The sequence below is a fragment of the Amblyomma mixtum genome, chromosome 8 (assembly GCF_055824585.1).
Source record: "Amblyomma mixtum isolate Tamu chromosome 8, ASM5582458v1, whole genome shotgun sequence".
NCBI lineage: Eukaryota > Metazoa > Arthropoda > Arachnida > Ixodida > Ixodidae > Amblyomma > Amblyomma mixtum.
This window is the reverse complement of record NC_143019.1, coordinates 143,430,071-143,502,159: the sequence shown is the minus strand read 5'-3', so window position 1 is coordinate 143,502,159 and position 72,089 is coordinate 143,430,071.

Genomic DNA, 72,089 nt, shown 5'->3' with positions numbered 1-72,089 from the left:
AAAAATGCTTTTGTCCATAATTGTTGCGTATGCGCCTAGTACATACCGGAGCCAGGCACGACCCGAAAAAACGGCGCATAAGCGGGACTGGGATGGTCGTGATTTGATTGACGTCGCTCTGAGCCCTCCCGCAAGCGCGCGGTTTTCGAGTGGCGCGAGAAAGGGCCAAAATTAGTTGAGTCACAGCGGCGAGGATAATCGCGTTTTCAAAATTATAAAAAAATTATATGCTTGTTCCTAATTGCCTGCTTCACATCTCTAATTGCAATCATGTGCCCATGAGTAATAGTAAAAAATTAACTATTAGAATCTAGTTAACCACTTTGCTGGCTAACGTAGCACAAATATGGTATTACTATGCCGCAAAATTCTTATTTTTACCTAAAAAAGCTTCCATTAAGAACTTCAAGGCCAGCTTCCTTTAAACGCTTGAGACTGTGCGATCAGCGAGGTTCCCCCCTGCCCATAAGAATCCCACTGCCAAGCGGTACTCTGTAAGCCGATCATTTAGGCATCCACAAGACTGCACAATGTATGTCATGCCACAAGTTAGCGGGATTTCCTACACCACACCGACTTTGTAAAGGACGAACTGGTGTTTCGTAGTGCAACTTGGCTGCCTTGCCGCGCCGTTCACGAGTGGGCACAGGCACCCAAGATTTTTCAGGGCGGCCAATACAAGAACGACGCAATACTTTTTTGCCATCGTTTTTAGACGTTGCGACACATTGTGCACATATGGCAAGGCCACATGTCGAGTTCGTCGGCGTGGATCTACGCGGTTTTGTCGCTGCGCAGTTCTCATTTCTTTCAGTAGCTTTTCTGCCACAGGTGTTATGGTTTTCCCAGGAAAGCCAGCGTCCTATAGGCGCGGTTTCTGCAAAGCCACACTTTCGGTGACGCAGTGCTGGCACGACTTGTTGAGAGTAGCACGGATGAATTTCAAGGCAGCGTCTCTCTCTACCAGTTTTGAATGTTCCGATTGATAGACCAGGATTTCTTTTTTTTTTTATGTTCCCGGCTTATAAAACCAGCAAACGCTTTCCCTTTCAGACTTCCAGCATATGTCGTGGAACTTCAATCTATGGTTGCTTGACATTTCTACTGTGAAGATTGTACCCTGGCTGCAGGAATAAAACACATCAAGTACATTCCCCCTCTACGGTCCCTTTTGTCAGACATTATTAGGTACATTACTGCAAGGAAGTCGTCAACATATCTGAAAATGCGCCTTACTTTGTAACTGTTTAACCGCGCAACAATGCGCTGGTCACAACAGGCTAAAACAATGTCACTCAGTGCTCGGGCGATACAAGAACCAATACAATAGCATCCTTCTGAACATATTCTGCTCCTTCATGCTTAACGACAGTCGTCGAAATTTACAACAATACCACTTTTAAAGAGCTATCGATTGACATGTCAGTCGCGCTAATGTCAATAATATTCTGAAAGAACCCAGGGTTGCCACTTTGAATACAGTCGCGCAAGGCAATCATGATTTTCTCCTGTGGTATCGATTAAAGCACTTCCACTACATCTATGGAAAAGGAAAAGTTGAACTGCGACGATTCCTCATGGTTCTTAAAATAATCCGCTACCTCCTTAGAGTTACGAACCAAACAGAGTCCTCGACTTTCAAGCGACAACTTTTATTGCAGGAATCTGGAAAGTGCGCCTTGCCGCCACCCTTTCTGCTGCGGTACAATGGTTCTCAGGGGTACATTATCTTTATGGGCTTTTGCCGTAAAGAAAACGCTGAGTGCCACTTCCTTACTGGCGCCTATCCTTTTGCTCAAATTGTCCAGTACAGCCTCTTTACGCAACCTTAAAACCTGTTTGTTTGCTTTCTGGCTTGTTATAGTTTCCCTGTTCTTCGTACGAACGGTTCGACCACAACAGAACCACAAAATGACTCTGACCCTATACATGGTAGAGAGAGGGTGTGGTTGATGGTCATTTGCGATCACAAAAATGAACAAGGGAGGGGAAAACCTCAGGTTGCTTGAGCCAACGTTTCGACAAGGGAACTTGTCTTCGTCTGGGCAAAGCGTTCATCATTGGCAGGGATTAAATAGGGCCTTCGCTCCGAGGAGGAAGGCCCCGGAGGTGGGGAAGGAAAGTGGTGTGAGAGGGGATGCGTGTCAGGAAGGGGAGGGAGGTGAACCTTGATTCGTTAAGCTGCAATAGTGGAAAAACTTATATCCGGGGGGTGTGTAATGAACAAAGGCTTTGAAGGGGCTGCGACGGGGGGAGGCGCTGTAGGACCTGAAAAACTCAGATAAGAGGATTAGTCAGCGTGGTACAGGGAAATGAGAAGAAGGCAAACAACATAGGCTGGCACTGGAAGGCGAGGCATTTCCAAGGAAGGACAAGGCAGGGGGGGGGGGGGGGGGGAATTGCTCGAGTTCAGAGAAAGCCAAAAAGGTGGGGTGGAGGGGGTAACAGGAATGTCATGGTTTCCGAGAACTGATAGTAGGGGATTAGGAGAAAAAAAAAGGGGGGGGGGGTGTCACAGGGAGACGGTGAGAAGGCCGGAAATGTGGTGGAAGATATGACGTGGGAAGGGTGCAAAGAGCGATAGTATACTCGGAAGTACTTGTATTTGGCCGTGTTGGTTCATAACTTTTCAGGAGGACACAGGGGCGCAACAAAAGACCCGGACATAGAAGCAGACAGGGACAAGCCCTTGCCCCTGTCTACCTCCACGCCCGTGCCCCCCATCCCGCCCCTGTGTCCCCCTGAAAAGATAATATACTTATGCGAGGTTCTAGGAAATGGTCTGAGCACGTGCAAGACATTTGTTAATTTAAAATTATGCTAACCCTGGAATGTACCTGAGAGATTCCAGGTTTCCTCTAGACATGTTAATCCCTGTTGGTTGCAGTGTTTTAAATTTGTGGATTAGGAATCCTAATCCACAAATTGTTTGTCTTCTTCTCATTTCCCTGTACCACGCTGACTAATCCTCTTATCTGAGTTTTTCAGGTCCTACAGCGCCTCCCCCCGTCGCAGCCCCTTCAAAGCCTTTGTTCATTACACACCCCCCGGATATAAGTTTTTCCACTATTGCAGCTTAACGAATCAAGGTTCACCTCCCTCCCCTTCCTGACACGCATCCCCTCTCACACCACTTTCCTTCCCCACCCCCGGGGCCTTCCTCCTTGGAGCGAAGGCCCTATTTAATCCCTGCCAATGATGAACGCTTTGCCCAGACGAAGACAAGTCCCCTTGTCGAAACGTTGGCTCAAGCAACCTGAGGTTTTCCCCTCCCTTGTTCATTTTTGTGATCTGACCCTATACGTTGCTCTCCTATCTTCCAGGCTGTCTTCCAGCATGCTATCCAAGATAAATTCAGAATCATAGAGGGAGTTTTTTTAAGCCGTGAAGCCCTGTGTATTGATATCGAAGGAACGAATTGTGTCAGCACTCCTATCTCTCCAAAAAAGAGATATCGTTCCTGAAGTGTGGCGCTTCTACTGCTCGTGTGTGATTTTTTACACCATGAGAAGGTTTATAAGCCATGCCTTTGTTCAATAAATGACTGTTATAGACTAGCGTCTGCCCTCTGCGCATGTGTTACTCTGTCCTCGTGTCGAAACAAGCGCTACTAAATACTATGATTGTGAAGATAGGAGGATATCCAGTTTATGAGCTGAAAATTGTGGACCAATTCATCCAATCAAAGGAACAGTTAGTTATTGGGAAACCATGTCAATTGCTTTTGTGAAATGTCTTGTGTATATAAATTCGACTTTTTATCTTGCAACGATTAGGCTAGCCAGGCGGGATAGCAACGGCCGTTCAAGTTCCTTCTCATTCGGGTAACGAGAAAAATTTAGGGGGCACTTTGTTGACCTAAACTGCGGTGAGGCGAAAGCCTTAAGCGCGGTGTTGCTGCTTGTGTCACTGATGTGTTGTTAAGATGTTAAGCTTCGCCTCTAAGAGAGAAACGCGACAGCGTCTTGCAAGGCTGTCAGGGAGTCCACAGAACGCCATCGCCCGTTCGGTTCTACGCCTTGCTCGTCGGTAAATTTGTTTTTGAGGAAAGGAAATGTATCTGTCTCGCATATCTATCTGTCTCGCATATCTCGATGGACACCTGAACCTTGCCGTAACGAGAAGGGAGGAAGATGGGAGTGAACGAAGACACCGTATTCACTATAGACGCTCCTTTGTTCATAGTCTCTGTATCGCAGACCATTCGTCTAATTCGTCGCATTTCTAATAAACATAGAGGCATGCGAGAGGCTGACCTCCGACGTCTTGTTCAGGCGTTTGTTATCAGTCGCCTCACATATACCCTCCCTTACCTCTACCTTAGCTGCCAGGAACAGGACCGCGTTGACTGCCTTATTCGACAGGCATACAAGGCGGCTCTTCACCTCCCCCACCGGACCCCCACGTATAAACTACTGGCATTAGGGGTCTACAACACTGTGACGGAGCTCTCGGAAGCTCATCTCACTTCTCAGTACGAGCGTCTCACTCACACCTCAGCGGGACGTCACATACTCGACAAGCTTGGAATACGCTTCGAAACAACCGCACCCGACAGGGTCCAGCTTCCACACCATATCCACAGTAACCTTATCGTTACCCCTCTTCCTAAAAATAAGCACCCATAGTATCATGTCGCTCGCCGCAAGCACAGGGCTAAGTCTCTGCACAAAAGGTATTTAACAGATCGGACAGCAGTCTATGTCGACGCCGCCTAATACCCCGACCGCGAAGCTTTTTCGCTTGCGGTTGTAAACTACTGTGGACGGCCGCTAGTTGCGTGCTCCATTCCCGTCAGATCGCCTGAAGAGGCCGAGGAGGCGGCCATAGCCTTGGCGATGGTCTCCACCTCTGCAGAAACCATCTTCAGCGACTCTAAATCTGCGCTTCGTAATTTAGCCAAAGGCCGGGTCTCCCCTGTCACCCTCTCTCTCCTCCACTCCACCAAACTTCAACTCCGCCCGATCCAATTGATCTGGGTCCCTGCGCACTCATCGCTCCAGGGAACGAGGCGGCCCACAATTATGCCCGAGGATTCGTCGACCGGGATGTGGTGTCGCCCGTCCTGCGGACAGCGAGAGATCGTATGGTTACATTTCATGACATAACCATGCACTACCGCTTAGGTAGACTTCTTCTTACTTCTTACTTCTATATCCCCCCGCACATAGTTCTCTCACCAAACCCCAAGAAGTTGCGTGGAGGCAACTCCAAACGAACACTTTCCCCAACCCCGCGATATATGCCCGCATATACCCTGGGGTCTACTCCCCTTCCTGTCAAATGTGTGGCCAACATGCCACTCTATCCCACATACTCTGGGCTTGCCCTCGGGACTCCCCCCCTCGAGGCTTGCAGCTCTCGAATCCAGACCAGTGGGAGGCCGCATTGCTCAGTTCCGACTCGGACACACAGATCCGGGTTGTGACAAGAGCCCTAGAAGTCGCCGAACGCCACGGGCTCATGGCCACTTGATGGGGCTGTAACCCCACACCGTCAGATACATTTGTCGACGAAAATAAAGTTTATCGTCCTCCTCCTCCAAACCATCGAGCTGGCATGGCGTAGTGGTTAACATGCTCGTCTCGCACTTCGGAGACCGGGGTTCGATTCCCGAACTCGAGGAATTTCCTAATCGGTTTTATTTATTTATCTGGCTTGACTAGAAAGGTTAATTAGGCTAACATGGTAATTAAGCAATGAACTAACCTCATTACCACTTAATTGGAGCATCCCTGTACACGATCCCTTTAATTGGTTGCATTGTTACTAGCCAAAGTACAATTGGCCCCGTTTGAAATTCGCGCACTGTGACGTCACGACCGTTTCGACCAATTGAAAAGCGTGACATTTCTGTCGACAACCCCTGCTTACAACGATGAGGCATTAAAGGCTTCCGCCTTAATAAGCCAATGCGATTTATTATGGCAGTAAAACTGCTAGGATAGGAGAGAAGTGTTCACTCCTGAAGCGACAGGTGGGGAAGCGCTACCCCGCACTTCGACCTGCAGCCCCATGAGTCGCGGCTGTCGTGTTTACAGCCCACTGCGTTTGCATGCTCCGCTAGACATCGCACAATCCGACTTTACCCCAGAAGAAGCGCGAAGCGTGAGGTCGCAAGAAGGAAACAAGCGCTCGTGTTGTCTTCTACTTCTTGCTCACCCGCATTCTGCGCTCCTTCGAAGACGAATCCACTACAACTCGTCCAGCCTTCCGACTTGGCGCAGACATTCCTTTTTTTAACGCGTTAGCATTAAAGGCCCCGTGTCGCAGAAAATCCGGTGTTGGCGCTTACTGGCGGCGTGGACCAGTGGAAAACCTTCGAGCACCAGGAAACAGCACAGTGCAGCCCGCTCCGGACTTCCTGCCCTTCGCCGTTCCCATTTTCCGCGACGCACACCACGTCATCGCACTGGACTCGAACGGTGAAACTCGCCAGCCTATGGCCGGTCTTCTGCCGTAACCAACCATTTAGCTATTGCAGGCGGGACCGGCCTTCTACCTCGGCGGCGTCGCATCACCGGGAACACAGGCTCTCCTAATCCGTGAGACCTTAGCTCCCGACGTTTCCCTCCGCCTTGCTCTTTCACCAGTTGCGGCTCTTAGCTATCTACCGCGCTCTCAAATGTTCCAATACGCTGTAGCGCAGCAAATGACGTGGACACAAGAGACGAGAGACCAACACCACGAGCACCAACTTCCAACAAATTTTATTCTACTGAAGCATCACATTTATACGCCAGAGAACAGTAATCACATGTGCGAACAGTATCAATTCCTTAGAAAAACGAGCTCTTTAGCTGAGAGGAGAATGAAAGCTGTGCTTAGACACGAGCATCCTGACCTATTTATCTTTTCGGCTTCAATGATTTCGCGCGTTACCCTTTCTCTGCTTTTTCCTATTACCAGACTTTTATCAAAGAAAGGCTTACAAGTTTTTGACTTGCATGCGAGAATGTGATCAATCAGCGATCCGCCTTGCCCGTTTCTGACGTTGCGAGCGTGTTCCATTAGGCGCTCGCTCAGACATCTCCCCGTCTGGCCGATATAGTGTTTCCCGCATGACGAGGGAATTTGATACACAACACCTTCATCGCACGTGACGTAGGGCTTCTGGTGCCTAGTTGCGCATCCGCGCGCTTTGTTGGTGTTGGTTTTTCCCGGTTTCCCGGTTTGCAAGTTTTTTCGGCGCCGAGAACACGACGGTCGCATTCGCTCGTTGACCAATTATTTTCAAATTGTGGGAAATCTTTGTAGATAAGGTAATACAGCAAGGTTTTTTCGTTCACGAGGAACCGGGTTTGGATGACATTGATTTTCTTGTTTCATTTTCTTAACAATGTTTTCGGCAACAGAAACTTGAACATGGGCGGGGTACCCGGCATTAGTCAGCCTCTTGGACTGCTCCTAAAAATTATCGCTCATCATGTGCGGACAAGATTTCTGGACAGCATTCTGAAAACATGAATTTACAATACCTCTTTTCACAAGTTTTGGATGAGCGGAGTGATATGGCAGCATCGGCTTGTTGCTACGCGGCTGGTAGGCCCAGCATATGTGATGAGCGTGAAAGGTGAAGTTAATATCTAAAAATCTAATGGAGTTATTGATGGGCAATTCGCATGTTAAAATTTTGCGGTTTAAAATGTTATTTCATGATAGTTAAAATGCTATGATCCTTTGGCTTAAGTGAACCGTGGTCACACTTAACAAGAATAAAAATCTCATAAACAAATCTAAAGACCTTGATTACGTCCAAGCTGTCTAGGTGGCTGGAAACAGCCTTGTCAAGTTTGGATAAAAAGAGATTGCTCAGTCTTGGCCCTATGCACGAACCGATGCATATCCCTTCTTTCTGAAGGTTGGGTTTTCCTTCCCAGTTAATGAACGTTGACTGCAAGTAAATAGCTAAAATTTCTAAAAAACTGCTCGCCGACACACCGCCGAGTTCTGGAAAGCAACACCCGAACTCATATATGCACTCCTCTACTCAACACAGCACCTTGTCGTTCGGCAGGGAGTAAAATAGATCCTTAACATCCACAGAAAATGCAACAATGCTGTCATCAGAGCGCGACCGAAAGACGTCTAAAATTTCGTCAGATAAAAGGGCCGTCAAGCGGCAAAAGGTAAAGTTTGCTCTGTAAGTACACTGAAACTATTTTTTGCCATGTGCCAGTTTGAGAAATAATCACCCTGAATGGTTTTATCGGTTTATGGGTTTTTGCACTGAAAAACACGTCAAAAAAACTTTTCGTGCATTGCATATTTCTTTAGCCAGCTTGGTAAGGTTTAACTTGTTGCATAGCTTCTTCGCTTTAGCTTTTACTTTTGACATCATTACTTCGTTGCGGCAGCTAAATACAGAAGACACGTCTTCGTCAGCCTTGGACTTGTAAAGTTCACAGGAAAGTTCACAGCACCTTGCGTCGAATGCAGAAGCCGAGAATTCTTGCCTGACAGGAGGATGCCGCGGCGAGGTATACTACGTAGCAGGGATCAGTTTCAGTTCAGTTTAAGTTTTAGTTCTTGTTCTACGGGCCCTTTACTTTCTTCTGAAACTGATCCCTGCTACGTAGTATGCCTCGCCGCGGCATCCTCCAGCCAGGGAAGAATTCTCGGCTTCTGCATTCGACGCAAGGTGCTCCCACCTTAACTTCTAAAGCTGTTTGGCGGCATCCAGCCCACTGTCGGCCATGCTACCCGCCTGTGCAAAATCTTGCCTTCGGAATGGCAGCACCAAGCGAGCCTCCATAGAGAACATCTGCGGTTAAAGGTGTTCGCATCGACGCCAACGCCAGCAGTAAGGAAATGGGGGGAGGTTGTGACGCAAGTCGCAACAGGTACTCCCAGGCCTGCGTGCTCTCGTGCCTCCGAAGGAGAAAAAGACTGGAAACCCCGTCCACCACGTGGAAGGTGTCAGGAGCATCCCAGAGGAGGTCCAGCGTCTCCTTGGTCACGGACCCAAGTTCGCGGTTCAGCGCTCTATACTATCTTCTACTTCTTCTTTCTGTGTTGTGTTCGCGCTGCTGATAAATATGGATCGCAACCAACTAGCACGGCAGATGGTGCTATTCAAGTAATCAAGGTCTTGAGATTTGTTTATGACTTTTTTATTCTTGTTAAGTGTGAGCACGGCTCACTTGAGCCAAAGGATCATAGCATTTTAACTATCATGAAATAACATTTTAAACCGCAAAATTTTAACATGCGAATTGCCCATCAATAACTCCATTAGATTTTTAGATATTAACTTCACCTTTCACGCTCATCACATATGCTGGGCCTACCAGCCGCGTAGCAACAAGCCGATGCTGCCATATCACTCCGCTCATCCAAAACTTGTGAAAAGAAGTATTGTCAATTTTTGTTTTCAGAATGCTCTCCAGAAATCTTGTCCGCACATGATGAGCGATAGTTTTCAGGAGCAGTCCAAGAGGCCGACTAATGCCGGGTACCCCGCTAATGCTCAAGTTTATGTTGCCGAAAAACTTGTTAAGAAAATGAAACAAGAAAATCAATGTCACCCAAATCCGGTTCCTCGTGAACGGAAAAAACTTGTTGTATTACCATTCTTGTATTCTTGTATCAGGGCGCGAGGATGGCGAATGACGTCCTCCCTCCGTTTCCGTTAACCTGAGTTCATCGACCGACCACCTCACCTGCCAAATTACATTGTGGTAATGATAACGAATGGCTGTTTTTGTACACCAACATTAGAAGTGTTGTAGCTAACGGTATTGCACTATCATCTTTCATCGATTCATGTCAAGCTTCTTTAGTGGTACTAACTGAGACGTGGCTGAACGACACTATTCATGATGTCAACATCTTTACCAGTGCATGCAATTTCAAATTTTTTCGCTGCGATAGACAATTGCGAAGGGGGGGCGGTGTTCTCATCGCGATAAAGGAAGATTTCATTGCCACACCTATCGTTATCGATTCTTTCCTTGAATGTGTTTGGGTTTCTTTGAATGATGGTGCATTTCGTGTCATCATCGGCGTTTTCTACCGTCCTCCCGACATGTCTGGTGCGTTTTCAGATGAATATCATCGGGTGCTCAGTGAAATGTATGCGCGTTTTCCCAATTCCGCTGTTATTATATTTGGAGATTTTAATTTTCCAAGAATTAATTGGTCAACACATTCCGTAGTGGACACAGATGCAGAAGCACATTCTTTTCTCAGCACTTGCCTTGATTTTTCATTAACACAACTCATTAACCAACCAACACGATCAACTAAAGCCTCTTCCAATGTACTTGACTTAGTTCTCACAAACAAACCTGATATATTTTCAGGCATAACTCATGAGGAACGCATCTCTGACCACGATGTTATCACTGGGTACATTAAATTTCGCGCTAGTAAAAAGATAACTACTAAAAAGAAAATAAGATGTTACGGCAAAGCAAATTTTGATGCAATTAATGCAGAATTATTAATGTTTTCTGATAAATTTTTCCATGATTTCTGCTCTCGCTCTATAGAGCAGAACTGGATCCTTTTTAAAACTGCCCTCAATGATCTCATCGACCTGTTCATTCCCATGTTAACCATTACCTGTGATAGCAGTTCTCGTTGGTTTACCAACTATCTTCGGCGGCTGAACAACAAAAAGAAAAAACTATACAGACAGGCAAAACTGAATGGTCTTGTGAGTTCACATGACAAATACAGAGCATGTGAAAAGGATTATAAGGCACTATTAAAATCTACTCGGCGCAACTTTTTTTCTCATGACTTGTTTTCCATGCTGAAAAATAATATTCGCCTTTTTTGGCGTGCGGTAAACCCAGTAAATCGACCTGACATCACTCTTACAGATTCTGTTGGTGTTCCCATCCCTGATTCAGAGTGCGCTCAACTTCTTAACGATGCGTTTGTAACTGTGTTCACAGACGAAGACATTACTTCCTTGCCTACATTAAGCGCACTAGTGGAACTAACTATGGACGAGATAGTCATCAGTGAGCCTGGTGTTTTATCTCTACTAAACAATCTCAAAACATCTTCTAGCGCTGATCATATGGGCTTCAATAATAAAATTTTAAGGAATACATCACATAGCATTTGTTCCATGTTAACCGCATTATTTTCCCAGTCGCTATCAACTGGCACCATTCCTAACGACTGGCGCATAGCTAAGATAATACCCATTTTCAAATCAGGTGATCGTGCTTCTCCGCTTAACTATCGTCCCATCTCCTTAACAAGTACAGTTTGTGAATTACTCGAGCATATTATACATACTCAGGTCATCAACTACCTTGAAGATCATAACATTATCTTCGATCATCAGCACGGTTTTCGCAAGGGCTACTCATGCGACACCCAACTTGCCGGTTTTATTAACGATATTCATGCACTGATTGACGCTGGTTTTCAAGTTGACGCAATATTTTTAGATTTTTCTAAAGCATTTGATCGCGTTCCACACCAAAGGTTGTTGCTTAAACTTTCCCAACTGAACATTCACCCTAATATTATTGCATGGATAGCAGATTTTCTCTCATCTAGAATTCAGTTCACATCAGTTAAGAACTCTAACTCATGTTACGCTAATGTTACGTCTGGAGTTCCACAAGGCAGTGTACTGGGACCTTTACGTTTCCTCATCTATATTAATGACTTACCCAATTGCGTGACGTCCAGAATCAGACTATTTGCTGACGATTGTGTGCTTTATCGACGTATAACCTGTAACACTGACAGCCAGCCACTGCAGTCTGATCTTGAAGCGATAAGTACATGGTGTTCTAATTGGTTAATGCCTTTAAATCTTTCCAAACTAAGCTCATGTCTTTCACCAACAAGCCACGTATTCGTACCGCCTACTTTCTTGATAACAATAGTGTAGAATTCACCACAAGTTACAAGTATCTTGGCATTAACCTTCAATCCGACTTATCATGGAATCATCATATTAATCTCACTCTTGCCTCCGCTAACCGTACTTTCGGACTTCTCAAACATAATTTAAAAGAGGCCGGGACACATGTAAAGAAACTAGCGTACACCACATTAATCCGTCCGGAACTCGAATACGCGTCTGCCATTTGGGATCCTCATCAGAATTATATCATCAGTAACATCGAAGCCCTGCAAAACCGTGCTGCGCGATTCAGCTTTTCTGATTATTCATGTTACACCACCGTCACCTCATTGAAGACTAAAGCCGAGTTAGATAACTTAGCACTGCGCCGAAAAATTTCCCGTCTATCACTCTTCCACAAGCTTTATCACCATCCTTCCCTTCATGATGAATTCTTTCAGCCACCGCCAGTTATCTTTCCACGTCGCGATCATCCTTACAAAGTTAAACGCATTAACTGCCAGTCATTCCATTATGCCTATTCTTTTTTACCACGCACAATAACCGAATGGAACGCTTTGCCATCAGAAATTGCCACAGAATCTGATCTAAATAAATTCCAACATCTTATGCACTCATGTTTCAACAACTAAAAAGGTATTTTTTTTAGCGTTCTTTTCTTCCGCCTTGTCTTCTTCTTATTTTATATTTTTTGTTTTGTACTTCAGCGCACCTTTTCCAGTGTCGTCTTTTTCTTTTTCTAGCGGTGCTGTTATTTATGCTCAAATTTTGCTGTTATGTGCATTGTTGCGACCCTTTCTGTGAATGCCTACTTATGATTAATATTTTGTGATTTCTATTTTATTTTAGTGCAATATTTTTAACTTATAACAATGCTTTGTACTTACTCCCCCCCCCATGTAATACCCTCAAATGAGGGCCTTTGGGGGTATTTTGAATAAATAAATAAATAAATAAATAAATAAATAAATAAATAAATATCTACACAAGATTTCTCCCCATTTGAAAAAAATTGGTCAACGAGCGAATACGACCGTCGTGTTCTCGGCGGCGAAAAAACTTGCAACGTTGTGCAAACTGGGAAAAACCAACACCAACAAAGCGCGCGGATGCGCAACTAGGAACCAGAAGCCCTACGTCACGTGCGATGAAGGTGTTGTGCATCAAATTCCCTTGTCATGCGGGAAACGCTATATCGGCCAGACGGGGAGATGTCTGAACGAGCGCCTAATGGAACACGCTCGCAAACTCAGAAACGGGCAAGGCGGATCGCTGGTTGATCACATTCTCGCATGCAAGTAAAACACCTGTAAGCCTTTCTTTGTTAAAAGTCTGGTAATAGGAAAAAGCAGAGAAAGGGTAACGCGCGAAATAATTGAAGCCGGAACGATAAATAGGTCATGATGCTCGTGTGTAAGCACACCTTCCATTCTCCTCTCAGATAAAGAGCTCGTTTTTCTAAGGAATTGATACTGTTCGCATATGTCATTACTGTTTTCTGGCGTATAAATGTGATGCTTCAGTAGAATAAAATTTGTTGGAAGTTGGCGCTCGTGGTTTTCGTCTCTCGTCTCTTGTATCGTCGTCTTTTGCTGTGCTACAGTGTATTGGAACTATGTACCAACAAGTCCAAAAAGCCACGCTCTCAAATGTGCCGTTCTTTTTTACGGCGTCACGTCGGCGCTTCCCTCGCCTCAGCCCTCAGCCCCCTCACCCGGAGCAGCAACCGCGGTCGTTTCCTAAAGGCCTTCCCAGTCTTTACCCAGGCCCACCACTTCATCACCACGATGACCTCTGTATCGTGACTTGTAGCTGCCAAGAAAAAGAGGCCGTTACATGGTGGCCGGAGCAAGAAGAATGAGCAGGGTTTATTCGTATCGCCTGTTTATATATTGCCACACTCTACCGGCGCCCCCGTGCGGTCTGTCTTCGACCTTTGTCGCGCGCCGGACTTCGTCCTCTTCTGCTCGGTGCTAGGGTCGGCCGGCTGCGCTCCGCCCAGTGTGCTCGCCAGGGATAGAACGTTCTACCGGCGCCCGTGACATTTTGGTGCAGCTGCTGGGTACGATCCATGTACGAAGAGGTCCCAGGAACCTCCAGCGCTCCGCCACACCCCCTGGACACGACACCTGTCCACAAGTCAAGCCGCCGCTTGAAAGGCTTAGCCCCCGAGTACAAACCCCTCACCGCTCCATCCCGCACGATGACCTCTATGGTGGCCAGCCAGACCTTCCAGCCATCTGTGAGTTCGCCACCGCTACTCCTTCATACGCTTCGCACGCCTGCGTCGTTTCATGGTGACAAGTTTGAGGATGTGGAGGACTGGTTGGACGGGTATGACAGGGTCGCTGAATTTAATCTGTGGGACGAAGACCGCAAGCTTCGGAACGTATACTTCGCCCTCCAGGACGCCGCCAAGACGTGGTTCGAAAACCACGAGTCCGCCATCCACACCTGGCAAGACCTCCGGCGGCAGTTGCTGGATACCTTCAGCAGCAACGAACGGAGGGAGCGTGCTGAATTGGCCTTGCAATCGAGAGCGCAGCAACCAAACGAGAGCGTGGCGATGTTCGTGGAGGACATGACCCGGCTTTTCAACCGCGCTGATCCTTCGATGTCGGAAGCCAAGAAGGTGAGCCATTTGATGCGGGGAGTGAAGGAGCAATTGTTCGTTGGGCTCGTGCGCGATCCTCCGGCTACAGTCGCCGATTTTGCAAAGGAAGCGGCAGGCATGGAGCGCGCCCTGCAACAGCGGTTTGCGCACTACGGCCGTCCATCAAACATCACCGCGGTGGAGTGCCACATTCCGAAGCCCGGGGATGAGAACACCTCCCTCCGAGAGCTCATCAGGAGCATCGTTCGTGAAGAGCTGCAGAAGCTTCGCTCTGTGGAGTAGCCTCCTAGTGTGACCGCCATCTCGGATACTGTCCGTGACGAGATACGCCGCACGGTGCAGCCCATTCCACCTTCCCAACCGCCAGCGCCCTATGTGATGACTAGAGGCCGGATTTTTAGGCACTAAAAAGCACGTTTTAGGCGCCATAAATAGGCGGCTAAAATTGCATTTTAGGCACCGAACGGAGAAAAATAGGCACTATAAACTTTATCAAAATGCACACAGTTCCGAACTTCAGCACGCAATATCTGCTGTAAAATAAAACAAAAACACAGCAGTAATGATTGGGGACCTTAAGCAAGGTGCGAACATTAGAAGCCGTTTTTTTTAAGGCTGTCGCGCAACTTCTCATACAATATACATGCTTCAGCAGAGCAAAAGGGACGGTTACCAACCCTTTTAAAACACTTTGGTATACCGCGAAACAAAAAATTCGCTTGTCGTGTACAAAAGTAGAAACAATGAACTTAACAGGAGGTCATATATTTAGAAATTAATAGAAGAGCGAATAGCGAAGAGAAGAAACCATATTCGAATATGGCGGAGGAGCGATGCCGGAAGAGTGGCCTTCATGCAAGCATTAAATGAACATTGTTTGAGTCATTTACTCTATTATTTGAGTGTACGAATGCGTTTTCGTACGCACGCACGCACGACTGCTAGCTGTCTAGTGTGGCCTGCTCCAACAAGATTACCGCCAAATGCCATTTGATTAGGATGGCATGCGGCTGGGGCACAAGGAACGAAAATAAGTCTGGTTGTCCAGGCGGAAATTTTAATCAGTTAAACTGTTTCCAGCAGGTTTATGGAACATTTTGCAGTTGGTTTCAATTGGAACCAAATGGGAATTATTTGGACGAACCTATAACTAACTCCGTATAGTTTCCGAAATGTGGTGCCATCTGGTCAACTACCACTTTAACAGCCAAAGTCATCAACAAGCTGCCACGATAAAATGGCAGAAAATAGGAAAAAGGTTGCTTCGATATTTTCGGCTGACGTGGTTAGTATTGTGTACACAGCCGGCGTAGGTGCAGTGCAACGTTAATGGAACTAAACTGCCAACTGACGAGGTCATCTAGTGTTGCGACGTGAGTGTTCTGCTCAAAACCGAAATGGATTCGAAAGCAAACAGAATCTGAAAGCAAAATAACAGCGTATTTCAGGCCCCTTTTCTGTAAAATAGGGCATTTTTAGGCACCGACGTCGGAAATAGGCATTTATAGGCATTATAAAAACAGTATTAAACATATTGCCAACTCCTAATTCGTGCTCATATGTAAAAATGGTGCGCCTACGAAGCGTTGAAAAAAATAGGCATTTGCCTAAAATCCGGCCTCTAGTGATGACATACAGCGAGGCACTGAGAAGTTCTGCGCCACCACCGCCGGCGTTCTACTCTCCTGCCCCTACCGCGCCGTCCCGCCGATTCCCGTATACGGCAGCGCTGCCAGACGACCGCCCACCCGTCACGAAGGCAAACATGTGGCGCACGCCGAACAACAGGCCCTGCTTCCACTGCGGCGAAGCAGGCCACATCCGTCATCACTGCCCGTACCGTACCGCCGGATTGGCCTGCGCGGCTTTTCGCCAGACGCACCCCTGCCACGCTATGGTGAACGACTCCGCGAGATCGATCAGTACCTAGCGGCCAACGTCCCACCTGCACCCACTGCCGAACGTCAGTCCAGGTCACCGTCGCCTCGACGGTTGTCTTCGCCGGCCCGCCAGTCCTACGTCCGGCAGTCCTCCAGCCCGCGCCGGGAAAACTGAGGACGGCGACCCCCGGAGGTAGGGCCGCCGTCACTGGACATAATGACGAACATCCTCCGCTCACCGACGTTAGCATGCGACCCGACCTCCGACCCCACGCCGCTACGACCTTTCGACGCCCAGAGACGCCTTCGCTTGACGCTTCAATTGGACAGTGTGAACGACCCTTACATCCAACGACTTTTCGACGAACAGAGACGTCTCCGCTTGACGCACCAACTCGACCGCGAGAACGATCCCCAAGTCCGACCTCCCCCACACAGCGTTTTTCTGAAGGTGACCAAGCTTCGGCTGAAATTCCGATCATCGTTGATGGCCGCCGCGTGACTGCTCTCGTAGATACCGGCGCCGACCTCTCCGTCATGAGTCGTCGTCTGGCGACTGTCCTGAGGAAAGTCCTGACACCTTGGCCTGGAACGCACATCCGGACAGCTGGAGGCCATCTGGTGACACCGCTTGGTGTCTGCACCGCTAGAATGGAGATTCGCGGTGCAACCTTCACTGCCTGCTTCGCTGTGTTGGCTCATTGCTCGAAGGACCTCATCCTCGGGTTTGATTTTCTTCGAGAACATGGTGCTATAATCAACCTCCGCGAACTTGTCGTGTCGTTCTCACCTCAGTGTGCCATAGCCGGCAGCAGCGAGCCCGACAGGTCTGTTTTTCGCGTGTGTGATGACAATGTCACGCTACCACCACGCTCCAGTTTGTTTATTACGGTGGAATGCTCCAACCCACGCACGCCTCACGGGATTGCGGAAGGTAACCTGTCGTTACTGCTGAGTCAACAAGTCTGCGTTGCGCGGGGTGTTACTTCCCTCCGCGGAATGCGAACGCAGCTTTTTGTTACCAACTTTAGCGCCGAATACCGCCACTTGCCGCAAGCAACAGCCATAGCCTATTTCGATGAAATTAGTGACTCAGTCTCCCACTGCGCCTTGTCCCTCAACGATACCCATGAATCGACGTCTGACGCCTCCGTTCTGACTGACGTGAATCCCGACCTAACCGCCGATCAGAAACACCGCCTCCACATGATCCTCGACTCTTTTCGTGACTGCTTTGCGACCACTTCTAAAGTTCGGCAAACATCGGTCGCTAAACACCGCATTGTAGTTGATGAAGGCGAGAGGCCTATACAACACCACCCCTATCGAGTGTCTGCGAAGTGACGGGAGGTGATTCGGAGGCAGGTTGAGGAAGTGCTCCGCGACGAGGTTATCCAGCCGTCAACAAGCCCGTGGGCTTCGCCCGTTGTGCTGGTCGCCAAGAAGGATGGCACTCTCCGATTCTGCGTCGACTATCGTCGCCTCAACAAGATTACTAAAAAGGACGTTTATCCGCTGACCCGAATTGATCACTCATTCGATCGCCTGCGTCATGCCCGGTACTTTTCCTCTCTTGATCTACGCAGTGGGTACAGTGGGTACTGGCAGATCGAAGTCGATGAACGTGACCGTGAAAAGACCGCGTTCATAACCCCCGACGGTTTGTACGAGTTCAAGTTTGGCCTGTGTACCGCTCCTGCCCCCTTTCAAAGAATTATGGACACTGTCCTTGTTGGCCTCAAATGGCAGTCGTGTCTCGTCTACTTGATGATGTGGTTATTTTCGCTGCGACCTACGAAGAACTACTCAAACGCTTGAGTGCAGTAATGACGGAAATCCGATCAGCCGGTCTGTCTCTAAAACCCGAAAAATGCCACTTCGCGTACCAACGACTGAAGTTTTTGGGCCATGTTGTGACACCTGAGGGCGTCAGCCCCGACCCCGACAAGACGGCCGCTGTAGCTGCGTTCCGGACTCCCACTGATAAGCGAGCTGTGCGCCGGTTTCTTGGCCTCTGCGCCAAGAAAGGTCTTCTACCTTTGTCGCGCGCCGGACTTCGTCCTCTTCTGCTCGGTGCTAGGGTCGGCCGGCTGCGCTCCGCCCAGTGTGCTCGCCAGGGATAGAACGTTCTACCGGCGCCCGTGACAATATGATGGGGACAGGGCTATATCAGCGCCAAGCGCACAACTTTCGCTAGAAATGCGCTAACAGAATTCATGTTCTGCTATTGTAAGGCAGACAACGCATGCCTGATACATCCGTTGAGGGGTAATGAAATGAAGAAGAGTTCAGAATACTTGATTAAAAGCGGCGTCATACTGAAGTTGTTGTAGTGGCTTGATTGTACGTGCTGACCTTCTTGGGACAGGCATCGGCCTAGAAAACGTTTGTGGCATATGGTGCACTGTTCTTGCTGGTGCCATGTTGTCAGCGGAAGTCTTAATGGGGCTAGCAAGTAGATACTGGAGCTGAAAGCGGTTTGAGGTAGATGCGCTGGGGTCAACTTATTCGCGCTTGAGCGAAGCACAGTCGCCTTCGTCGCTTGTCAGCTCTATGCATTTCTCTCGAGTTTGACGAAGATGCTGACTGCTTCGTCTAAACAACCGACGATCTGCAGTTTGTCCCTCGAAGGACCTGGGCGCCGTAGTAGCGACGACAGTTGCTTTCATTGACCATGTATGTCCTTGAGCCTAACGACTCATCCTTTATTCAGAGGTGGTGGTGGCTTAACGCTACAATTCTGGTGATGCTTCCTGACTTCCCTTGTTGATGTGGTACCAAACTATCTGGAAGATTAGGTCCGAGATGCCGGCCTTAAAGAAGTTCTCTAAGTGATCAGCCGTTCTCCAGTGGTGTGCAGCACCATAGGCCAGGAGACCTAGCCAGATGTCATCCCCTGCGTATTCACTTTTTTTCATGATTCGCTTCACAACCAGTGCTCCCTCTCTGCGTTCTATTGCGCGTAATGGGGACTTGATGTGACATGAGTGAACTTATGATTTCTGGCGAATACAGCAAACTCCTGTCTTGCAAACTGTGGCCATTTGCGATTTTAAATTTTGCTCGAGGCCGAGTTCATGTCCCTGCTTTTGGCATACTGGACTCGCCCGACGCACCCCCGCCCCGCCATGTGGAGCTGATATGGGTGTCTGCGTACTCAGGGAATCCCGGAAACGAGGCTGCCAACCTTTTAGCCCGAGGTTCTTTAAACCGGGCTCAGGTGGCCTCGGATCGGGGATTCACGAAGGAGCGCATGCACACATTCAGTGAGCTGACCCAGGCATACAGAGCCTCACGCCAGCTCTACCCCCCGCCCCACCGCTCCCTATATAACACACACGCAACACTCTGGCGCAGACTACAGACACACTCTCTCTACCCTCACCCCTTACCCTAGCCCACTATCATCCATCCTTTCCCACTCCCACATGTGCCCTATGCCCTGAACCCTTCGCTTCTTCCCTTCACATCCTTTCTGTCTGCCCGGCGGACCCTCCCCCGCGGGACCTAGAGAACCTCAAGACCTGTGAGGACTGGGAGACCCTGCTGCGCTCGGAGGACCCGGCCGTGCAGACCATCGCCACCGGCCGTGCTGCCAGTGTTATGGACCTCAGGAACATAAACACTTGAGTGCAGTGGGGTCATCCGGGGACCCTGGGGCGTGCCCCGAATTCCTGTGTAAATAAAGTTTTTTCTCTCTCTCTCCTGTCTGAGCACACTTCAAACGGTACGCCGTACCTGGCGAACATGGCGCTCAGTTGCACAACTCCCGTTCTTTCCGAGGTGTTCCCAAGTTTCTTGACTTCTGAGCTGTAGGAAAGTGCGTCAAATGCCACAATGTATGAGAAGAATGGCCTGAGGGGCGAGTTGGTGCATGATGAAATGAACGGCGGCGCAACAAGAAGAACGCAACAAGAGAGGGGACACCACATGCGCACGCTACCAACTGTTTATTGCATGGAAAGGTGGCATATTTATACATACAGCTCAGGTATGACACTCATCGCATTATCGCACAGACCCAACACGTGGAAAAGAAACAGCAACATCAGGATAAAAGACAAGAACCCTTAACCTCTGCAGAAAAAACTAAAAGATTTTGATAACAGAACTTTGAGCAGGCTATCTCGTAGCAAAAGCAGAGTCAACAGTCGTAGCAAAAGCAGAGTCAAACAAGAGAAGCAAAAGCAGTCAAAAAAATAAAATACAATCGTAGCAAAGGCAGCGTCAAACGTGTAAAGCAAAAGCAGTCAGAACCCAAGAAACAACAAAACGAAAAAAAAACAGTAACAAAGTTAACAACCCGCCTAAAACAAACAACAGACGGCCGCTAGAAATGCAGGGCTGAAAAGATGCACAGCACATGGCGTTACAAAAAACTGTCAAGAAAGGACACTTCATTTCTACGGAGGGATACTGAGGAGTCGCTAACACAAGTGCTTCCTTTCTTATTGATCATAAAGGCCTCAAGAATTTCGCGTGCCACCTGATCGCGACTCCTGCCGAGAATCCTTATTCCGTTAAGCACTGGCTCACACTTGCAATCTTTACAATGTAGGGGCAAATTCGACCCTCCTCCGTTTTCTAACGACTTTTCGTGTTCTCATGTTCTGTCGTTAATGCAGCGACCTGTCTGGCCTATATAGACCCCCCCGCAGGTCAGTGGGATTTCGTACACCACTCCGACGGCACAAGAAACGAAATGCTTGCCGTGCCTCTTTCCGCACATGGCTTTCTTCTCTTCGCTGATCCGCGAGCATAACCCGCTCAGCTTTCTTGGCGCAGAGAAAACGACAGGAACGTCGTACCGGCCAGCAACTTTCTTCAAGTTGTGCGCCACACGGTGTATATAAGGGACCACTTGTGGTCGCTTTGATCCCGGCTGAGCATGGAATTTTTTCTTCTTTCCTTTCATTTTTTGAAGGAGGGTCTCCGCTACGCTACAAACAACAGAACACGGGAAGCCAGCCATTTGAAGCCTTTCGATCTGATTGTTAAAGCTAGCCTCAGCCATGTGAGCACAGGACTTAAGCAATGCGGACTCGAGGCAAAGTGAAGCGATCGCCCTTTTTACTGTCTTAGAGTGCGCTGATCCGTACGGAAGAAGTTCCTTTTTTGCTCGTGGGGAATACATCCAACAAACACGTCCTTGTAAAAACTTGATATTAATATCTAAAAACTGCAAGCTGTTGTTGTCAGGAAGTTCGTGAGTAAAAGCCAGCCCTTTTCCCTGTTGTCTGAAAACGGATAAGATTCTTTCCACTGTGCTGGGGAGCGTCAATGCAGAGTTAGTACTTTTTAGTATTACCAAGAAGTCGTCCACGTATCTAAAAATTCGCAGGACTGGGCCACTGTCAAGGGAAGAAGCTAAAGCACGGTCAATAGTTGATAAAAATATATTACACAATGCAGGGGCGACACAGGAACCGATGCAGATGCCTCTTCTCTGCAAGTACATTTCAGTTTCAAAGGAAACAAACGTAGACCTTAGGTAAAATTCTAGAAGTGATAAAAAATTGTCAACACTTAGTCCAGCTGAGTTCTGAAATGCGATGGCCCCATTAGATTCAATGCACTCCCGTACGGATTTGAAAAGGTCACTATGAGGAACTGAGTAAAATAAATCTTCCACATCAACAGAAAACAAGTATCCAATAGAAGACTGGTCTTTTAAAAAAGCTGTCACATCTGCAGAATTCTTGGTAGCGAAGGGATCGTCTACTTCCAGTCCTTTCAAATGCTTCAGGAGAAATTTGCTCACCTTTTGCTGCCAAGAATCCCGCTCACTAACAATAGATCTGAAAGGCATGTCTGGCTTATGGGTTTTTACCGTAAAAAAGACATCAAGAGACCCTTTCTTGCAGTCGCTGATTCCCTTGGCCAGCCCGGAAAGCTGCAACTGGTTGCACAACGAGATGGCTTTCGTTTTCACTCTACAGGCACTCTTCTTCACCTGAACAAAGTTCTTCAAAATGGCCTGCGTCGCCTTTTCTTTGAATACGCCAGCCGGAACCACCGCGAAACCGCCTTCTTTGTCTGCTTGAAGAAGTCTTAGGTCGTTGTCCTTGAAGAACGACACGACGTGTCGCGTCCGCTCCTTTGGGTAGAGGTCCTTTTTCCGGGCTGTCCTCAGTATCCCGTCAACACCATCCAAAAGGCACCTTTCCCGGTCCTCACCGGCTTTATCTGCCACCTTGCTGTTCAGGGACAGTAGCTCGAAGGCTGGGATTCTTGGAGGACAACTGTACTTCGGCCCTTTCGTTAGGGTAGCGGCTACTTCTTCTGGAACGGAGGCATTCCCAAGGACGACCAGGCTCCTAGGCTTCACCGTCTTCTTTTCAGGCTTCCGCGGAAGAACAGTAAGGTAGCGTTGCCATAAAAACTCTGTGGATTGCGCTGCGAGAAGTCTTAGAGCAGCCAGTTCCTTTTCAGCGAGCCAGACAGGGTTAAGATTGAAGCACAAAACGCGCAGCCAGTCATAAAACAATCGAACTTGTCTCCACAGTTCGGATTTCAGAATTCGGCAAAGCCGTTTGACGTGCCCAAGGGAAGGCTTAATCACACAAAAAAAGGTATTCACTTCTGAGGGAACAAGTCCCTTACGGAGACAAAATGAGATGAATCTTGCACGGCAGGTTGAAGCAGCGATGTGAGCGACAAGCGCATGTACTTGAGCATAGGAAGGACTTGAACACATAAAAGGGCCCACTGTACAAGAAAGGTACTTCAGAAGAATGGCCTGAGGGGCGAGTTGGTGCATGATGAAATGAACGGCGGCGCAACAAGAAGAACACAACAAGAGAGGGGACACCAGATGCGCACACTACCAACTGTTTATTGCATGGAAAGGTGGCATATTTAAACATACAGCTCAGGCATGACACTCATCGCATTATCGCACAGACCCAACACGTGGAAAAGAAACAGCAACATCAGGATAAAAGACAAGAACCCTTAACCTCTGCAGAAAAAACTAAAAGATTTTGATAACAGAACTTTGAGCAGGCCATCTCGTAGCAAAAGCAGAGTCAACAATCGTAGCAAAAGCAGAGTCAAACAAGAGAAGCAAAAGCAGTCAAAAAAATAAAATACAATCGTAGCAAAGGCAGCGTCAAACGTGTAAAGCAAAAGCAGTCAGAACCCAAGAAACAACAAAACGAAAAAAAAACAGTAACAAAGTTAACAACCCGCCTAAAACAAACAACAGACGGCGGCTAGAAATGCAGGGCTGAAAAGATGCACAGCACATGGCGTTACAAAAAACTGTCAAGAAAGGACACTTCATTTCTACGGAGGGATACTGAGGAGTCGCTAACACAAGTGCTTCCCTTCTTATTGATCATAAAGGCCTCAAGAATTTCGCGTGCCACCTGATCGCGACTCCTGCCGAGAATCCTTATTCCGTTAAGCACTGGCTCACACTTGCAATCTTTACAATGTAGGGGCAAATTCGACCCTCCTCCGTTTTCTAACGACTTTTCGTGTTCTCGTGTTCTGTCGTTAATGCAGCGACCTGTCTGGCCTATACACACAATGCAGCGACCTGTCTGGCCTTTTTCACAATGTATGAAGATCCACAAAAAGAAATATATCAACACCAACTCGATACCATGCACACCCAGGGACCGGGCGCATGAGCAGTGGTTCTTGCGGTTGCTTGTAAAACAATTGTTGACAGGCGGGAACTCCGGATCAGTAGAGTTATGTCACTGCTGAGACCGGGTCAAAAAACTGGGCAGTGTATTATGTGGTCCCAGGTGCCTTTGCATTATGTGGTCCCAGGTGCCCAGCATTAACTCATCCTATAATTTCACTGCACATGCTTTTTGCTACGACCACTTTTGTACCTCTCAGCAGTTAGCGCTCACTATTGAAAGCTCAGCCAAAAATGCATTCGGTTTCCCTTGCAGCCTCTTACCGGCTGACAGGCTAGTGATGACTGCCAGGAGGTAGTCGGCGTGTGCAGTTTCATTTGCCAACTTTTGATGTGCTGCGTCCGTGGCCATGTAACACAAGACTGCTACTGCAAGTACCTACACGTTGTCCGGGGCACCAAGACGGTCGTCTTGCTGAAGTGGCAATGGTCGTGACAACACATCTGCCAAGATGAGATGTTTTCCACGAAAGTACTGCAGTATGAAGTCGCACCTGACCAGCTTTAAAAAAATGTCTGTAGCTTAGCTGAGGTTAAGCCTGGATATCTCGAAGCAAAAGGCTGTCGCTGCTTTTCAGCCAACTCCCAAGCTACCACTTCTGGATCGATGTTTCTGCGCCGTCCGACTGTTGCTTCTTCTTCTCCTTCCATGGCGAGTGTCTGCGCCTGTTCTATGGGCAGGCGCGCCTTATATGCCCCTCCTTTCAAATGCGCACTGCGTACGGCTGCGGCGAAAGGTCAAACGGTGGCGAGGCGGAGAAGCGGCGGTGCACTTGCGCAGTAGCGCGCGGCGGCGGCGAAAGGTCAGGCGACAAAGCCAGCGGTCGCGGCGGCGACGGCGGCCACCTGCGCCGTGCGGGACGTCTCTCGGTTTCGTGCATGCGCAGAAGTGGCAAATCTGGCTTCCGGCTCGCGCGAAGCGCGGTGTTGACTAGCCTAGTGAAGCTTTTCGCTTGAAAACAATCTTCGGAGGTGAGGAGCTTTGGTCCGCAGAGGTTTATAATCGATCTCGATGAAAATTTATTTCTATAAAAGAAGTACTGAAATTTATCGCATCCAAAGGGCCTGCTAAGCGCCTGCTTTTCAATTTGTTCTGCCTGGGTTAGCAAACGAGATTCTTATGACACCGGCCGCCAAAGACCGTTGCGACACTGCAAAAATGCTGAACCCATGCCGTCGTTTTATGCATGGCAGGTTATTTTAGATTGCTTACGGTAATAAAAAATTGATAGCACTAATGTCGTGCTTAAAAGTTGCGACACACTTTCCAACTCTCGAATGTCCTTTTCAGCCCACTCCAATTCCTAGAGTGATTTGATAAGCGCTGTCAGTGATGCAGTTTCTCTTAGACAGTTCTCTCATCAGGTTTGCTTTTTGGCGCAGGCATTTCGATCAAACCTTGGACGAGCTTCCGGTAAAATGAGATGTCCTTTTTTTTTGATGATGTCGCCTAGGAACTGCACTTTAATAACGCTAAGCCTGCATTTTCTGAGTTGAATCTTGTATCTGCTTTTTCTGCCCTTTCTTCAATGCCACTTCCTTTCTGGTTGCACCCCACACCAAAATATTGTCAACGTACACGTGTACATTTGCAAGGCCTTCGACGACTTCACTCATTTTCTTTTGAAAACCTTCGGCCCCTCATGAGATGCCTATTGGTTGCGGAGATAACGGTACATTCCGAACGGGTTGGTAAAATGTTTAAATTTCAATCACTGGGAGAAAACTGGAAGGGACACTTACGGTCCACCTCAATGGTATGGCGCGATAGCTGTATTAAATTATACCCATATGCGGTATTTGTATTTCTTTACTTAAGATTCATAGATTCCATGGTAGTCCTCATACGACACCTTGCGCAGTGTGCATGAGGCGGAGATATATCAGCGCCAAGAGCACTTGTGCTAGCACTGCGATAACATGATAAGACAATTCATGCGCTACAATTGTAATGCAGACAGAGCAATCCGGATAAAATCGCGCATCCTCGACTCCAGCATAAAAGAACGTCGACCCTTTCTTCCGGAACCAACACAGCGCTGTGTCTGCGTCATGTTACCCAGCGCGCTGTTTATCCAAAAATCGTGCACCAACTATTCGAGCTATTTTCTGTGATCCGGAATACTGCATCTCTTGGCTCGCGCAAGTCCAGGCTAGCTTCATCACCAAAGTGTCCTTCGAAGGGCATCGCTGCGTTCTGGTTCAAGGCAAGGCTGTCACGTGACTGCCTAGACCGGCTTCACGGTGCACCACCGTGCGTAGGAATAAATGAATGTCCCGTGAAAGGAATGTCCCAGGAAAAACTCCCCCGGAATAAAACGTCCCATGAGGATGCGCGCACTAGGAAAGGAAGTCCTCAAGTGAAAAATTACCAAAAGCACGAATTGTTCAGGAATCCACTAGGCTAGAAGTTTCCCCCTTTATTGGACTCTTCCTTGGCTTATACAGTAGCTGTAGGCATGCAATTTTGCAGTCCCAGATGACATTACGGTAATGTAGTGCTGGTGGGGAAAAGGGAAGCCACACCAGAACTAACATCCGGCGGTGACCGGTGAATTGCCGAAATATCCGGGACGCACTTGCCCTCGGCCACTCCCTTTCAGCCACCATCATGTTATTACGGAACGCCCCACAGTGGGTGGCTGGTGGCGGTGCGAATGTAGAGAAGTGATTAGACTTAAACGGGCTTGTCGGCCATTGCTCCGCCTGAGTCACTTATTTAAGTGATTGTGGCTCTACCACTGTTCCACAAGGCCAGTGTCCCCTAAAAACATCAAGAGTGATCGTGCCACTGATCGCAGGTCAGTCCGGCAGCCTCCTTGCTAGTCGCTGACAGCCAGTACATTTGTCACTACAGCAGCGAAGGGACAAGCACCCGGAATGTGTTGTTTATTCACTTCCATGCCGATTGGCGGAATCGCTGTAGCGTACAACGTTTTACGAGTATTGGTGCTATGACTTCCATCAAGAGTGGCCCCATGGACGCTCCACATCGCTGGGGAATAAGTTTGAGCCGTTCGCTGAATATTACTGTGTTTTATTTCTGTTTACCCGTCTGTGGGTACTCGAAACTCATCATTGTATCAAAGGAGTCTAGCATTTCTCGGCAACTTCTGGCAATGATCTCATGGGGGATGGTTAGCAATTAAGACACTCCTGGTGCCATTACGTTTAGCACAGCACCAGAGGAGACAAGTATCCACTTCATATCCAACATTCTCGGACAGATATTTTGAAGGTTGAAAAATTTTAAGATACTATTATCGAAAGTATTGAAGGTAATGAGGCATTCTTCTGGTATGTAGCAAAATCTTTTTTTAAGCGTCTTTATCGATCGTAGCAGAGTTAAGACCACCTTAAAAAGCCAACGGGGAACGCTTTTAACGATAGCGAAAACGTTAGTGAAAAAAAAATGCAAGACTGCCGTCAGGTGATCTCCGGTTATATTGATAGTGTAATCTTACATTATATCAAAAAAATGTGTTCATAAACAATTTCCCACTCAAAAATGCTTTTGTCGAGAATTGTTGGATATGTAGAACGCACCACATTTAAAAGGAAGAAACCGTGCGAAGAAACACGGACACGTGAAGAAACGACGCACACGTGAGCGCTGGCTCACAAGTGAAATTTTATTCACAACTAAAATTTTATGCCAGTACTTTAGGTGACGTAGGATAAGATGCGCGCCACGCCAGGGGAAAGCTTGTGCCCATTAGAAAACCGGCGGGTACATGGTAAGGAAGGTTGGGGATCGAACCACCACCTTCCGCATGCGAAGCAGACGCTTAAATCACAAGGGGTTACGGGAGGTTTGGGGACACCCGTATGGTGACATGTTTTCCTACTTGGAAAGTGAGGAAGTTTTTTCCGTGGGCATTTTACCCCCGGACGTTTTTCTGGGGACCTTTTTTCCGTAACCCTGCCGCACCAGGAGATCGCCCGTATGACCAGCGGAGTGAGGGCGCCCTCTCTTACAGCAATGTGCCACCCCTCGAACCGCCAGGCGACCTTTTGCGGCTTCTGCATTTACAAACTACGTAGGTGGACTTTCTTCGACTGTTCCGAGTTTGTACAAACGCCAGCCAGCATACCCTCTCACTGTATCACCGCCTGATGCGCCGGCCTCGCAAGACGGCTTGACCGTTGGGGTACTGTGCCCCACAAGAGGCGGTGATTCCACAGTGTCACTCTTTGTTACGACCCACTGCGTTGTGAATTTCTGTGCACACTCTACAGCACGTTGCCATCTAAAACCTAAAACAGAGCGCCTCTGCCCACGGACCCATATCTGCATTTTCTGCGCTTGGACACGTCTGACACATTAGTGCTGTCTCGCTTGTGTCGTACTCCTGCGTCTCTGTGTGCGCCAACTCAGCCTCGTTTCTTCGCCCACAGCGCGCATCCGGAGTCAGAAGTCGTGCAATCTGTCCTACGCGGTTGTTTGTAAGCCCACCTCTTAACAAGGCCATAATGTGCAGAAATGTGGCTGCCGCAGCGACGCATTTAAGCACGATTAATGCAGGGAACATCGAGAGGAGAGGAAGTTCATGACGTCACTGGTCGGCGAAGCCCTCACCCCAGCTCCCGCATTCACACGCGAGGCGAATTCTGAGAGAGATGTCACCTTTGAAAGACGACAAAGGTTTGGTGCGCGCCGACGACCTCTCCCTGGTGTAAATAGTGTGACGTCAAAAAGTTGTGGCCTGGTGGACAAAATCATTGAGTTTCGGTTCTGAACCGGTTTTGCTGGGGTCGAGCGCTTCCCCGCCGCCTTTGTTCCCTGGTTCAAGACGCCTCGTAGCCTTGCCCCGGCGACAGCCTCCTCAGAGGGAGGAAAGCGCGATTCACTTCTGTCCAGGCTAACTGGAGAAACCTCCGCTAGAGCCGTAACTGAATACACCATCCGCTGTGAACGTAAGTGAAGCAGGAATAGTCGCTAGCGTCAGTACTAAAGAACAAGATGCGACCGCAAGAAGGTTCTGGAAGGAGAAAACAAACGTCTCTCGCTCTCTCTCTCACTCTCTATCCCTTTTGAATTTCTGATTTGCGCTGCCGTTGCGACCACCACGCATCCTTTTCGTATTTCGCGAACTCCGTCATTCGCGTCATCTCCGGCACTGTCGCCAGCTTTGCGGTGCCGGACACAGACACTGGCGTTGTGTTCCGTCATGGGTTACTGATGTCGGTGCTGCGACAGCTACGGTGGTGTTGGGTTTTGTGCGCGTGACATTCGAAACTGCGTAGAGTGCCGCGATACCCGCATGGATGCGACGGGAACCGATACCTACGCTCGCTTTCTGTGGAGCCACCGCTCATTTCGGCACCATGGGCCATGAGCAATATTTAGTCACTGCTCTTGACGGAACAGTCATCTGGTTTGGTTATGGAAGTGCACGTTATCTGCATTACGCAACAGTTATGCAACTGCATGTTAACTAAATTTTCTTTGTGTTGAATATAACAGCTTGGAGAGAGTGAAGGCCATTGCGTGATGGTGTTTCGCTTTCAGGCGTTTGCATAAATACCAAATTTTCTGCAATTATCAACGATTTTAGGGAACACCGTGCACGCATTAAATTGCGTGCAGTGACTGTGCACAGACAGAACCTTTTTTATCAGCTGCGCCGTTTCAGATAAACTTAACTCCTCTAGTGCATCGACACGCATCATGTGTGTTTTACGGAATGCTCCAAAGCAGACATAAGGTGTGTATTGAGAAATATCTCTTTTAGACTGAAAGTAACGGGACAGATATAAGTGTCAATAAAACGATGAAAAATATGTTCACTGTTCTCTATACAGTGGCCCAGTGCTGCGGTTACCATTGCTGACCAACAGCGCCGCCAATTTTAACATGGCACAAGAGCAAAGAAAGTGCGTGTTAAAACCCAAGTAAAGCGTGGCGTGCGCCGCAGGCTGACAGCTATACATCCGCCAACATCCCAGAGAGGGCCCGATTTTGGACCAGTCCGCACGTGAAGCAGATGGCATACGAACACCTCCCGCGCCCGCGTGTTTCGATCGTCCGTTGTCATGGCGATAACTCATGCGCCATTCGCTATAAACGCAACTGAAACAGAAATTGGCGCCACCGTCTGTAATTCGCGGCTGCTGGGAGGCAAAGTTTAACCACCCTGGCCTCCTTGGTACGGCGCATGTTTTGCCCATCGGACCAGAAACACGTGCGCTGATGAGGCAGGCCGGGAGAGGTCTCAATGTACATGGTGTTCTCTTGTGACTCACAAGGCTTGGTCCCCCGCCGCACCGCGAAGTTCCAGGCACGCGAATGACCACCAACCGAGGGAGCTTATGTGCCCGCCGAGCAAAAGGCCCCTCCCATGAGGCCTGGCGCACCTGCGCCGGCGCCCGAAGGCTTCCGGCCTTGGTGACGTATGCATAGCTCCCCATTCGAGAGGGGTGGATTTATCCCTTGTGCGAATCCAGCTTTACACACAGATGATACCACCTTTGCGCTTCCCGTCTAGAAACAGAGATAGGCTTCTGGGGAGAAAACTGTGACATCTGAATTTCAAGTCAACTATGTTGCTGTGAAAGCAATCTGGTAAAAAATGAAGTAAAGTATATGTAATTCGGCTTCTAGTTCATTGGTTTTATGTTTAAACCCAGAGAGTTTGAATGATAAAGGTGTAATGTGGTTCGAGAATTCTAGTAAGCATTTTTATCATGCCAACAAATTACTCAAAGATAAAGTCAGCTATTGCTAAGTGGGTGCACATCGCAGCCTAGGGTGCTCGATGCAACTTCCTTAGGTAATAGTGTATCGGGGCGCCCAATCACAAAATCACCGCCACACTCTCCTCTTGGGAGGCTGCTCTGTTCCGCTGGAGCAACAGCAGCAGCGATCCGGTGGAGCAACAGCGGATCGAGCAGGACCGCAGGATAGCGCCTGCAAGCGGAGTCCTGCTCTAAGAAAATCGACCGAATGTGTTGGCGACCAACACGGAAACTACCATTGGCTAAGTAATGGGTTTTCCCTCTCCACCTTCTGTCCGCAGCGTTATGCACTTAAGCGATTTTATATAGTCCTCCTCGCAAGCGATTCGGATGGCTCGTGCCCCTAGTTGCTTTCGAAAAACCACTTTCATTCAACTAGCCCCGTGACTTCTTTAGAGAGCGGTCAGTTTACCAAAAAGTCGAGCGTTCTTGTCGCATTCCTTTCGCTTTCAAACTCAGTCTCTTCTGGCGCACAGTTTGGCAAAACGATGAAGGCTACAAGCACCTTGTCTGTTTCGGACGGAAGAGCTATGACCCACCTGTCAGCCCATGCCTAAATGCAAGGCAGTTAACTTTATAGAGGAGGCTTTGTCCAGCTGTCACAGGTTCTCTATGAATTTTTATATTTTGCCGCCTACTGCACTGGCTAAGGTGATACTGTCCTGGTGCAATATTTGAAGTTCCTTGCCTGCCATAGTTTTCCTCGACAGCATCTACTCGAATAGGCAGAATTTCATTGTCGTGCATATGGATGATTCCAGCAGTTTACCTTTGGTGTCAGACAAGTGTTTAATGCGCATTTCAATGCTAGAAGCAATCTCTCTTAGGGTTGGTAGGTTTTCAACTTTAGCTCTCGCTTTCGTCTCGGCTTCACTAATTTCAGTAAGCTGTTTGCCTGAAGGGCCACCAGAATTTGGAATTTAGAAATTTTAGAATTTGACAGGCGTTAAGGAGTCCAATGTGTGAAACTTGCAGTAAAGCAAGCGAAGTCCTTTTGACTTTGAAATGCTGACGTAATCTCAGCATAAAACCGCGACGGTCTACAAGCTTCGATAGACACAAGATGTCAGCCCCTATGAAGCTTCAGATGACCGGAAAGGGGTTTATCTTCACGTGACGGCTAGAAATTCATTACCTCCCCGTAGTAAACCCCGAGTAGCCAGCTCAATACAGCTCGCACTTGATGCAGTTATCTGCGACGTCATCAGTGAAGAACTAGGGATTCAAAACAGTTGTTTCAGCGCATATACATGCCGCCGCCTCCACAGTCCGATGAATGAGGGAACTCGAGGCTATGCCAGGCTTTATAGACGAACAGGAAGGAAAATATCTTTACTTAATGGCAGGCGATGGCATCACGTGGTGAATCCAGCGCAGCACTTAAATCGGTTATCTATGCCAGGACATCAATGACGAACAACGAATTCAGTGCAGTGGTTGCAGCGCAAAGCACATGCTGTTGCCACCACTGTCCGCTAAACAAAGGGATATGAGGCTCTGCGAAGCATTATAGAAGTCCCGGAAGGGGCGTTTCTTCAAGTGATGACCAGTAAGGGGTCTAGCTTGACACAGTCAATCCAGCGTAGCCAGTGGACTACTGCTAGCGATTTATTCGGTTATCTACGCAAGGACTTTAGTCATGAACTGCCAATTTAAAAAAATTTCATTGCTTAGTGGCTACTGGTGTTCTGGTGCAACTCCAGCGGCGGGGATAGGTATGGCCGGGACCCATCCTCTGGGGATGCGAACCTCACGAGAGTGGCAGCCACTCCCACGCAACTGTGAGGTCGGATGCCTGAGTGGAGGCGCTCCTTAGTTTATATCCAGGTTGCAGTTGCACTCACGGAATCCGGCACGGAAGGCATGTATAAATTGCTAAAATGGTTTTAAAATTCATGCTGCCTCCCGCCGCACGCGGGAGCGTGCACGTTCGGCTATCTACGCGCCGATTTCTGTTTCCGGGAAAACCAGGCAAGCGCGGGAGTCTGTAGTAGCCGGGCGGCAAACCGACGTCTCGGTGAAGCGTTTTTAGGCCGGTCGCAGGGCCGTAAAGGTCGCTGCGGGACGCTTAATAGGGGGGTTTGAGTACGACCCAACGAAAAGACCGTCGATGTTGTGGAGTACCAGCGGAGCAGGCCCAAGTCTCCTCACCCCAAGCCATATTCTTGGTATGCGGCCCGGTCAACCCTGCCCTCAAAGCTCCTTCCTTTGTAGGTATGGAGCAAGCTAGGCGAGAAAGTTAGAAGTGCGAGGTTGGTTGGCTGGAGGCACGGGTGGGTCTCCCGGAGGTTAGCTCAAGCGCTCAGGGCCGGTGGGCCGGTAGGCCGACGATCTCATCCTCTGTCGGCAGGATCATCATTACACATACTTCCGGTGTCTGAAAAACTGCGAAAACACTCCACCGCCAGTAGCCAGTAGGTGGGGAAACACCCCTGTGAGTCGGAATAACCAACGACCTGGACTGCCGTTGGGATGGGCTGCGGAACCAGGCGTCGTTGAGGGGCTAACCCTGTTTTAGCTTCTGCTCTCTCCGGCAGTCTGAGCCCGTTGCTTTTGGTGGGTGGTCAAACATCCCGTGAGCGGGGCCGTGCCATTTAGCTATCTTGACGCCCTCCCTATCCTTGCCAGGCGGGCCAGTAATGGAGTCGAGGATTATTCGAAGGATCTGAGCAATAAGTCGCTGTCCCCATTCCCGTCCATATTCCCTTAACCATATTGTCCCATGGTGGTGACTGCAGTCCCAAGAGCATGAAGAGAGCGAAAATGGCTTCGAAACTAAACTTTTTATTTGGGCTGACTGAATGAGTTGAACGACTGAATGAACGAGAATAACAACAAGCGCGCTCGGTTGTCGTCGAACCGAATTTCCTCCGCTCTCGGCCCTGCTCATTTTAAAGCTGATAGCGAACTTTCAAGACAAAGCGTGGAAAGTTACCAGAACGTGTTGGAACAACCTGGAATCGGCTCCGCCTGGATGCGATGAGTCGAGATATATCTGGGCGCGTCTTGCATCACAAAAAAGTGGTAAAGCGGTGTTCCAGCCGCTTTGAACAATAGACAAAAAAGTACTACAAAGATTCGCGGCAATATATCCCAACTTTATAGCCCATCCTTTCCATTAGTTCGCAGGGGAGATCAGAGGAGCCTGTGGGTCGCTTTATTAGCACTTCCACAGTGATTTCTTCCCACTTTCGGGTGGCAAAATCCCAATTGCCCATGGGCCACATCTTTTAATTTACATTTTTATTATACCACCGACACTTTAGTGCTGCTGGAGAGCCTTCTATTCTCTTATTGATTTTAAAGCGTCGTATATGTGTCGTATACACACGAAAAAGACTAGTCCTCCAGCCAGAACTTCTTGAATTAAGTTTTGTTATGTTTTTCAAGTTCCACTGACTACCTTATATTGATCAATCAGCGGCCAGGAAATCGTTTTTGGTATATATATATATATATATATATATATATTGTAACGGCGAAGTTCCTATTCAGGCGAAGACTACGACGAACTTCTGACCGTTGTGTTAGGCAGCATTGCCATCGCTTTGTGTGTGTACTCCCGGTGCTCGACCTCTGTGTCTACGGACCGCCGGCGCCCAGTACCTCTAACCATCACAGTACCCATCTTAAAATATATATGTTTTACAATGTTACAATGTCTCACAATTGGATGCGCATTAGCCCAGTACGTTGCTACAGCTCCGAGAGATACCCTGCTCAGCCTAACCGCCGGCGCTTATATATATATATATATATATATATTGTTGCGGCAAAGAATATATTTACAGATATTTACAAATAGACAAGAACAGCTGCGAGCGGCACCGAGAACACAGTCCGAACTTCGTTGTCGTCTTCTACTCTTCGCACTCGTGCCATCGCTCTTCGTCGTCGTCGTCGTCTACCCGCATCAGGACCCCCGGCTGCTGAAACGCCGTCTCGGCGTTAGGGCGGCGACGTATGAGCGTCGTGGTAAGGTTTAAGGCGACAGACGTGGACGATGTCGGTGGTGGCGCCAGATGACGAGGGCCAGGTTTCAAGGGGAGCAATTTCATAGTTCACGTCGGTAACACGGCGCACGACACGGTAAGGGCCACGGTAGTGCGAAAGGAGCTTCTCGGAGAGACCGACGCTGCGAGAAGGCGTCCAGAGAAGGACGAGTGATCCTGGGGTATATTCGACGGCCTGGTGACGGCGGTCGTAGGCTGACTTCTGGGAAACTTGAGAGGCTTGGAGCCTACTACGTGCTATTTGGCGCGCCAGCGTGGCCTGGGAGATGGCGTCCCGAGCGTAAGCAGTGGTGGGGGCTGAAGAAGGCGGCATGAGTGTGTCCAAAGGCAAGGTGGGATGCCTACCAAACAAAAGGTAGAAAGGAGAATAGCCTGTTCTGTCATGAAGGGAAGAGTTATATGCAAATGTCACATAAGGCAAGGCTGCGTCCCAATCTCGGTGGTCTGGCGATACGTACATGGCTAACATGTCGGTGAGCGTGCGGTTGAACCTTTCCGTAAGCCCATTGGTTTGTGGGTGGTAAGCTGTCGCGAGCTGGTGCTGCGTGTCACACGAACGAAGAATGTCGTGAACTACTCTGGATAGAAAATAACGACCGCGGTCGGTGAGCAGTTGACGAGGGGCGCCGTGGTGAAGGATGACGTCTTGCAGAAGAAAATCGGCAACATCGGTAGCGCAGCTGGACGGCAGGCAGAGTGGAGGGCCTTTTCCGACGTTGACACAGGTCGCAAGCGGCCACGTAACGCTTGACGGAACGATAGAGACCAGGCCAAAAGAAGCGATGCCGCACCCGAGCGTACGTGCGGGACACGCCAAGGTGACCGGCTGTCGGCAGATCGTGCAGTTCTGCAAGGACAGAAGAGCGTAGACGGGGTATCACGAGCAGGAGCGGAGGGCCATCGGAGCGTAGGTTTCGGCGATACAAAATGCCGTTCTGGAGCACATAAAGGTTCAGAGACGGAGATCGGTTTGCAGAACGGATGCCATCAAAGATAGGTCGTAAAGATGAGTCGTGACGCTGTTCGTTGGCAATATCAGCAAGATCGGAGATAGCTAAGAGGCAGGGCAGGGTCTCAGTGTCCTCTAGGTCAGGTGGTTCCACAGGGTATCGGGATAAGCAGTCAGCGTCCTGGTGATGGCGCCCTGACTTGTACACGACGGAGTATGAGTATTCTTGGAGGCGCAATGCCCAGCGACCAAGGCGACCGGTGGGATCTTTTAGTCAAGACAACCAACAGAGAGCGTGGTGATCGGTGACAACAGCGAATGAACGGCCGAACAGGTAGGGTCTGAATTTAGCTACTGCCCAGACAAGGGCAAGACACTCGCGCTCAGTAATGGTGTAATTTTGCTCTGCGGCTGAAAGTAGGCGGCTGGCATAAGCGATGACTCGATCTTGACCCTGTTGACGTTGGGCTAGGACGGCGCCGATGCCATATCCGGAGGCGTCGGTGCGAACCTCTGTGGGAGACGACGGGTCAAAATGTGCTAAGATGGGCGGAGTGGTCAGCAAATGGACGAGAGATGAAAATGAGTTCTCTTGAGCAGGGCCCCAGGTAAAGGGGGTGTCGTTCTTCAGAAGATCGGTGAGGGGACGAGCGATGCCGGCGAAATCTTTGATAAAACGGCGAAAATATGAACACAAGCCGACAAAGCTGCGCACATCTTTCGACGACCTTGGAAGCGGAAAGTCCTTCACAGCTTGAATTTTGATGGGATCTGGGCGTACACCAGAAGCGTCGACGAGGTGTCCGAGAATAGTGAGTTGGCGACGACCGAACTTGCATTTCGATGAGTTCAGCTGAAGTCCGGCGTTACGAAACACTGTCAGAATATTAGAGAGGCGCTCGAGGTGCGTGGCAAAAGTAGGCGAGAAAACCACAACATCGTCTAGGTAACAGAGGCAGGTGGACCATTTAAAGCCACGAAGAAGGGAGTCCATCATTCGTTCGAAGGTAGCCGGGGCGTTACAGAGGCCGAACGGCATGACTTTAAACTGGTATAAGCCATCAGGCGTCACGAAGGCGGTCTTCTCGCGGTCCTTTTCATCAACGGCAATTTGCCAGTACCCCGATCGAAGATCAATTGAAGAGAAATATTTGGCGCCGTGGAGGCAATCTAAGGCATCATCGATCCTTGGGAGTGGATATACGTCTTTTTTTGTGATGCGGTTGAGGTGCCGATAATCAACGCAGAAGCGCCAGCTGCCATCCTTCTTTTTCACCAGGACGACTGGTGAAGCCCAAGGACTTGACGAGGGCTCGATGATGTCTTTTGCGAGCATCTTGTCCACCTCTTGATTTATGACGGTGCGTTCGGCGCTGGACACTCGGTACGGACGTCTGCGGAGAGGAGCGGAATCACCGGTGTTTATGTGATGCGTCACCACAGAGGTCCGAGCCAAAACACGGCTATCAAAGTCGAAGATGTCGCGGAAAGATGATAAGAGGCACCTAAGATCGCGAGCTTGCATCGGCGGTAGGTCAGAAGCGATCATGTCGGCGTAGTCGTCCGTTGGGTTCGCTGTTGATGGGGCCGCAGGCAACCGGCATTGCTGAGTGGAAGGTAAGCAGCTGTCCACCACTGATATCACACATTCGGCAGCAGGGCACAGCGTGGCGAGTGAGATGCCTTGCGGGAGCGGTTGGATGGATGAACCGAAGTTCAGGACCGGAAGGCACGCTCGATTGGCTCGGTTGGCTCGGTTGACCGCTCGGTTGGCACCGAGAACACAGTCCGAACTTCGTTGTCGTCTTCTACTCTTCGCACTCGTGCCATCGCTCTTCGTCGTCGTCGTCTACCCGCATCAATATACACACATACAGGGTCTGTTCTGAAAGTAGTACGACTGTTTTTTTCCTGTGAAAACGGCCGGACGAGAGGCGATCTGCGCTTGCAGGATCGTTGAAGGGGGATATTGGGGAAAATCGACAGTCGGCTCTCGGCCGTTGAAGAGAGCAGGTCGCTTGTACTGTGAACCCCTGTCGAAACGTCTCGTCACGCAGAATCATAGAGCGTTTTCTGGATCAGCGATACGTGATGATCAAATTTTGTGTAAATCTTGGTAAAACGGGCAAAGAGACTCACGACATGATTAAGGAGGTCTACACTGACGCTGCCATGGGTAGGTCAGGTGTTTTTTGAGTGGCACAAGCTATTCCGAGAAGGTCAGGAAAGAGTAGAAGACGACGACCGCTCCGCACGCCTTTCGACCAGCAGGACCAACGAAAATGTGTAGCGAGTGCAACATTTACTGAACAGTCATTGTAGAATGAGTATCAGAATGATTTCTGATGGCTTGAGCATTCCTCAAACCCAGGTTTTTGAGGTTGTGACAGAAAACGTAGCCATCAGGAAAGTTTGCGCGAAGTTGGTGCCGGGAGTGTTGTCAGAGGAGCAAAAGGCCAACTGGAAAGCGATCTGCCAGGATCTTCTTCATCTTGTGAATGAGGACTCCGATTTTTTGTCCAGCACAAGGCGGCAACACTGCCTCAGGCCCCTATAGCCGCGACTTCGCACCGGCAGACTTTTTTTCTATTCCCCACAATAAAATCGACGCTCAAGGGGAAACATCACGGATCGGTAGAGGCAGTTGAACAGGCCGCGACGAGGGGGCTAAACAGCTTTCCGGTCCAGGCGTTCCTGAAGGCGTACGAAAACTGATAAACTCATTGGCAGCAGCGTGTAGGTGCGGAAGGGTGCTACTTTGAAAAATTATAATCGTTTGTACTATTCCCTTGAACAAATTTTATTTTAAAAAATGAGTCCTACTACTTTCAGAACGGACCCTGTATATAAACGTAATTTGGTTGACACACGGTAGAAAAACAAAAACTTTATTCTAACGTTTCGACCAAGGTCTGACCTTCGTCAGAGTAATCACTCTGACACACACACACACACACACACACACACACACACACACACACACACACACACACACACACACACGCACGCACGCACACACACACGCACGCACGCACGCACGCACGCACGCACGCACGAACGCGCGCGCACACACACACACACACACAGACACAGACACAGACACAGACACAGACACAGACACAGACACAGACACACACACACACACACACACACACACACACACACACACACACACACACACACACACACACAGATACATATATATATATAGGGGCGCGTACTCGAGACTGGGACTGGCTCGACGTTGGCCGTTCACAGTTTCACTGTTTGCTCCCATATCCCCGTTCATCCTGTAAATAAACCCATTCCCTTCGTCACAACTTGGTGGAGGTGCTGGGTAAGTTGTTCTGGACCCTGCAGAGCCTCGGCGGAGCAAACGCTTGCCTGGGCTACCCCCTGACCAACCCGACATGGCGAGCCAAGACGGACGCGGTCCTTCTTCGGGTACGGCTGGTACTGTTTCGAACAAAGGCCGTGAACACCAAGCATCCACCAATTCCTGGCCTCCTCATCGCGAGCCTAGAACGTTTTCCGGCGGCGTGGACGAGGACGTTGAAGATTGGCTGAAACACTACCAACGGGTCAGCAAGTACAACCGCTGGGACCCCACCATGCAGCTCGTCAACGTGGTTTTTTATCTCACCGGTACCGCACTACTGTGGTTCGAGAACCACGAAGAATCCTTCTCCACCTGGGCTAAGTTCGTGGAGGAGATCGCGAAGTGCTTCGGCGACTCCCTTACAAAGAAACGCAAGGCAGAGAACACCCTGTCTCAACGAGCACAGTTGCCTGGAGAAGCCTGTACGGCATACATCGAGTAAGTCTTGCGGCTCTGTCGAATTGTGAACAGAAGCATGACCGAGGAGGACAAGGTTGGCCACATTTTGAAAGGAATTGCTGAAGACGTGTATAATTTTCTGATCACCAAGGACACCCTCACCAGCACGTCTGACGTTATTCAGCATTGCCGCACGTTCGAGGCGTTGAAAATGCGGCGAATTGCACCGAAGTTTGGGCGCCTTGCTAATGTTACCACTGTTGCTAGCGCCGACTATTCTACCCATGACGATCTTGCCACGCTCGGCCGCAGGGTTGTCGCCGACGAGTTGAGCAAGCAGTTGCAAGGCGTCGGCGCACCACCACCACCTGTCTATCACGAATGCGCAGTCCAACCACCGCCTTCCGATCCCCAAGCTTCGTGGACCTGGCCTCCTGACCATCAGCGGTACTCCCCCCCCCCCCCCCCCCCCCCCCCCCTGTACACCCGGCGTACACCCGTACCCCGTACACCCAACGTGCGTTCTGCAGCTGCCTCCGACTCCCGAGCACCGCCCGCTCCCGTCGATACCTACGGTTTTCGTGAATCGCCGACTTGCTATTGCCACGTATCATTGTAGTGTTTGTTCGTTCACGCTCAAGGCTGCGGGAAAGGGCTGTTATCATTTTTGTTCGTGACGCGAGAAGCGACCAGCCCAATCTCGATTGTTCACAGCCATGAACAGCTGTACCTACTTGCTTCTAGATTACTCTAGATGATCTCGACCTGTTATCTCGAAGTTTCCTTGCCGGCTTTAAATTGAATGATGCCGCGAGACTTCGACGACCGACGAGCACGTTTGTTGCTTACGCCACCGCCGAGTGATTCAGTCATTTTGCGGGCGCAAGTCAGCCCAAATAAACAGCTTCGTTTCCAAGACTGGCTGGTGTCTTCCTGACCACTGGACTGCTGTCACTACAACGTGACATCTGGTGGAGGTGCTGGGTAGCCTTCCATGTACCGGACACCCCCTACAAGCCGTGACGCCAGCCCTCTGAGTCATCAACCGCAGGACCTGAGTCCAGTCCACCGCGCTAGCCGACGCCTGCAAGGGGACGCACCAGAGTTCGGGAATCTGCCGGACCCTACCCGGAAGCGGAAGCCAGCCGCAACGTCTACCATGAGCTTGCCGCAGACGACGACTCCAATCATTCTTCACCAGCCCCGGGTGCCACCAACCTTCGACGCTTCGCCTGGCGCCGACCCCGAAGAATGGCTGGAGCAGTTCGACCATGTGGCTATCTTCAACAACTGGGACGATGCCACAAAACTTAGGTACGTCTTCTTCGCCTTGGAGGGACCAGCAAAAGTCTGGTTTGAGAATGAGGAAGCTAACCTCACGAACTGGGAAACCTTCAAGGAGCAGCTTCTAAAGACCTTCACGAACGTCGTGCGAAAGGAGAGAGCCCAGCAGCTGCTACAGTCTCGCATACAACACCCAAACGAGACCGTTGCTGTGTACACTGAGGAAATGAAGCGTCTCTTCCGGCGAGCCGACGCGAGCATGAAGGAAGAAGAGAAAGTGAAGTTGCTTATGCGAGGAGTTAAAGAGCAACTATTTGCCGGCCTCGTTCGCAACCCACCGAAAACCGTCGCGGAATTCGTACAAGAGGCATCCACAATGGAGAAAACTCTTGACGCCTGAGCCCGCCAGTACGACCGCCAGCAGCGCTTTTTGTCAGCAAGCTGCATGGATACCGCTAACAACGATAACCTGCGGGAGGTTATACGTGAAGTTGTGCGAGAGGAGCTCCGACGATTGCTGCCAACGGGAACGCAGCCGCAACTTTCATCGCTCACTGACGTCATCCGGGACGAGGTTCAACAGGCCTTGGGTGTGACGCCGACACCCACGCAGCCTATGGAGCCCCCAGCTATGCCTTACGCCGCAGCTGTGCGCCGTCCTGCACCTCGACGACGGGACCCAAGCCCCTATCGCCCTCAGCCAGCTGCGCTGGACCGCCGCCCAATCGCCCCAACCCGCCCGTCCTACGAGCGACGCGCGCAGCCGAGGAAATGCGACGAGTGGAGAACTCCCGACCAGCGCCGCCCACTATGCTTCCACTGTGGCGAAGCCGGTCACGTCCTCCGGCACTGCCCATACAGAAGACTGGGTATCCGAGGGTTCTCTTACGATGCTCCACGACCCCGACCCGGCCAGCGACCAGCCGAAATTGAGGAGTTTTTACGTCGGGAAGAATACTCATCGCCGAGCCGCCTATCACGTTCCCAGTCGCCATCGTCCCCGCGCTTTGTATCTCCTAGCCGAGGTTGCGCCGTGCGTGGACGCTCCCCCAGCCCCCGAAGGTTAAACTAAATAAAGCAGCCTCTGGAGGTGAGGTTGCTTCTAAGCGCAATGACAAAGATCCTCCATCGACGAGTACTCAAGACCATGCCTCAACTACGACGACAACACCGACGACGACAACACCCACGACGACGACGCGGCCAGACTTGAAGCTTTTATCGCTGCTCAGTGAAGAAACGTCGCAGTACGCCCACCGCAGCCTCACTACTCGACGAAGCCGAGATCGGACACCGAAGACAACGTACAATACGAGAACGCGAACAAGTGACCTTGAAGTTGCGGTCGATGGTCACGCGGTTACTGCCTTGGTGGACACGGGAGCTGACTACTCTGTCATGAGTGGCCCACTCGCTGTCCGACTCAGGAAGGTAACAACAACCTGGGATGGCCCGCTGATCCGCACCGCAGGTGGCAACCTGATTACGCCGTCAGGACGCTGCACCGCGAGAGTTACTGTAAATGGGAGAACCTATGCGACAACCTTCCTGATCCTACAGCAATGCTCGAGAGACGTGATTTTGGGAATGGACTTCCTGAACGAACATCGGGCGATCATCGACCTTCGATCTAAATCGATCAAGCTTTCCACGGAAAAAGCCATACCTGTTGCGACGGGCGCGACTCATCACGTTGCCTTAAACGTCCTCGATGAAGCATTGAGCGTGCCGCCCCGATCAAGTGTTCTCGTCGGCATAGGTACTGGAGACATCGAAAATGCCAAAGGTGTCGTCGAGGGGAACACCCAGTTACTCCTGGATCGAGGATTGGGCGTCGCGAGGGGAGTCGCCGAAATCCGAAATGGCTAGGCCCAGGTGTTGCTAACCAACTTCACAGAAGAATACCGGCATCTAAACAAAGGTACGACGATCGCTTTCCTCCACGAGCTGGCAGACATCAGAGACGTATTTGCCCTACCCGACCAACCCGCAGAACCATCTGACCAAGGCCATCAACCCACGTTCGACATCAACCCGGCATTACCCCGGAGCAGACAAGACCAAATACGCAGTCTTCTTCAAAGGTACACCGATTGCTTCTCATCAGCATCGAATGTGCGACGAACCCGGCTTGCCAAGCACCGCATTTTCACAGACGAACACGCACGACCACTGCGACAGAGCCCCTACCGCGTATCGCCGCTAGAACGCCAAGCTATCCGCAAGCAAGTTGAGGAAATGCTTCGTGACGACGTCATACAGCCATCGAGGAGCCCCTGGGCAGCACCGGTCGTCCTAGTGAAAAAGAAAGACGGCACCCTTCGCTTTTGCGTCGATTACCGCCGCCTGAACAACATTACGAAGAAGGATGTCTACCCCTTCCCCCGCATCGACGACACACTGGATCGGCTACGCAACGCTAAGTACTTCTCATCGATGGACCTGAAGAGCGGCTACTGGCAAATTGAAGTCGACGAAAGAGATCGCGAGAAGACTGCGTTCATCACGCCAGACGGACTCTTCGAGTTCAAGGTGATGCCATTCGGCCTCTGCTCTGCACCAGCGACGTTCCAGCGAGTAATGGATACGGTGCTCGCAGGCTTGAAGTGGCAGATTTGCCTCGTCTACTTAGATGACGTTGTTGTCTTCTCCTCAAGCTTTGAAGACCACCTCAGAAGGCTTCGGATAGTGCTGGAAACGATCAAGCCTTCACGCCTGACACTGAAACGAGAGAAGTGCCACTTCGCCTACGAGGAGCTGCTGTTCCTTGGTCACGTCGTAAGCAAGGATGGAGTTCGCCCAGACCCCCAGAATCGGGTCTACGCAGCGATCGCAGAGTTTCCACAGCCTAATGACAAGAAGGCTATACGCAGATTCCTTGGATTGCGCGCTTATTACCGACGATTCGTCAAGAACTTTTCGCGCATCGCTGAACCTCTGACTCAACTTAGCAAGGCCTTATAAATGGGAAAGGCCACAAGAGGAAGCTTTCAACGAGCTGAAGCGCCGCTTACAGTCCCCTCCTGTGCTCGGGCACTTCGATGAAAACGCCGAAACCGAAGTTCATACCGATGCAAGCGGGGTGGGCTTAGGAGCGGTCCTCGTTCAGAAAAATGGCAGACAGGAGAAAGTTATCGCGTACGCTAGCCGTTCACTGTCGAGAGCCGAAGCCAACTATTCGACGACAGAGAAAGAATATCTCGCCATTATTTGGGCCACGTCCAAATTTCGCCCCTACCTATACGGACGACCATTCAAGGTTGTGAGCGATCACCATGCTCTGGGCTGGCTGGCCAATTTGAAAGATCCCTCCGGCCGCCTTGCTCGTTGGAGCCTGCGTCTTCAAGAATTCGACATAACTGTAGTCTACAAATCTGGCCGCAAGCATTCCGATGCAGACTGCTTGTCACGAGCTCCTGTCGACGCAGCACCCGAAGAGGAAGACGAAGACGCTTTCTTAGGACCGGTAAGCGCCAGCAGTTTCGCGCAGCAGCAGCACTCGGATCCTGACTTGCAAAGCCTAGTTGATTATCTGAAAGGCAAGACCGCATCGCCTCCCCGAGGGTTCAAGCGGCAACTGTCGTCCTTCGTCCTTCACAATAATGTCCTCCTGAAGAAGAACTTCGCGCCGAACAGGACAGTGCATCTTCTTGTCGTGCCCAAAAATCTCAGGCAAGAAATTATGCAGGCATGTCATGATGAGCCGACTGCAGGACATCTCGGGATTGCTCGCACGTTGCACCGCATCCAGGAGAAGTACTATTGGCCACGGCTAGCTACCGACGTTTCCCATTACGTGAAAACGTGCCGTGAGTGTCAGCAACGCAAAACGCCTCCGACTAGATCAGCCGGACTCCTGAACCCCATACCACCGCCAACTAAGCCCTTTCAGCAAATAGGGATGGACCTCCTCGGCCCCTTTCCGACCTCTTCATCAGGAAACAAGTGGATCCTCGTGGCCACCGACTACATGACCCGCTACGCCGAAGCAAAAGCGTTGCCTAGAGGTACCGCAACAGAAGTCGCAAAATTTTTTGTCGAACAAATTCTCCTGCGACACGGCGCCCCGGAAGTGCTCATCACAGACAGAGGAACGGCGTTTACAGCGGAGCTGACGCAGGCCATTTTAAACTACAGCCAGAGAAGCCACCGGAGGACCACTGCCTGTCATCCACAAACCAACGGACTCACAGAGCGTCTGAACAAGACCATCGCGGACATGCTCTCCATGTACATCGACGCCGAACACAAGACATGGGACTCCATTCTGCCCTACGTGATCTTCGCTTATAATACTGCCGTCCAGGAGACAACCAGGTTTACCCCATTCCAGCTTGTATACGGCAGGAAGCCCACGACAACACTCGACGCAATGCTCCCGCACGTTTCCGACGAAGACACCCTCGACGTCGCCGCCTACCTTCATCGCGCCGAGGAAGCCCGAAGACTTGCGCGGCTTCGTATTCAAGACCAGCAGCACACCGACGCCCGACGCTACAATCTGCGCCGACGAGACACGCATTACAAGCCAGGTGATCGGGTTTGAATATGGACGCCAGTTCGCCGCCGTGGATTGAGCGAAAAGTTGCTGCGACGCTACTTTGGCCCGTACAGGGTTCTCCGTCGCATCGGTGACCTCGACTATGAAGTCATCCCCGACGCCACGACAGCATCTCAGCGACGCCGCCCACGCCCGGAAGTCGTACATGTCGTTCGCCTGAAGCCATATTATGAACGCTAAAGGACTCGGAAGTTTCATTTTCCGTGTTTATTTTCATTTTAAAGCATCGAGACGATGCTTCTTTGGAAGGGTGGTAATGCCACGTATCATTGTAGTGTTTGTTCGTTCACGCTCAAGGCTGCGGGAAAGGGCTGTTATCATTTTTGTTCGTGACGCGAGAAGCGACCAGCCTAATCTCGATTGTTCACAGCTATGAACAGCTGCACCTACTTGCTTCTAGATTACTCTAGATGATCTCGACCTGTTATCTCGAAGTTTCCTTGCCGGCTTTAAATTGAACGATGCCGCGAGCAGCGGGCATTCGTAGTTCGACGACCGACGAGCACGTTTGTTGCTTACGCCACCGCCGAGTGATTCAGTTATTTTGCGGGCGCAAGTCAGCCCAAATAAAGAGCTTCGTTTCCAAGACTGGCTGGTGTCTTCCTCACCACTGGACTGCTGTCACTACAACGTGACACTATCATTGCGGCTGCCACGCACACATGGCGAGGTTTTGCCAACGCCGGTGACCACAGCCTTCCCGCTCCTGGACCCGATCTTCGACCAGTTTCCGGGGCAACACTGCGTGGAATCAACCAGCCAGTTTCCGGGAGGACACTGTGTGGAATCAGTCGACCGGTGTCCGGGGAAATGCTGCATGGGTTCAGCCTCCTGCCCCGCCACTTCGCCCTGGCGCCTTCCGGAGTGACTCTCCCGCTTCTGACAGTAGCTTCACTCCACTACCGCAGCGACGGGGCCGGTCTCTATCTCCACGCCAGCGCTCTTCTTCGCCCCCGCCGGGAAACTAGCGGGAGCGGCCGATGGGGGTGAGGTCGCAGAACGTTCAGCTTCGCCAATTCCTCCGCCTGCTGTGATGTTGAAAACAAAGTGCCAGTTAGTGTATATGGTGTAAATACTCTCGCTTTGGTGGACACCGGTGCCACAGTGTCTGTAATGAGTTTGTGTTTTAAAAATCGGTTGGGGCCAACGGTTATGCTTGCTTTGGAGCGCAGCGCCAGTTTTCGCGGAGTTGGGGGAACATTTGCGACCTGTGGGACTCTGCTGTGTGCCGGTCGAGATCGCTGGAGAAACATTTAGGGTCGAGTTCACGGTTTTGGAACGAGCCACGCATGACGTTATTCTCGGTATTGACTTTCTGCGTGAGTGTGGAGCGACGCTCGACTGTGCCGCTGGCGAAATTATCCTTCGGCGGAATATTCTATCTGCTTTAGTTGAAGATTCAGCCGCCCCTGTTAACGGCGTATTGTGTGTCGCCAAAGATGTACTGTTACCAGCTTAGGCAGCCATGTTTGTGCCCGTACGCTGCTGCTCCGACCGATCAGGCATCCGTCGTTTGCTCATTGAACCCAACCATAACAACGCCGTCAAGAAAAATCTCCTTGTGCCCCGTGCGATTGTTGAGGCCGTCGATTGCTGCGCCCACGTGTGGACGGTGAATATTTCGTCGGAGCCCGTTTGTATACCTTCCGGCCTCAAGTTGGCGACGTTTGGCGACTATGAAACCCTGGATATTCGGTCCGTGTCTCCTCTCCCGCACCAGAGGGCAGAACCCGACTATCATGCCGATATTAACCGCATGATCAACCAATCTCTCTCTATGTCCAAGCAACGTGCCTTACATGAAGTCCTGGCTCACTACGCATCCGTGTTCGATTTTGCTCAAAAAGCTGATTTCCCTGCTCCGCCGGCGTCGCGTATGCAGCACCAGAAAAACACCGGTGACGCAGCCCCTATCAGGCAGAAGCCATATCGCGTGTCCCCAGCGGAGCGGCGGATAATCAACGAGCAAGTCCGAGACATTCTGCAGAAAAGTGTTATCCAGGAGTCAGCAAGCCCTTGGGCTCCCCCTGTCATCTTGGTGCGGAAAAAAGACAACTCGTGGAGGTTTTGTGTTGATTATCGGCGCCTAAATGCCATCACAAAGAAGGACGTCTACCCTCTGAAGCGCATCGATGACGCCGTGGGCTGCCTACAATCCGCATCCTATTTCTCGTCGGCGGATTTGCGATCTGGCTATTGGCAGATACCGATGCATCCGGCGGACCGGGAAAAGACAGCATTTGTGACTCCTGACGGACTCTACGAATTCAATGTGATGCCCTTTAGATTGTGCAATGCACCAGCGACTTTCGAAAGATTTATGGACACAATCTTGCGTGGCCTAAAGTGGGAGGTATGCATGTGTTACCTGGACGACGTCATCATTTATGGGTCGACATTTCGTGAGCATAACGAACGTCTTGGACTCGTGCTAGACTGTATTCAACAAGCTGGACTAATTTTAAATTCTAAAAAGTGTCACTTCGGCGAGCGACAAACCATGGTGCTGGAATTCCTCGTCGACCAGAACGGGATTCGGCCCGACCCGCAAAAGATTGCTGCTGTGCGTGACTTTCCGGAACCTCAAAATGTAAAGCATTTAAGGAGCTTTTTGGGCCTGTGCTCGTATTTTCGTCGATTTATCCAAGGATTTGCCCAAATTGCCCATCCGTTGACTTGCCTCCTGCCCAAAGACGCTCAGTTTGTGTGGTCTCCAGAATGGGCGTCATCATTCCAACAACTGAAGTTCGTACTCTGGCCCTGTTTTGCGTCATTTCGATCCCGCGGCTCCTACGGAGGTCCACACCGACGCTAGCGGCGTGGGCGTCGGCGCGGTGCTCGTCCATCTTCAGAATGATGCCCAACACGTTGTTGCCTACGCCAGCCACACTTTAACGAAAGCCGAACGCAATTATACCGTCACAGAAATGGAATGTCTCGCCGTCGTTTTAGCTGTCGCCAAGTTTCGACCGTACCTCTATGGACGCCACTTCAACGTGATCACCGACCATCACTCCCTATGTTGGCTCGTTGGCCTACGCGACCCTTCAGGTCGGTTAGCTCGCTGGGCCTTACGTCTTCAAGAATACGACTTTTCTATGTCCCATAAGAGCGGCCGCCGCCACGCTGCCACTGACTGTTTATCGCGTTTCCCTCTTCCTTCAACGGCAGTCAGTGAGGAGGACCTGGATGACTGCCTAGCCTCTTTGACCGAGACATTTCCAGATCGTGTCACGTTCCAACAAGCACAACGCCAAGATCCAGCTTTGAGTGCGCTCTTGTGAGCGCCAAGGCTCACATGGCTGTAACTACTACACCCTTCGTTATCCGGGACGGCCTACTTTATAAAAAGAACTACTCAGCTGACGGCGCCCGTCTGCTGCTTGTTGTTCCGGCTTCTCTTCGCGGTGCCGTCTTACATGCCATGCATGATGACATCACCTCCGGTCACCTTGGGTTTGCTCGGACCCTTGCTCGAACCCGACAACGTTTTTACTGGCCAAGAATGTACACAACGACACAGCACTACGTAGCAAGCTGTACTCCCTGTCAACGGCTGAAGCGGTGCAACACACCACCCGCCGGTCTTCTGCAACCGGTAAGGCCACCGAGCTTACCTTTTGAGAAAATAGGAATTGACTTGGTCGGCCCGCTTCCGAAGTCGTCTGCAAGCCACCGCTGCATTATCGAAGCTGTGGACTACTTGACGCGCTCTGTGGAAACTGCTGCACTTGTTTCCGCCAAAGCAGCAGACGTGTCAGAATTTTTGCTTTCCCACGTCGTTCTTCGTCACGGTGCGCCTCGTGTAGTCATCAGTGACCGCGGCCGGCAGTTCACTGCCGACGTTGTCGAAGCACTACTCCGGCTGTGCGGCTCCGAATACCGCCATTCTACGCCCTGCCATCCCCAGACGAATGGGTTGACAGAGCGCGTCAACCAGACTCTGATCAACATGATGTCCATGTACGTAGCATCAGACCACAAGAATTGGGACGCCGTGCTGCGATTTGTTACGTACGCCTACAACACAGCAAAACACGAGGTCACGGGATTCTCCCCTTTCTTCCTGCTCTATGCACGCCTCCCGCGGACCTTCTTGGGCACTATTCTGCCATTCTCCGGACATGAGGACATCACCCTCTCGCAACACCTCTGCCGCGATGAGGAAGCCCGTCGACTTGCTCGTCTGCGAACCATCACAGCTCAAGGCCGCGCCAAGGCTCGGTTTGACGATGCGCATATGGCAGTGACCTACGCACCCGGAGATCTCGTTTGGCTTTGGACACCATTACGTCGTCGGGGCCTGTACCAGAAATTCCTTTGGAAGTACGCCGGGCCCTTTGTCGTCATCAGCCGGCTGAGCGAAGTCACCTATGTTATCGCGAAAGTGGCCTCGGCGAATCGCCGCTAACGAAAAACAGAGGTCGCTCACGTGGCTCGACTGAAGCGCTGCCATCCTAGGTCTTAACTCGCTCGGGGTCAAGCTTCGTCTGCCCGGGGAGAAGTGTTACGGAATTAATGCCGGTTCGCTACGCAACTTACGACGGGCCGCGCTGTGGAGCAAGTGAAGAAGGAAGACGAAGGACGCAGCGGAGGAGAAGAGGACGACGAAGGGGCGCGTTCTCGAGACTGGGACTGGGTCGACTTTGGCCGTTCACCGTTTCACTGTTTGCTCCCATATCCCCGTTCATCCTGTAAATAAACCCATTCCCTTCGTCACAATATATTAAAGGTGGTTCATTTGGTGACGCTGAGGACGAAGCAGTGGTGGTCGGCCGTCGGTTAGGCAGAGCAGGGTATTGCTCGGAGCGGTAGCAATGCGCTGGGCTAATTTCTATCAAATTGTGAGACATTCCAGCGGCTAAAAAAAGACACGGATGTAGGTAAAGGAGACAGGAGGAACGCCGGACTTCAACAGTTCAAGTCCGGCGTTCGTCCTGTCTCTTCTAGCTTCGTCCGTAGCTTTTCTTAGGAGCTGGAATGTCTCACAATTGTACTATGAACAACTAGACCAGCTTTCTACGCCTAATACTCATCTTCTTCTTCATAATGGCCCCGGGGAAAAAAGGAGCCATCCTGGCGACTCATGGTGCCGACAACACAATCAGGTCATAGTACAGCCTAAGGCGTTGAATATGGAGTCTGGCGGCCACGCTGGCGGAGATCGCCAGAAGGCGTGAGAGGCTCCTTTATATAGTTAACTGGGGTTGTGCGCTCCAGGACACCGTAGGGGCCTTGATATTTTAAAAAAAGTTTCTTGGAGAGGCCGGGAGCACTGGAAGGTATCCACAGCCACACGATTGAACCGGGTGTGAAGGCCGGTGCAAGCTTATCTTCATCATAGCGGTGTTTTTGGCGCCCCTGTGTGGCTGCCGTGAGCGACCGTGCCATCTAGCGGCAGCGTAGGGCGTGCTGGGCAGCTTCAGAGGCAGTTGTAACTGAATTCAAATGCGGAAGGGTGATAGAGGAGAACTGTGTCGATGGAAGCGGATGGATAGCGGCCGTAAAGCATAAAAAACGGAGCGAAGCCGGTGGTGGACTCTGTAGCCGTGTTATAAGCAAACATTATATAGGGAAGTGCGAGGTCGCAGTTCGTGTGGTTGGCAGCGACGTACATGGCCAGGATGTCACGAAGGTAGCGATTAAACATTCGGTGAGAGCATTGATTTTTGGGTGGTAGGCGGTGCAAGTCTGATGAATTATGTGGCACTATATTCAACGACGTTAGACAAGAAGATGCGTCCTCTGTCACTAAGGGGTTCACCAGGTGCACCGTGACGAAGAATAAAACGCTGCAGAATGAACGAAGCCACATAACGAGCTGTAGCAGCCGGGAGTGCAGCGCTCTCAGCATACCTGGTCCGGTGATCAATGGCAACAACGATGCAGTGGTTGCCAGCAGCGGTTGCCAGCCGTATAAATCGATGCCAACGCGGTCGAAGGGGCGAGGCGGACAAGGTGGCTGCCACTCGCGAGCGGCGCTATGAGGCTGTTGCTTATGGCTTATGGCGTTGACAGGCCGGGCAGGAGCGGACGTACTTGAAAATGAAGTTGTATATGCCACGCCAGTAGTACCTGAAACGGATTCGAGTGTATGTCTTGAATACAAGAGCGTGACCGCATTGCCGATCGACGTGGAAACAGGTGCAGATGTGAGAGCGTAGATGGCGTAGAATGACGAGAAGCCATTTACGTACATCAGGGTTTCAGTTATGTCAATAAAGGAGGTTATCGCGAACAGCAAAATGTGAAGCTTGGCGGCGAAAGGCGCATGGTGCCGGAACCGTGGATTGAGCTGATAGAAAGTTGAGAAGGCAATCCATTGATCGGTGCGCTGTCTGAAGCGCAAAGATCTGTCTGTGGGCGAATGCGTAGTGGCTTCGAGGGCGGAGAGGCTGTCAATCTCGTCTCGTTACACGACGCCTATGGTATTTTTTTGGGAGCGGAGAGCCCATCGAGCAAGGCGACCGGAAGGATCTTCTAATGAAGAAAGCCAGAAAACGGCATGGTGGTCCTTGACCACGTCAAAGAAACGCCCCTAGATTTGAGGGCGAAACTTACCGAGGGCCCAAACCATACCCAAGCACTCTTTTTTTGTAATGGAGTAGTTGGACTCGGCTTTAGTCAGAATGCAGCTGGCCTAAGCAGCGACGTGTTCTTCGAATCCAGATATGCGTTGAGCGAGCACAGCACGCAGTCCAATACCACTTGCGTCCGTGTGTACTTCGGTAGGTTCTTGCGGGTCAAAGTGGCGCAGGATGGGTGGTGTCGAGGAATCCACGTTGCTTCCAAAGAGCAGTGTTAAAGGGGCAGCAATCAAAGGAATGTTCCGAATAAAACGCCGAAGATAGCAAGAGAGGCCTAGGCAGCTGCGCAGTTCTTTGATCCAAGTAGGTTTTAGAAAAGCAGTCACAGCACAAAGTTTGCCGGTGTCGTAACGGACACCCTACTTTGATACAACATGGCCTAAAATGATTAATTCGCGAGCACCAAAGCGGCAGTTTTTGAACTTGAGCTGCCGGTGTCCGTAAGACAGGTCAAGACGTGCTTGAGTCGGGGCAGATAAGTCTCGAAGTCTGGCGAGAAGACCACGAAATCATCCAGATAGCACAGCCATCACTTCCACTTCAGGCCGCGCAAAGTGGTGTCCATCATGCGCTCGAAAGCGGTTGGAGCATTAATGAGACCAAAAGGCATGGCGTTAAATTCATACAGACCGTTAGGGCTCACAAATGCGGTTCTATGGCGATGTGCGGCTGCCACGGGGACCTACCTATACCCAGAGCGCAAATCGAGAGAAGAGGAGTTCCGCTCATTGTAGGCAGCCTAGAGCGTCGTCAATACGCGGGAGAGAGTAAACATCTTTACGTTTAACTTATTCAGGCGGCGGTAAACCACCGAGAAACGATTAGAGCTTTCTTTCTTCTTCACAAGAACCACGGGTGAGGCCCATGGTGTGTGAGGGGCCTGAATCACGCTACTCTGAAGCATGGTGTCAGCCAGTTCCTGAATAAGATGGGACTCAGTGGCAGAGCACTGAAGAAGCGTAGCTTGTTGGGCCAGTTGGTGCATGGTAAGTATAAAACCAGCGGAAAGGACGCGTTCACAAGGAGGAGAAGGACAGAGGACAACGCTGGGAACACAACTGAAATATTCTTTACATGGTGAATCGCCATCTACAGAACAGGGTGCATATGCGCTAGAGCAACCACAAACGCTATGAAAACAACAAGAACAAAATTGATTAAGTGGCGAAAGATTGCATGTGACAGCTTATGTCCCATTCATGAAACTGTACTCTTTTGCTGTGAACCAGAAAGAGCTGTCGCTGGCGCATTCATATCCTAACTACTTGATTTTGAAGGCTTCTAAGATTTCTCGTTCAATCTGCGTTTTACCACAGCTGATGATTCTGACATTATGGAACAGAGGGGTGCAGTCTTTGCAGTGGTTGCAATTTCTTGGCAGATGACCAACCTGTCTCCACATTTCAGCTTTGAGAGCGCTGCAGATTCGTTTCCAGTGTCCTATGGAAGGCTTCAGAAGACCAAACCAATGACGTCCTGCGGCGGAAGACCGTTTTTTATGCAGTGGAAATAAAAACAAAATTTAGGGGGCACTTAGCCTCTCTAAAGTGCTGCAAGGCGAAAGCGTTTCCTTGCGCACTGTTTTTTTATTTTCATGTTTTTTTATTTTTGTTTCTTTCCTTATTTTTGTTATTTTCATTTTCATTTTTTTATTTCATTCAACCCCATGCATTCACTAGATGCACCTGTAATCATGTTCAAACTCTGAGCCTTCGTGGTGGACACCAGCTTACCGGTATCCGCCACGAAGGCTTCGACTCCGTATTCCTGCATGCAGACCTTGCCGGGCGCCGGTACAGGGCACATGATTTCAGAGACTCGCCAGGAAACGCCGTGGACCTCAAATAAATTAGCACTATCTAACAATATTTCTCACGTCTGAATGGTTACTTGAAAATCGGCGCATCAAAAGAAAAGCTCGTGTCGTGCGGCGACCTCGTGGTGAAGAGCTGCCGCTCTTTTGTTGTTGACCAGGAACCGAAGGAGGTGAAGCTGAAGCTTTCGTGGCTTCCCGAGCGCTTGGAAGATTGCTTCATCCGTGGGGAAGTCCAGGCGTACGGGAAGGTGACGTCTATCTTGGCGGAAAATTGGAGTTTCAGACATGGAGCAGATGAGAACTCTAAGCCGTCATGTCGTCCTGTCTCTTGCCGAAGGAGTCAGGGTTAGTGACGTTCCACATAAGCTGTCTGTGTGCGGCATTCAGAGCCTTGTTCTGATTCCGGGCATACTACCTCTGTGTCTACGTTGCAACCGCGTTGGACACATTCGTCGGCACTGTCGCACGCCGCGGTGTGACGACTGCCGGCGTTTCGGCCACACAACGCAGGAGTGCGTCGTTATGTATGGCGACAAGCTGCGGCATCGCGTGCAGCCCCCTGACGACGCTCTACAGGAGCACGTCATGGACGCTACGGAAGTACTTGACCCGACTGGGGACTTCCCAGTCGCTGCTGTAGCTGAGCCCTCGAGTGTCAGTGCGCCAGTTGTTCCCAAAAGTGCTGCCGCGGAGTGTAAAGAACCAGCGGATGACCATGCAGTGCCGCCTCAGTGTGAAGCGCCGAGTTCTGCAGCTGGTGGAGAACCAGTCGCCGTCCTTGAAGCCCCTACGGATACCATGGCGGACACTTCGCCTCCTCCCGTCATTGCCGGCCAGTAGCTTGCGGATCAGGCCCTTCTTCCAGTGGATGATGAAACTGGTTCCGCAGACGAGCCGCTGCAGAAGCGCCGTGCGTCCTGCGCTTCCGAAAACGAGTGACCATGAGGACCCGGTGCACAGCGCGCATCGCCGTGGGCGTCGAGCGTCGAGGCACAAGGAGAAGTGCCGACGTCCGCGGTCCAAGAGGCCTCGTGGTGGTTCTAAGGCGGCTTCGCCGTCTACCGACAGGCACATGGCATTGTATGCCTAATTTGTTAGTCATCATGGCTGCTTCCGCAGAGTTAGTATTCGTAACACTGAATGTACGTGGTCTTAGGTCTTTCCAGAGGCAGGTGCAACTCCGCCGACTCTTCTGCAGCAGGCACCTTGATGTTATCCCCATCCAGGAGATGAAACTTGAATGTGAGGAGGATACCGAGGTGGCCCTGCAGCCCCTTTTATCAGAATATAATGTCCTCGTGACGCATGCTGTGGGCTTGTCGGCGGGTTGCGGTTTCTTTCTGCGCAAGACACTCCCCTGTTCGGGCTCAACCTATAATGTCGATAATGAAGGCCGGTTGATATGCTGCGATTTTCTGCTCTACGAAAAGCCATGGCGACTAATTAATGTCTATGCATTTAATACTGTAGCACAGAGCATTAGTCTTCTTGAAGGCAAAGCCAGCTTACTGGACTGTGACCGGCACGTTGTGATAATGGGTGACTTTAAACGTGCGTGCGACCCAGTTAATCGTGCCTGTCATGATACAACCAGGGATAGGAATAGTGAATATTTGTCACCTGTTACGGAAGATGCATGGCTGATTGATACCGGTAGTTCATGTCCTGGATCCCGCTTATTCACACGCATTCAGGGCCATTTTCACGCTCGCCTAGATCGAATTTATGCATCTTTCGCACTTGTCTCCTGAGGACTGGTCTGTGAGACTGTACCACTTTCTTTCTCTGATCACTGTATGGTGGTTGCTCGCCTCGGAGGCAATGATTGTTCAAAATTTAGGCCGAAATGGGCACTTTGGAAGCTGAACTCCTCAGTAATTAATGATGAAGAATTTGTCATTCGTGTCCGCTCGCAACTGGAATCTTGTTTCTCGAGAAATATCCCGTTCTTCGCCGCTTGAGGAACGTTTAACCAGGACCTGAGTGCCACATCTATAGAAATTTGTTCCGTGAGGTCCTTTTACAGGAAACATCAGGAGCAGACACCGAGGAAAAATTTGTACAATGGCTATGCGAAGCACCCGGCTTATATACGGATCAATTTGCTAATATCAAAAGTGAGTTACAAAGATTTGATGCAGAACGCTACAGGAGTGCCCGTGTTCGATCTCGTACCAAGAGTGATCTGCAATGTGAGCACCCGACACGATAGGCTTTGCTTGATGAGCGCCGTCATGCGACTGCAAAGTTTATTTCGGGGATGATGTCCAATGACAAACTAGTGTCCAGTACAAATAAGGTGATGACCGTATTTGTGAATTATTATACAGACTTGTTTAGTGCTTCACCTGATGCACATAGTTCGGAAATTTTGGCGCATTTAAGTACCTTAGTGAGCCCTTTATCACAAGGCGATTGTTCTGTTATTAGCGGCTCTTTCACGCAGGAAGTGGTGGAGCATGCAATTTATCAGTCACCTGTCTCAAAAACGCCTGGTCCCGACGGAATTTCAGGCGAATTTTACAAGGCTTTTAAATCTATTCTCACTCCGGTCCTGCTGCGGGTCTTCACGGTGGGGTTCGATATAAGAGCCCTTCCTCAGTCTTTTACAAAAAGACACACAGTGCTAATTCCGAAAACTACTGATAAAGGAAAACTACGCTCCGGAGAAGGCTATAGGCCCATTACATTGGCAAATGTGGATTGCAAAATTTTTGCTCATGTCTTGTCAAATCGCCTGCAATTCGCAATGTCGATACCCATTGGATCTCACCAGACCTCCGGTTGAGAGGCCGCTCCATTCAAAGTAATGTTCACACTGCACGTACAATTCTTGAATATTCCTCCAGCTGTCATGAGCAGCTTGCTCTACTTCAGATTGACCTTGCCAAAGCATTTGACCGCGTTCGCCACTCATTTCTGTTTCCACTTCTAGAGCGAGCAAACGTGGGTGCTACTGTACTTAAGCGGGTGCAACTTTCCTACAGCAACTGTTCAACACTATTAATCAGTAATGCCTAGCTATCGAACCCCGTGCTTATCCGCTCTTGCGTGAAACAAGGCTGTCCGATGTCTCCTCTGCTTTTTGCTCTTTACCTGGAACCGCTTTGTTTGAGTGTTTTACGTAACACTTCCATGGGTTCCCTTTTTTGGATAACGAAGTCAAATTACTAGCATATGCTGACGACCTTGCATTTTTTAGCATTGACAAGCCCAGCATTGAAGATGTGTGGTCCACTATAGATCGATTTCTCATCTTTTCTGGTGCTCAAATGAATCGCTCCAAAAGTTCTGGCCTATGGCTTGGTTCATGGGGCACAACTCCGCCCCAGTACGCTGGAATAGAATGGTCTTGTGAGCCTCCTAAATATCTTGGTGTTCCACTTCATGCCTCTAAATCAAGTGCGCATTACTGGAGATAGCGAGTCCCGGCCGTTGAGCGGTATGCTCAGACGTTTGTACAGCATCGGCTTTCAATTTTTGGTCGAGCCCCGTATTGCAACACCTATCTGGCAACAAGAACTTATTACATGCTGCAGGTCCTTCACTGCGCCAGACATTACATACAGCGTTTCCATCGTATATTTGCGACGTTTATTTGGTCTGCCAAATTTGAGCCCATGCGTCGTGATAACCCTTTCAGGGCTGTTTGTGCAGGACTGGGCCTATAGGACCTGTATGCGAGACAGTTGGTTTCCTGTTTCCTTCTTTTCCGTGATTGTTCCCATGCGATTATTAGAGCATTCTTGTAAGTAAACCTCATGACTCTACAACCGAACTTAGTAGTTTCTCCTAATTTTACTGAACGCCCCGTTTACTAGGCTTTATGCATGAAGTTTATGCCTCCGTGCGTTTTCTGGCAGTTCGGTTTTCAAATGAGTGCTTATATTCTGTTTCGCGCATAACTCTGTACAGGGATTTGGTATCGACGCGCTCCCCGCACCCACTGTATAGTTCTGTCTATTTTGGGGTCATGGGTCATGATGTTTTAAAGCGAGTGCGTAAAATGCCAATTTCTCCTTGCACCAAAACATTTTTCTATTGATTACACACTGAAACTCTGCCTGTCAACACGTGGGTCGATAATAAAAACATTTTTGTGTCTTCTGTAACCTGTTGCTTGTGCAATGTGACTGAAACAATTGAACATTATTTATAAACTGCGGAGACGCAATTTTGTTTTGGGATGTATTGGAGAGGACGGTAGAGAAAGATTTTTTCCTACAATCCTACAGTGTGAGCTACCTTATTGTTTCCCAACCTGACTCGCAACCCTATGATATTATTCTTCTGATTGTCAATTTTGTTCTTGTTGTTTTGATAGCGTTTGTGGTTACTCTCGCGCACGTGCACCCTGTTCTGTTGCTGACTGCTCAAGTAAAGAATATGTCAATTCTGTTTCCAGCGTTGTTCCGTGTACCTCTCTTGCTTGTAAACGCGTCCTTTCCGCTGATTTTCCACCTACCATGCATCAACTGGCCCAACAAGCTACGCCTCTTCAATACTACGCCTTTTTTTCGGTATTTTTAAACATGTTCGGCCTCCATCAAACCAAGCTGCCTTCTGCGTCAGTACCACTGCCTACCTCTCCTGCAAAGCCCTGTTTTATTCCCACTGCATAAAAAACGATGTTCCGCAGCGCCGCCGCGGTGGCTCAGTGGCTATGGTGCTCGGCTGCTGGCCCGAAAGACGCGGGTTCGATCCCGGCCGCGGCGGGTGAATTTCTTTGGAGGAGAATTTCGAGGCCCGTGTACTATGCGATGTCAGTGCACGTTAAAGAAGCCCAGGTGGTCGAAATTTCCGGAGCCCTCCACTATGGCGTCTCTCATAGCTTTAGTCGCTTGGGGACGTTAAACGCCATAAACCAACCGACCGACCGACCGACCGACCGACCGACCTACCGACCGACCGACCTACCAACCGATATTCCGCCGCAAAACGTCATTGGTTTGTTTCGTCTTCTGGAGCCTTACATAAGACACTGGAAACGAATCTGTCGCGTTTTCAAAGCTGCAATGCGTAGACAGGTGGGTCATTTGCAGGAAATGCTTACCATCTTCAGCATTACAATGGACAGTTCGCCACCAGCAAGCTGCGACAATTTCGCCACTTTGCAGCTGAACTTAGCGGAACTTAGCGGAAACGTTTGCCAACAAAGAAGGACTCCCGAGGCACTGGCACTGCTGTAACGTACCTGCAAGGTACTTCGGTTCCTCCGGAGATTGATGCAGAGTTGAGGAAAGGCCCTAAGTATGCCCTATAACCTTCCGTCATAAAGCACGAACTACTAGCTTCACTCCGCCGCATAGCAACAAAAGCACCCTGCGAAGAAAAAGATATTGCAGGAGGTGTTCACTGCCTTCAAAAAATTGGACTTAATCACGCTTCCAGCCAAGCAAAGCTGCGTTTCGTCAGGGAGTATTTCCATAGCCACGACCTAAGTTTAACCCTCTCAGACAAGGAGGGTGGTTTCTTGGTTAGGCCTAACTGCCTTCTATCCAAGAAGGCCCACGAGGCTATCAACAGGAATTCAAGCCTGCCAACACAAAGCCTTCTGAGATAAAAAGGCACGCCCTAGAGCTTTTAGAGACTCTTAATCATCACGGTTTGCGTAAGGAAGTTAACAGGAAAGAGAATATACCGACGTGCTGAGAATGTTTTTCGCAGTAAAAACGCATAAAACTGGTTGTCCTGTTAGGGCCATTGTCACAGAGGACAGTTCGTGCCAGAAAATAGTGGGCCAGGTTTTGAAACGACGTTTGGGCCCCTTGGCACCTGACGACCCCTCCGGTGTCCGGACCTCGATGGGCGTCATGGACTACTTATCCGCTACCACACTGAGTGCCAATTCCGCCTTTTCCGTGGAGATCGAAGACCTGTTCTATTCAGTTCCCTCAAAGAACTTGTTAGTTACTGTGCGGGATATCATCAAAAACTGACGACCCCTTCCAGTTTGACGAAATACTTCCAGTTTTTTCGAAAGGACTTGAGAAAGTTATTCTCAAACGACTAACTTCTTTCACTGATCACTGTAACATCTTAGCTCCCGCGCAATATGGCTTCAGAAAAAATAGGTCCACTGAATTAGCGGCACTTACGCAAAAAGAAATTATCCTGGAAAGTTTTGAAAACAAAAACATGCTCCTTGGTGTCTTCCTTGACTTTACAAAAGCCTTTGACTATATTAGTCACCGTATACTGATTGAAAAGTTGGAGTGTTATGGTGTTCGCGGTGTAGCCCTAAGTTAATTTCATCCTACCTTGAACACCGATCACAGTGTGTTGTGATAACAAGGCATTCTTCCACCGTAAAACCGGTTAAACTAGGCTTTCCGCAAGGAAGCATTCTAGGTCCTTTTCTATTTGTTTTATATATAAATGACATAGTAAACACTGACCCAACGACCAAGTACATAATTTATGCAGACGATACAAGTTTATTCTTTTCCGTCTCTTCGGGTGCAGATTTGTCCCGTCGTGCTAATCGTGCACTTCGTATAGTTAGCACCTGGGCAGCAAAAAATGAGTTGAAGTTAAATATTGGAAAAACCAAGGCTGTTATGTTTCATCCAAAAAATAAACTTTATGTACTACCACCAATTCTAATTGAGGGTATAGAGATAGAGGTTGTGCAGAGTTTCAAGTCGCTCGGTGTTATTTTTTCTGCAAATTTGTCCTGGGATCAGCACATAAATGACCTCATCAAAACACTTTCGAAAACTTTTGGTCTCACGCGGCGTCATTGTTTTACTTTTCCAAGAGCAGTTAATATTCTGCTTTACAACTCTTTATTCTCATCCACGCTCAACTACGGCGCACTTATATGGGGAACCACAAGCAAAAATAATATTAATGATCTTCACTTGTTACAGAAACGTGCCATCCGCATAATTTGTAAAGCACCCTATTTAAGCCATACGAAGGACATGTACAGGCAGCTGAACATTGTTAGTGTAGAATCTATGTACACCTATAAACTGTCTAAACAATATAAATTAGAAGAATCTAAAAATATAAATGCATTAAAATTGCTGGCCGCACTGGAAAAACACACTCCTACCTACCCAACGCGCAAGCCCGAACAATGGAATGTGAGTAAATGCCGTACGGGTTATGGAAATCAAATGTTGAAATTCCAACTGCCGACAATGCTAAATGATTTCTCGAAGGACGAGAACAAAGATATACAATCTATTTCATTGAAAAACCTACGAAAGAAATTTGTATGGAATTAGAATGTGAACATGCTTTTTCTTATTCTTTGGAACCATTTGTTTTTTGCATTTACTTCTGTATCTCTACTTTTTACCAGATATATTTCAACTATCTTATACGGGAGCCTAGGTTCGTGCACGCTTCTATATGTTATGTAATAATTTCATTACCTGTATGTCTTATTGATGTATGCACAACTTGGACTGGCGTATGTTTCACTGTCACTTATTAGTCTGCTTTATGCACTTATATATATATAAACATTTTATTACTGCAGCAGGAGCTGCAGATTGCGTTCCCAAAATCAAAATTCTGTGGTTTCTTTTCTTTTTTTTTCTCTTTTTATTTTTACCATGCGCTGCCTCTGTTTGCCATGTATTGGGGTGCGGGCCTAGTCAAGCCTATGTCAGGCTTTTTGTCTGTACTCCAAACATCCTTGAGATGTTGAATAAAGATTGTATTGTAAACTGAGGTGCGGTGGCCTTCCAGAACAGCTCGGGCATATCGGTGAATTCCTTTTTAGAACTTTTAACTTGCTACCTTTCTTCTACTGTGGTGGAACATAAATACAGCAGGTACAGCCACCCACAGACTTAACACGAATGACGGAGAGCGTGGCCTGGACTGCCGTCAGAGTCACGAAGTGATAGTCACTGGTGCGAGATAATGCTCTCGGTATGTTTACGGTGGCTAACGATAGCTGGTGCGCAGCTCGCTTTGACTACTTTTCCGCTTGTGCCTGATCGCCGCATGGACAGCGCGCTCGTCACGGGGGCGTTTCTGCGCTTTTTGCTCGCCGATTCGGCCTCCACGGCCCCGGAAACGCTTTTTCCAGTTTTCTTATTGCGGCAACCAGGAATTGCGTGCTAAGCTGCCGCGGTTCGCACCAGCTGTCGTCAGCCACTGTAAACGTTCCGAGAGCATTACCTCGCACCGATGACTACCGCTTCTTGGCGCTGACGGCAGTCCAGGCCACGCGTTCCGTCATTCGTGTTAAGCCTGTGGGCGGCTGTACATACAGAAGCAGGGCGATCCAATGGTCTCGTGTGTGGCTAATATTTTGTGCCGCCTATTTTTATCCCATTTTGACAATCTGCTGCATGACAAGCTTACTGACGATCGAGTAGTGAAACTATTTAGGTATGCACACGATTTCTTAATTTTCTTTAAACTAAATTCCCGTGACAGTGTCCAAGCGGCAGCAAATGACATATTGACATTATTTGCAGACTTCTTTCCTGACTTGAGTTTTATTCATGAGGTGCCCGTTGGTGACTCAATTAGGTTTTTAGATCTTACTCTCACCTTCTCTGAACACATCCACGTTTGCTGGAGCTCCTTTCCACGAACTAAGAAAAGCCTGTTGCCCTACTTCTCTTCACATTCTAAACTTTTGAAGAGAAGCATTGTCAGCCTTTGCCTCGGTAATTGCCGCCGCGGTTGCTCAGTGGCTATGGTGCTCGGCTGCTGGCCCAAAAGACGCGGGTTCGATCCCGGCCGCGGCGGCTGGAATTTCTTTGGAGGAGAAATTCTGGAGGCCCGTGTGCTGTGCGATGTCAGTGCACGTTAAAGAAACCCAGGTGGTCGAAATTTCCGGAGCCCTTCACTACAGCGTCTCTCATAGCCTTAGTCGCTTTGGGACGTTAAACCCCACAAAACCAAAACCAAGCCTCGGTAATTCTCTGCGCAGGTCTTGTTCACACAATATGCAGAAGAGTTTCTTAGGGCAGCTTGACCCGTTGAGGTAAGAGGGACCCTGAGGACGTCCTGGTTTTTATTACTGAGACTGACTAGTAAGTTTAGTAAGTCACAACGCAAGTCACAACGCAAAAAATTGCCGGTGATTGTCGGTTACTTCCTAATGCGAAATTTGATCGCAGCTAATCAGCTGTTTAAACTTTTCGATAGATTGAGGCAAAGAATTCGAGCAAGATATGTATGTACAATTACAGAAAACTTGTTATCTTTCACACATGTTCCTTCTTCAAGAGACACTCCACTAACAGTTCTTTATTATCATGAAGGAAGCTTTGTGGACGGAGAAATAGATGGATATATGCTCGACTTGCTGCACCATGCAATGCCTGATTCTCAATGACGAGGTCTGCGCAAGTATTTCGCGAGGTTGTCACAGCTGTGGGAGCCATTACGAGCGAGAAGAACGCGATGCTCTCCCGCATGTATGAAATTCCCGCTTGTCTTTATATAGACATGAAGCTCCCCACCACCCTGCCACCCTGGCAGGTGGCAGCGTTTCTGGCACAACGTTGTAAATGCGAAAGCATGCAGCGCACATCTGTCACTACCGACACGTAGCTCAAAGCCCGATTGAGGTGTCCACTTTTCCAAGAGGGAAGTTATGCAGCTTCCCTCTGCTTCAGGTGTCCGCCGAGCGGCGGGGCAGCTGCCACCGCCGACGCGCGCGCGCTCGTTCTACCGCTACTGTGGGACGTCACGGTTGCTGTGCACAGCTACGCCCCTAAAAGGCGCGCAGGTGGCTAAGGAGGGGAGGAGGATGCGCTTTTATTTCCTCCTTTCCAAACTTCCGCACTACAGCTTTGGCAGCTTAAAGGTATTCCACTGCTGGTTACAACGGACAACGGCGTCGGCGACCCCGCGACACGCAAAAGCGCGCGCAAAAAAAGCTGCGCTCTAAAAAATGAAACCTGCTGTAATGCCATACCTGCATAAATTCTCACATAACGTTAAAAAGGTAGCCATGAAATATGGTGTAAATGGTGCTTTTTCTTCGTCCACCAAACTTTCATCACTTTGTTCCGGTATGTCTAAAGATAGCTCTAAAAAGAAATGCAATATCAAGCACCACAGCATGTTCACCAAATGCACAACCGATGTTTTTTACTCGCTTCCACTGTCCTGCGGCAAGGCCTGCATAGGTCAGACAGGACAATGCGTCAACGAGCGTATGAGGTGGTGGTGAAAACTTTTATTTTGTGAAAAAGACTATGGGAGCCATAGAGTGGCCCCGCTGCATGGTCGCCGTCCCTAGTCCGGGACACCGCATGAGGAGGCCCCGTCTCTCGCCCGTTTCACCAGAGCCCTTTGGGACTCAAGCGAGGAGCAGTTGAGGAGGGCAGTCTCCCATGCCTCTCTGGAAGGGGTAGGCGAAGGGGGGAGGTGGGGATTTTTAGTACATGCCCACACCATGTGGAAGATATCACAGGTCTCCCCACAGTGTGGGCATCGCCCATCCGTGTTAGGATCGTAATGTTTTATGATTGCAGGGCAGAGTAGAGTACCTGTCTGCAGGCGCCTTAAAGTTCGCTCCTCCGTCTTACTCAGCCCTTTTGCAGGGGCCGGGAAAAGGCCGTGGTTGTCGCTATAATGTGTTAATATTTCCCTGAATCGCAGCAGCGGCTGGTTAGTCTTCGAGCCAGAAGAGCTGGGATGAGGAGCCCGGTGAGTAAGCGCTCGTGCAGCCGCGTCAGCGGCCTCATTACCTCGTAAGCCCTGGTGGCCAGGAGCCCAAATGATTCGTTTGGGTGTTGGATCAGTGGCAGTCCGTCGTAGAATACAAGCAGCTAAGGGGGAGATCTCCCCTGCCAAGTAATGTTCACATGCTTTTCGGGAGTCTGTGATGATTATTCTCGAATTGGCGTGGGCGGCAGCAAGCGCTATCGCTACTTCCTCGGCCCGTATTGAATTCAGGGCTCGAAAGGAGAGTCCATCAACGTGCATTTCCTGGTGAACGACACATCCAACACGACTGCGCTCCAGAGGAGGCGGAGCGTAACCCAGTACTATGGCGCCATATGCTCTGGGTCTCCCCGCTCCCCCGTAACATGGACGCCGACATGCATGAAAAGAGACGACAAGCGCGGGCTCGGGCTCTTGAGAGAGAACACGGCTCCCAACCCGGTGTATATTATGTAGACGTAGCAGGGCCATCGCCCACGGGATTTTACTCGGCCGCTGTCGTTCACCAGGAAATGCACGTATGAGGCAGCACCGCACTTCGCTGCAGCCAGGCAACACAGCAAATCTGCCAAGGCATTGCAACCACTGCAAAGACTGCACCCCTCTTTTCCATAATGTCAGAATCATCGGCTGTGGTAAAACGCAAATTGAACGAGAAATCTGAGAAGTCTTCAAAATCAAGCATTTAGGAACTGAATGCGTCAGCGACAGCTCTGCCATTTTCACGGCAAAAGAGTGCATTTTCATGAATGGGACATAGTTTGTTACATGGAATCGTCCGACAGCTTAAACAATTCTGTTCTTGTTGTTTTTATAGCGTTTTTGGTTGCTCTCGAGCATGGGCACCCTGTTCTGTTGTTGGCGATTCACCAAGTAAAGAATATTTCAGTTGTGTTTCCAGCGTTTTCCTGTGTAGGTTTCCTCCTTGTGAATGCGTCCTTTCCGCTGGTTTTCCACTTATCAGCGGCGCAGACACGGCATGGGCGTTGACACAGATGAGCATGGCCACCGGTGTTGATGTGATGGGCGACAGTCGACGTGCGGCTCGAAGCGGGTTGATGGGAATCGAAGAAGGAACGAAACTGATGATGCAGCGCAAAATGTTGACTGCGTTGAGGAGCAGTAATGGTTTGGTCGATGGAACGAAGGAAAACGCCTGAAGACAAAATGTTCAGAGCGGTAACCGGTGGGCTAAGGGTGTTTACGGCGAGGGACAGCGGATTGTCAGTCTCGTCCAGATGAACAATGAGATCAGCAAGCTGCACGCTTCCGAGACACTCACCGCGACGCACAGCGTCGAGATATCCGAACGGATTGGTCGCAAATAACGTGGTAACGCTAGCTGACAGGGTGAGTACGGCGTAAGGAAGGGACAGTGACTTGCGCTGGAGAAATATGGGCGATGGCGTAAAAAGTACAATTTCGTTGAGAAGAAAGTACAAGTGATGGGCACAAGGACAGTAGAGCACGCTGGCAGATAAACGTCGTCGGCAACGACGGCTTTGTGCGAAGCACCAGAAGCGGTAGCGGCCGAAGAGGAATAGCTGAGCGCAGAGAACTCCATTTGAGCACGAGCACAATCGATGACTGCGCTATGGCGCGACAGGAAGCACCAATCCAAGATGATGTCATGAGATCACATGGGCAAAATGAAAAATTCCATTGCGTATGGAACGTCCTCTATAACGACTCGTGCAGTGCACGTCGCTAACGGCTCAATAGGCTGCGCGCTTGCCGTGCGCAGCGAGAATCTAAAATGAGGTGTTGTCACGTTTTTCAAGGAAAAGCAAAAGGTTGCGGCTATCGCAGAAACTGCAGCACCAGTATCGATGAGCGCCAGAACAGAAACACCCTCTACAAAAACTTTGATAAGATTTTCGGGAGAAAAAAGAGGCCTTTGACATTTCGCTGGTGGCGCAGTTCTCGCCTCAGGAACTGCGGCATCTAGTTTGCCTCTTGTGGAAGAGTGGGCGCCGGCGCATGGGAGAGAGGGAGCGGCGACGCGGTGGTGGTGAGCGCTGGTTGGAGTAAGCGGAGCGGTCAGGTGGAAGAGGACGACTCGGGGGCGGCTCGGTTGTCGCTCAGTATTGAGTTTGAGGAGGCCAGTAGGCGGCAACTCGGGGAGGTAGCGAAGAGACTCGCACAAGAGGACGACAAAGCCGGGCCACGTGACTAGGCAATGCGCAAGAATAACAGGTGGAACGATTGTCGCCGGTACACTAAGGCCTCGTCGCTTAACGGACATGAGGCACAGGCGTTTGAGGGATAGCGTAGCACGAGAAATAGTTAGGTGGCCTCGGCAGTGCATTGGCTTCTGCGGAAGTTAATGGGGCAGTGACAGGAGCGGGCTGATGTGCGGATGCAGCCGGCTGGACCGGCGGAAGGGCTTCAGGCACACGTTCGGTGATGACGTCACAAATGTCGGACGCCGTCTATGAAGACGTCCCGGAATGGAATGGCAGAAGGGACAGTTGACGAGCAACTTCTTCACGTACGAAGTCTTTGAGCTGTTGTGATAGCCCCGAGTGATCAGGTGTAGCTAACAAGCCGGCAAGCCGCTCGGCAAGCGCAGCGGGCTGGCGAGTGAAGAGCCTCTGCTTGCACAGCTTGTCGTAACTCAGGCAGAGACTTGCAACTTCTGAAACGGTGTGGAGATCTCGGGACAGCAACATTTGAATGTGTCCTCCTCGATACCTTTAAAATATGCTTTTTTGTCAGCCTCGGATATCTGGGCGTTGACGCGCGAGCACAGGTTGACCACATCTTCATTGTAGCTGGGAAAGGTCTCGCCCGAATGCTGCTAATGTTTGCGCAAGCGTTGCTCGGCACGCAGCTTTCGGACCGCAGTATGACCGAACACTTCGCAGAGGTTCTTCTTGAAGGTAGCCCACGTGGAGAGGCCACCTTCGTGGTCGCGATACCACAGGTTCGCAAAAGTGGTTAAGTAGAAGATGACGGTGATCAATTTTGTAGCGTCGTCCCACTTGTTATACGTGCTTGCCCACTCGTAGGATGCAAGCAAGTCTTCTGTTTGGTTTGGTTTGGTTTATGGGGTTTAACGTCCCAAAGCGACTAAGGCTATGAGAGACGCCGTAGTGGAGCGCTCCGGAAATTTCGACCACCTGGGGTTCTTTAACGTGCACTGACATCGCACAGTACACGGGCCTCTGGAATTTCTCCTCCAAAGAAATTCAGCCGCCGCGACGGGGATCGAGCCCATGTCTTTGGGGTCAGCAGCCGAGCACCATAACCACTGAGCCACCGCGGCGGCGCAAGCAAGTCTTCTGTTTCGTGATGGTATGTCCCGCTTAAGAGGGCGGGGTCCCGCTTGCGGAGGGAACCGGAACAGTGGACTGCCGGGCCAACCTGTACGGCTTGATGGATAGCGTTGGCTGGCATAACCAGGGTCGGTAGCGTGCGGCTGCGGAGTTCCAGGGCGTACGAGGGCGGCAAACCGAACCTCCACCAAATGTAAGGGTGGTTTGGTGACGCTGAGGACGACGGAAGCAGCGACAAATCAGTGGTGGTCCGCCGTCGGTCAGGCTGAGCATGGTATCACTCGGAGCGATAGCAATGCGGCTAGGCAAATGCCCATCTTCTTGACATGCTTCACGTTTCAGCACGTGCTGAAACCGCGAACACTAAAGGTGGGCTGAAGATGACGCACAAAGTGGTATTTAGTACTTTCATCGATAAGCTATCTACATTTTCATCTATACTGGACCTGCTTTCTAGTACTTTCTGTTACTGTTTAGGTAAAGTCGTTTTCATTTTAAGGAAGGAGGGGGATAAAAAGCTGTTCACACAGCTTGACAAATGGCTATCCTGTCATCTATTTTCTTCTTTTCTACTGATACCTTCCTTTCTTTAACTTCGAAGGTGTAAGGGCCCATTGTCTTCCGTGAAATGTTTTTGCAAACAATATAGCATTTGGTTGTGAACAAAAAGGATGCAGAAATATTTCGAGGTCGTATACCTTATTTTTAAGGGTTGTCTGGTGGATTGGCAGAACATTTTTATTTCACCCAAAAAGTGAAACGGGGGGGGGGGGGGGGGGGGAAGGGGGGGGGGGTTGGAGAAACAGCTTTTTGAAGACAACTTGACAGCACTCGATTCCCCCAAAGGAAACAGTAAGAGCTTGCATATTTCGCGTTTAAAAATTACAGAAAAGCCTGTAGATTTTAAAAGTTAATACATGCTGCATGCAAGACTAAAAGTTTCAAACATTCGAAGTGACAAAGGTAGAAGGCAAAGGACAGCAATTGTTCAATTCAATCCAAGTTTATTTGCATCTATACATGTACAGATGACGGGAGTGCAGACAAAAAGCCAAATGGATTTGGCTTGACGGGGTCTGTACCCCCTACAGAAATTTCACTATGCACAATAAAGAGAACGCAAAGATACAATAATGGATAAACGAAAAAAAAGTATTAGTGAACATTCTATAACATTCTATGCTATAACAGAAATACATACGGCCAAAAAAAATCAATGATAGAATGCTGAAAGGATTTAAAAAGTAGAAAGCATAAAATTATACAAATAAAATAGCTTTGAAATTCACAAACATAAATAATAAGTTACTAACAAGCAAAGAAAATTGGTTAGACATTCATGGTGTCAGGAAAAAAATATATAGAAAAAAATATATAGAAAAAGAAGATCAAACAAATATACATGGAAGAGAGTCATACAGACGCAGCGCATTTGTCTAAAGAGAAAGCACTAATGAATGGATTGAAAACTTATCCACATTCAGTATTTCTAATCGCATCACAAATGTTCACTATGACGTAAGAATATCTGTAAAATTCGGTTGTTTTTATGCCTTTCAGCATCCACGCCTTCCGAGTGCAAGCAGTTAAGAATGTCTGGCAACGTGTGCGCAATTCTTTGTTGGCCATAGTGTGCACGCGAAAAAGGTATTTTTTTGGGTACCTGATGACAATAGGGGTCAACGCTGTGTATGTTCTTAAGTGTGCCTGTGATAGGAACGTCTCAAGTTTCCCCCTAATTGCTCGCTAGTAGCATCTATTTAACTTGTACTTCTGTATATCAGTAGCTTTTAATATATTGTTTTTGACGAAAAGTGGATGAGTGTGGTCAAAGTAAGAAATATTCTCAATTGCTCGTATTGCTTTATTCTGCAGGCCATGTTTGTTTAATGCCCTTTCCCCGCAAATCAGTCCGCAATAATCAAGCTGCGAATGGATTAAAGAATTGTAAAGTTTTTTAACTCCAGTTGGAAACCAGTGCCGGCCCCTGTATAAAATATCAACAGCTTTTTGCACTTTTGCGCAGAGTCTTGACATCTTCGTTCCAAGTCATCAGAGATTTTCACACTTTTGGCGCAAGATATAGTAATTGGTTCTAATCTGATAGTGTTTGTCATCCTTACGCAAGTCGTTCGTGCTCTGGAAACTACACATTTTGTTTTTGCTTCGTTTAATAGCAGGTTGTTTCTTTGCGACCATTCTTGAAGCGTATTGCAAACGGAGCTTGCTGCACGAATCATATATGATAAATCTCGGCCTGCAACATACACATTACAGTCATCGGCGTAGAATACGAATTGACATCTGCCGATTGTTTGAACATTATGAGTTGCATAGTACAAATAGTACAAAAACACTTTGGGGCCTAGCATGCTGCCTTGGGGAACGCCAGTTTTTATTTGTGGAGGGCTTGATTTATGTTCGTTGATTGCTACAAATTGGGTTTGTGAGTGAAAGTAAGATTTTAGAAGCTGGAGCGAAAGTCCGCCGATACCTTATATTTCTAATATTGTGAGCAATAAGTCGTGGTTAACGCGGTCACAAGCTTTGCTCAAGTCCAGGTATATACAAAACGCAATTAATTTCTTTTGAAAGTTATCTAGTATTATGCCTTCTGAATCAGTAAAGCGGTTTCCACAGAGCGATTTTGTCTGAAAGCATGCTGACTATTTGTTAATAAATTATTTTTGCAAATTATTTTTGCAACTCGGACATTAGTTAGCTTTTCAAGGCCATTAGAAAAAATTGTCAGTATGGAGAATGGACGATAAATACTCACAATGTTCCTCGTCCTCTCCTCCTTTGTGTATAACAGCCACTTTCGCGACCTTCATGCTCTGAGCGAAAACGCCTTTTGACAATGCAGTGTTGAAAATACGAGTCAATGCAGGTGTCAACAGGTCCACTACATGTTCAACTGGTCTTATTTCGATGCCATCCGCATCTCTACAGCGGCTGTTCTTGAGGCTCTGGATAAGCGTTATTACTTCTGAAGGACAAGTGGGCTGCAAGAATAATGTATTTGATTTAATTGGGATGATTGTAGGGGCGTCATCGTCGTTTCTGCCGGCTCCTATGTCAGTAAAAAAGCTGTTGAAGTGCTCTGCAAGCTCTTTCTCGTTGAGAACAGTACCGTTTGTCAAGCTGTCTATGCGGTTGCACTTATTTTTCCTGTTTAACACACTGTCTATCCATTTCATTAAAATGTCGCTTCTTTGTACACAGGTATCATCAAATGCACTTTAGTAATAGCCATTTTTTGCATTTTTCTATTCTTTTTACATCATCTCAAAAGGCTTTATATTCTAACCTTTTACTCGTGTCTCTAATTGGATAAAACATTAATAAAGCTCATTTTTCTTTATAATTCGCTTCAGAAGGTGTTTGGTGATCCATGGCCTGCATGCTCCTTTTGTTTGATAGTGTATCTTTAACGGAAAAGGTTAAAAGTGAAGTTTCTAAAAAATACTCAGGAATTTGTTATAAGAATTATTAGCGTCTGTAAGCTGAAAGATCAGTCCGGAACAGTTTCTGTGTGCAACTTCCTAATGTGGAGGGCGAGATATCAGGGTATGTGATTACGCCTGCTCTTTGGGCCTACGAACGCTGCGGCGCTTTGCAAGCAAAACTACAGGCATGTGGTCGCTTATGTCCGTACATAATGCTCCCGATAGTGTGGCTTCTTACAGCCGATTCATTGCTTGGTTAATAATTTGTTTCCGCCCTCTATGTATCTGTATATACGTGTTTTTTTCCCGAGTAAAGAACTAGTTGATGTCAAGCGTTTTTCCTGCGTGCTTATTCTTCTTCTCCCTGTCTTTTTATGGCGCTTTGTTAAGTTCAACATGTATTACCAACTCGCCCAACTTTCTGCATTGGTTGATAACCGGGCAGGACTAGAAAATCAGTATAGCTTGTGTACCACGTTTCGCTGAACTTCAAAGTTGAAGCCACATGATAATGGCAAAGCACCGGTGTCATCGCGTTTTCAACAAACAGATCTGATATTTAAGTAGAGCAAATTGATCCACTTTGCTGGGTTAGCCCCAAAAGACCTTTTATATCTTCCGGGAGAATAAAATATATGATATTTATATTATATATGATATATATATATATATGATATATATGGTACATTTTATATGAACATATGATACATTTCGTTATTCGTTTTTTCCGCCAGTGATTAGGGATTGGAATATGTTACCTCAAATGTTTTTAGCTCTGAATCTCTGAGTAGTTTTCTTTGTCACCTGTCATAATTGTTTATTTGAACTTTTTAGCAAGGCATTGCTTGTACTTTTTCGAAGAAATATTTTTTCACACTGTGCATTATTTTGTGTTTAATACTGCGTCTTACATTTTGAAACTGTCTCCCATGATTATTCCTTTTACAATGTTATTTCAGTTGTGTGAACCTTCTTTGTGATTTTTTTGTGTGACGT